The sequence below is a fragment of the Lemur catta genome, chromosome 6, assembly GCF_020740605.2.
Source record: "Lemur catta isolate mLemCat1 chromosome 6, mLemCat1.pri, whole genome shotgun sequence".
Classification (NCBI taxonomy): Eukaryota; Metazoa; Chordata; class Mammalia; order Primates; family Lemuridae; genus Lemur; species Lemur catta.
In genome coordinates, this window is record NC_059133.1 from 85086572 (window position 1) to 85143074 (window position 56503).

Sequence of the window (56503 nt, forward strand, 5' to 3'; positions counted from 1 at the left end):
GGGGAGCCGATGAGGAGTGGCTGTAAATACAGATAAAGCTTCCCTCGCAGCTCACCTCCTGCTGTGCACCCTGGTTCCTAACAGGCCACAGACTGGTACTGGTTCACAGCCCGGGTTAGGGACTGCAAGGTGTTAACAACTATGAATAAAATAAGGCAAAATAATCAGTGACAAGACATAGGACACAGAAGGGCTTGAGGACTGGATCACAAGTAAGGGTTAGCTATGCAAACATTTAGCTAAAAGTTAACCAGGTAGCAGAAATAGCAAAAGGCCTTGAGACAGAAATGAGGCTACTGTGGCTAGAGCAGTACAAGCAAACGAAGTACGAAAATGTCACAGAAGACAGGAGCCAAATCATAGTAAGAACTTGACATAATGGGAAGTCATTACAGTTATTAACAAGGAAATCACCTGGTCTCTTCAAATCCTAAAGTAATCTTTTCCCGCTATGTAGTAGATCGATAGGACAAGGGCCAGGTGAGGAAGTTAGGGGCAAGGAGCAGTTCTGAAGGCACTGCAATAGTCTAGGTGAGAGATAAAGGTAGCCTGGCCTAGGGTGGTAACAATGGAAATAAGGCAAAGTACAGATTCAGAAGAGCCCACAGGACTTGAGATGAGAGAACAGACTCAAGGACTTCCACATCTTTTAGTTTGAACAAGTAAGTATAAGGTAGTTCCAGTTACTGAAAAGGAGAACAAGTTGAGGGAAAAACAGATTTGATAGAAAAAATCAAGATTTGTGTTAGATAGGTTAAGTTTGAGAGGCTCATTAAAGGTTAAGGTAAAGCACTCACTAAGTGCTCAGACAGGCAGGCTGGATAGGCAATTTAGAAAGTATCAGAAAATACTGAATGTCATAATAGTGGGTGACTTTTTTTTCCATTGGAGAGAGCAGAACTAGAAAGGATAGCCCAGATCTAAGGTAAAGAAGAAAAGGAAGAACTGGCAAATAGAGGAACAGTCCAGTAAGGTACAAAGAAAACCAGCAATGTGGTTTTATAGAAGCAAAAATAAAATATATCAAATCCCGGGAAGCTGACAATTACTGAATGCTGCTGAACATTTAGTAAGATGAGGACAGAAAAGTGACCACTGGATTAGAAAAATGCAGGACATTAAAGACTGGCAGGCACAATTTCAGTAGATACTTGAAATTTTTGTTAAATTCTACTCTAGGAGTCTACCATTGCAAAGTGTGGTAGGCAGACTAAAGGTCTACCCAAGATGTCGTCTATATCCTAACGCCCACAACCCCATGAAAGAAAGTTAGCCTATGTGGCAAAAGGGACTTTGAAGATGTGATTAAATTAAGGATCTTGAACTAGGAAGATTACCCTTGATTACCCAGGTGGGCCCAATGTAATCACAAACCTCCTCGTAAGTATAGAAGAGCAGCAGATCAAGTCAGTAACTAGAAGATAGACACTGGTGGATGTGAAGACAGAGGAGCACCCGTGAGCCAGGGAATGCAGCTGGCTTCTAAAAGCTAGGAAAGGTAACGAAACAGATTGTCCTCTGAAGACTCCAGAAGGAATTCAGCTCTGCTGATACTTTGATCTTAGCCCAGCAAGACTTATTTCAGACTTCTGAACTCCCAAACTGTAAGATAATAAGTATGTTTTGTTTTAAGCCACAAATTTATGATAATTTGTTACAGCAGCAATAGGAAACTAATATACAAAGGATTATACCTGTATAGGGTCTTTAGATTTTTATGAAACCTTAAGAAGAAATTTCCTTGGTTCATAAATAGCAAGCAACTTCATGATTCCAATCTGGTCCATATAAAACTCAACTTTATTTAGGGTAAGTCAGACTCTGAATAGAGTCTGAGCCACTCTTGGTACACTGACAATACAGCTACGAAGCAGAGGATGAGGCAAATAACAAGCCGATATAAAAATACTACCATCCTATAAGAGCCTACGTGGATCACCAGATGGCTCCCCCCATAACATAACTTCTCCTGGCCCTCAAAGATTGTCATGGCCTACAGTGCCTTCTTTTAGTTATCACAAATCCTAAAATATTAATCTTACTCCTTGGTTGGTTCTTATTTCTTTTAAGGAAAGTTGTGAAGGGTCATTAACAAGATCAATCAGGAGAGAAAAAGCTAGCTGGCAGAGATGTTATTCATTGGTCTGAAGTATTTCCCAATTACTGTAATAGTTTAATATACCCTCCATATTTTAAAAAATAAATTACAAGTCTAAACTCAGGTGATCCAATTTATTAGGATGGTAAAAGGGCTTTTTGAATGTCACCCACAGTTAAAGGATGAGGTAAAAGAAAATTCCATACTTTTTAAAACATTGCAGGTCCACACTTACCCCATTTCCATAAAATCATTTACATCTATCTGTATACACACACAGTGCCCAAATGTGCTTTAATGGAAACTCAATTTTAATAGTTTTTTGGGGGGTGGTAGGATTTTAAGTGATTTTTCTGTTATCTTTCTGCTAAATCTAATTGCTTTATTTTTTCCTTATATAACCAGCATGCATCATTTAAATAAATCATTTTTAAAAGTCAAGCAACTCTATTCAATCTGCAAGGAGGGGAAGTAAATACAATACTAGTAAAGGACACGAAAATTTCAAAAATTCAGGATAAGTAATTGAATTTCAAAATTAGGAAATAATGTTTACTATAAATTCTTCAATCAAGCTGTCTTTTGCTATGGTTATGAGGTTAAAAAAAAACTGTATGGCTATTTTCATTTATAAAACTCAAATCAATCAGTTTTTCCCAAAAAAACAAACATTGTTTTGTTTTAGAGGCATTTTATTTAGACAACTAAAAACAGTTAGATGTTCAGAAGCAGTGTACAATGAAAGAGAAATCAAACCAGTTACTTAATCATGAATTCCCTCTTACGACTAAAGCAAAAAAAAAAAAAAAAAAAAAAAAAAAGGCATTCAGCTATAAAGGAAAAGTCAAAAAAATAAGCCAATATATTTTTCTTCTCCCTAATAACATAAACAGCTACAAGAAATCTAATTGTAATAAGAGAAATTGGATGTTGGCTTGCACATATTCATTTTTGAAAAAACAACAGCCCATCATACTACAAGAGCATAATTCCACCTGCCTTCATCTGATACTCTTGCGTTTTGACTTACAGGTAACACCAAGTTAGTTGTTCCAGCACTGGAGCTAATTCATATTTCCCATTATTTACTGCTGTGTTTGCCTTAAGCAGAGAATAACTCTGGAAGGCTAACGCTTTTCTCTGTTTGCTTGTTTTAGTCCATAACTTGTATACTATTTGTGGCATATGTCTGATGATCAGGCCTTAACTTCAGGAGTTGAAGAATAGATGGAATCTGAATTCTCTGAAGCAATTTCTTCTGTAAGTAAAAACAGAAAGTCACGTCAATCAATTTAATAAAGGAAAGAAGCAAATCTACATTTCTGTGTAATGAAGGAATAAAAAAAAATTGAAAGCAGACTGGGGTGAGGGGTGAGAAGAAAGCAACTGCACATGCCATTGACAACTAGACTTGTGCCACCGAGAAAGCAAGAAAGAGTTCATGTGTTATAGCCACTAAATTCTTTTACACCATGACACACCATGACTTAACCTCTAATGATCCTCTCTTCTGGGCTGAATATTCAATGACTCCAGCTTTCCAATAAGCACCTCTTGTGATCCAAATCCTACTATTTTTTAGTGCTATTCATACCAAAACATTAAACATCAAATATTAAGTTTTAGCAAAAGGTGCTTAATAATAAAAAATTTAAGGAAAACTCTAATTGGGTAAATGGTAAACCCCTTCCCAACCTCCTAAAAAATCATCATACCCAATTTCTCACACTAGCAATCTATAATTTTGCTTATTATACTCCCATTCAGCAATCTAATAAAATGACCGAGTCTTACCAAATCTACCAATAAAGACTCTCAACCCCATCTACCCTTTTCTGCTCTCATTGCCATTCCTTTATTCAAAACCACATGATCACTTATCTAGACTACCATGCCCCCTAACTGGTCTATATTCACTCTTGTCTCCGGTCCAATTCTTTCTACACACTACAGCCAAGGCAATGTGTAAAAACTTAAATTTATTATTATTCCTCTGCTTAAAATTCAAAAGTTTCTCATTGCTATTAATATAAAACTCTCCAAGTCCTAATATTGCTAATGAGGCCCTCAAATGATCTAGCTTCTCCAGCCTCACTCCACCCTTGCCCTTTAACCTGGAGGCATGGTGAAGTTCTTTTAGTTCCTCATATGCTGTGCTCTTTTTTGCTTCTGAGCCTTAGTATATTTTTTTTTCCCCTGCTGTGAACTCATCCATCCTGTGCCTACCAACACAAACCCCCCCTTAACCTCACCTAAGTACTCCTGCTCATCCTCAGGTCCCAGTTTAAATGTCATTCCCCCAGGAAGCTTTCCCAATTACCCTTAAAATTGTAACAACTTATTTGTTTCAGTATGTCTCCTAAGTTAGACTCTAAACTCTGTAAGAGTAACTACATCAGTCATGTCCACACTGTATCTCAGTGCCTATTACTATGTGGGAGGTATTTAAATATTTAGTTTATAAATATGTGTGTGTATATATATATAAATGTTAATATTTAAACTTCTCATTAAGTAAATATGTCCATGTTTAATAAATTTATTTTGGCAATGAGTAAAACTCATGTACACTTCAATTTTAAATCCCACAGGACTCTTACGAAAGTTAATTCATTAGTATTTACCCAGCTCCTCTTCTGCTGTCTCTGGAAAACCAATCTTTGGCTTTGCCAGCTCACCACTATCTTCTTCTACAAAAAGAAAAGCAAGGATGACTGACTATGTGAATTACAGTATTACAAGTAATTTCTAGTATTCAATAAGCAAGAAGAGTAAGATAAGACTATTCTAAGCAATGAGCTACAAAACATAACAGGAACAACTCCTTTAATAATTATGATTCTAAAATAGTATGTCTTTCTTCAACAATTACTTTTAGATTCCTACTATAAGTACTTTGGGATTGATGATTACTATTTTTTATTAAAAACATGTCTACCTTATTGGTAAGATTCAGTGAGTAATACTATTCAGAAATTAGATACATTTACTTGTAAATTCTTTAACTGCCCTCTAGCAAATTTTGAATTAGGCCCATTCCATTCACCAAATGAGCTAGTGTAAAAATTTAGGAACAGAATAGATTGCACAACAAAAAAATTAAATGAACAAAAGAACGCAGTGGCCAATTTATAATCGTGGGCTTCTCTTTGCTTAACCCCTAATACATAATTTAAAATCTGTAAGAGACAGAAACCCTGAAATAAAATTAATGATGAAAAATGACCAAAAAAACCATGCATTTTTGAATTCGGTAATTCTGAATAAAAATTCTTACCAGGTAGCACACATTTCCAAAGGCCGTATGTTTTTCCTACCACTGTTTGCCATAGTCTCAAAGTTCCATCTTCAGAACCACTGGCATAGAGTTCTCCATCAGGACTAAACCTCACACAGTGAATAGGACCAAAGTGTCCTTTGTAAGATTCTGAAAAAAAAAGAGAAGGCTATTAGAAACTTTAATATTTAACTATCAGGTTAAGTACTGATATGCTAAAGAAAATACTGTCTGTATTATTGGGAAGATGCAAAATTCCTAAAGGCAAATATAAAACACTGTACCTAATTAAAAATAAAGTAACTCTCCTCAAAAAGTGGTACATCATGGCTACCATTCCTCTGTAAGATTATCCCTTTCCAAATCCAGCACACATTCTAGTTTCAGATTGTCTTTCTATAAAAGAAAATTGGACTTCATGTTCCATTAAGGAAGACTAAAGAGGGATAAATGAAAACCCCTTAAATTCTACAGAATGTAGACCTACAGTGTATCAGTTCAATCCCAATTTCCATATCCTAAACTCATTACCTATTTACCAAGGAACCAATTCTTATTATGACTATAGAGAGCCACCAGATGGAGCTCTTTTACACACTTTGCCTCTTAATTTCCTACCAGGTTATCTAGAGTCCACAATCATTCTGTCACACAGAAAGTTGAGATACAGGATCAATACTGATCCTTAAATATTTTGGAGCATAATGAGAAAAATATGGAACATATTGAGAAAATGTACAGATTAGGAGTGTTGCTCTGTTTAAGTCTTACCCTTATTTATGTACCTTTCTCATTTACTTTCCAATGGCTCATTGCCTTCTTAGTTCTCAAAGCTCTTTACTAGACCAACATTCCTGTTCTATCCCCCATCTCTGTCCAATCAGAGAATAAAAAAGTTTTAGGAGTAGAAAGAACATGAGATTTTTGGAACGAGAATGGCTGGGCATGTCTGATATTCACTGTGACCTCAGATCTCAGGCAAATAAATCAGTTCTCTCATCTTGAAAAAGAATAAGACATGATCAAAGTAGTCTAAAACTTTGAAAACAGGAATTAAATAAAAACAATGGAAATGAATCTCTTATTTAAAGGTCACTTATATTCAAGAAATAAAGGCTGAACTATAACCAATTAAAATAGATTCTACATGGTCCATTCACCAAGGTTCCATTTGTGCAACCCAAATCTATCAGTTTTCCCCAAGAAACAAAACATAAAATTGCCTTTTGTTCTTTGTGTATAATTCTAGCAAGCTTAGTTCTTTGGGTGGTAAAGCAGAACAGCTAGAAACACACAAGAACAACTGACAGCTTACAGACAAAAAAAATTTACAAAAATTAAATACACTTTTGAACCAAAAGCAGAAATTGCTTGGGAAGGCTAAAAGTAGATATTGAGAGCCACTTGTAACTATGTGAAATACCTGGTCCATCATATAGAGTTAGGATGTACACTACCTTCAATGTAATACTACATGCCTTTTCCTTTCCTTTACTAAGGACAACTATCATGAAAATGAAGCAAAACTCAAACTCTAAAAAAGAATAATATAAATTAAAACAGACAAAAATAACTCTCCAATTCTGATTCCTAAAGGCATCCCTGTAATATGCTATAGCCCCCCTTCTCCCTACCCTGTACTATTTTCTATGGAGTCTTAGGGATTCCTAAATTGGCAAAAAGGAAGGGAAGCCAGGTAGACAGGGTTACACACCTACACCATATTTAAGAACAAATCTTCTTACATCTGTTTAATACATGACTTTGACATAAAACTGGCCCCCCCATCAATGAAGCCTAAAAATCACTGCACCATAGTATAGAACATCAGCATAATGATGAACTTCAGTCAAAAGGAAAAGGAAAAACTGAGGTCAGCACAGTTTGTATACAGGTCTATAAATATGTCTATCCAAAATGAATAAAACTCGTTTACTTTTTCACTTGTAAACACCAAGCTTTAGTCAGCAGAAAAATCTGCTTTCAATGTTATATACATAATTGAGGTATTATTTACTGGAACATTTGATAAAGATAACTACATCACTATAAGGGAGGAAAAAGAGGACATCTCACCTAATTCTTCTCCACTATTATAATCATACTTATAAAGTTTAAAATCTTCACCACCTGCAACAAGAAATTCTTTCTCAGGATGAAGAGATGCAGAATTGATGGTTGCAGGAGCTTCAAAGGATTTAATTGGGTCCAAACTAGAAAAGAATTTAAATGGTAAATATTTACAAATTTTGAATACTTATAAACAATACAAGGAAATAATGAGTTACATTTAAACTGTTCCTAAATTCTGAAACCCAAGAAACAATGAAATATTCATTTCGTCAAGCAATGATATAAAAGAACTGACTAATGTTAGAAAAAAAGTTCAGACGGATACTACACCCAAGAGTTGTTCATCTCAGGAATACAAAGTCATTTGGATACAAGGGCTATTCACATTTCATGCACTGGATGCCCTCCTGTAAATGAGTATGGTGGCTATTTAAAACAGGCATTTCTGCTTTTAAATAAATTTCATCAGTATGGTTTGATTTTTCTATAAGCATACATATATTATCTTTGTAAACAGAAAAAGGTTTTATAGTAGGTAATTACTTACTTTAATATAAAGGATTATATGTGTGTTATTCTCAAATGCTGAGGGTTTAAGCTTCTGCAATAAGAAACTTTCAATGTCATAAAATATGAAACTGCTAAAAACAACTCAGTTTTTACTATCAGGCAGTAAAAGAATAACTAAATTTGAAACTATAGCTATATAATAAAAATCAGTTAGCATTTGGACACCAGCTCTTTTTCAGTTTAACCCTAAAAATCATGAAAAGGTCTCCAATACAAAAACATTATAGTATTCTAGCTCCTAAATGCTACCCTCCTATTCCCATGATCACAAAATTTAAAGTATGAAAATTAAAGTTAGTCATGACTTATGCAAGATCACAAACGTTAAAATATTCCATAGGTAGGCCAGCAAACCTCTGCCACCAAAATGTGATTGGAGGCAATGGCCTAAAGCAAGGCTGCATGTTGCCTAACTCCAAGAGTGAGCATTAATACAGATGTACAACACGATGGCTCTGGGCAATAGTATTCTATTATTATCAATTCACTGTGTGTATAACTCCTTTACATTCTGAATCGCTCTTCTCCAATTTTACTGCCTTTTCTTACCTTCTTCCCTTCAGTGAAGCTTAGCTCTGCAAGTAGCCCCTTAGACAAAAGGTTAGGACTACTGGGCCGGGTGTAATGTGGTATAATCTTTACAGAAATCAATTAAGTGCCATGGATAACTAAGAACTTCAAACTCATTCCTACTTACAGGATTCTATTGTAAGGAAACAGAGATATACCATAACACTCGTGGAAGTGCTAAAACAGGGAAACTGGCACATAATTTAATACAACCTATAATGTAAGATGGTACAGAGTAAAAATCTTTTCAAAGAGGATTTAATGGCTAAGAATTTTTTTTTCTTTTTTTTGAGACAAGAGTCAATCATCATAGCTCACTGTAACCTCAAATTCCTGAGCTCGAGGGATCCTCCTGCCTCAGCCTCTCGAGTAGCTGGGACTACAGCTGTGTGCCACCTTGACTGGCTAATTTTTTCTATTTTTGGTAAAGACAGAATCTTGCTCTTGCTCAGGCTGGTCTCGAACTCCAGAGCTCAAGCAATCCTCCCACCTGATCATCCAAAAGTACTAGGATTACAGGCGTAAACCAACCCAGCTGGCCAAGAATATTTTTAAATAAATCAAAATCATATTCATTAGGGTCCCAGAATTAAAGAAAAAACACAAATATTGTACAACCATATATATAACATAGCAAAAAAGACTAGCAGAAAATATAGCTGCCATTGACGTTCTGTCATCTATGGTTGTACTATTATGGGTTATATTTTTTCAATTATGTTATATTTTCCAATTTTTCTCTAAGAGCATTTACTATATTTATAATCACAAAACTTGAGTATGTTTAAAAAAATCATGAGGTCTGCACATACTTGGGAACAGAAATAATCATTACTTCTCTAAAATTTTAAAGTGAAAATAAATAGGAGAAATGAAGATCACAGTGGTTTTATGCATAGTAAAGAACATTAATTACAGCACCAATCCCGTCGTTCTTTTACCTTTAAAAAAATTAAATAGCTTTCAACATAAACGGTCCAATTTTAAGTACCCTAATTGTCCTTTGCTACCCAAAAAAGAAAATGAAAGTGTCTCTTGGACATACCTTACTGCACTATGAAAAGCAATAGATCGTCCATAAGTTATAACCAAAATCTCTCCCTCAGGAATATATTCCATACTACTAACAGACATATTAAAATTTAGAGATTTCACTTCTGTCATAGTAGCATGATCCCAAAGGCTGCAAAAAGAAAAGAAAATATGGTGATATTTACTCATTTACAAAAATTACATCTGCAGATTAACCACTGAATGAATAATCACAATTGTAGAAAAACAACATTCATTCCAAGTCACAAATTACAGGTGATAAAGAGAAATTCTGGGTTTCTATATACAATGTCAAATTATGTGGTAGCTTGTGGGTGAAATAAACTTTAATACCTAATACACTTCCCATTCAACTTGGCAAAACTATATGATTAAAACACTTAAATTCTAATCTAGTCAATTTCAGCACTGCTCTCAATAGTGGTTCTTACACTCTGTTCTTGTGAATCTGGTGAGAGCTATATATCTTTCCACAGAAAAATACATTAGGTATCAGCACATAAAATTTTGTATAGAACTTCAGGGGCTTTATAGTTCCCCTTTTAGCCAGCTTGTTCACAGACCTTAGGTTAAGAACACCTACTTATAAAGATGTCAGTAGTTTTTTCTTCTAATTTCTACTATCTGTACATACATGTTGAGTATCCCTTATCCAAAATATAATACTTGGGACCAGAAGTGTTTTGGATTTTGAACTTTTTCAGATTTTGGAATATTTACATTATATACTTACTAGTTAAGCATCCCTAATCTGAAAACCTGAAATCTGAAATGCTCCAATGAAAATTTCCTTTGAGCGTCATGTAGGCATTCAAAAAGTTTCAGATCTTGGAGCATTTCAGATTAGGGATACTCAACCTGTAATAGTATATAGATAGATCCACACAAATGTGACCAGCGTGCTACTTAAATTTTAACGTTCAGGCAATTTTTCCCACATAATAGTTACAAAAAATATTTAAAACATAAGCTGTAAGGTAAAATACCTTTCAAACTTTAAATTACTAAAGAAAAATTACTTACCGAACAGTTTTATCATCAGCTGAAAGAATCTGTTTATCCTCACTGCACCATAGAGCCTTTTTAATACCAGAGGTGTGACCACTAATTTCTTTAGGTTCTTCAGATGAAATAATTTAAAATATATGTGTTAATATTTCATTTTTTAAACTTATCAGTATTGGGACAATTTAAATATATAAAAAGAAAAAAGCCACATTTTCATTTAGACTGCAACTTTTCAAAGCCCAGCACAATTCAAATTTGGTGGTTACACAGAATATACTTAGTTTTTCTATACTGGAACAAAAATTTATCTGCATGATATGGAACCCAAGAACTATGATGCTTGCTACCTGTAGCTGAGTGAATGAACCACGCGCTCTCTCCAGGCTAACTTTCTGCACAACTACTAATATTCAAAAGCATCATTGTACCACAGTGCAATAAAAGATTAACTAATGTGGTATAATTTACTAAGAACAGGACCCAGGAAATAAGACAGCCTAAACTATTTCTAGTACTACTTTGCTAACTCTGGGAGCTTCATTCAAGCTACTATTGGTAATAACTAATGGGAAAATAGGGGGAAATAAGGGATGGAAGGAAAAATGGGAAATAGAAAGCAGTGCAGCAATTCCCAGGAAAGTTTCTACACTAAGAGGAAAGCATCCAAAAAACAAACTCAAAAAACAAAACAAAAAAAACAAACCCAGGAACCTATCTCTGAAGGAGATTATCCTTTCAAAAGACTTAAAAATCCTCATTATTAACTCTGGGCAAAAGCAGATGGTGGAATCAATGCCATGCAACACTACTTTGACCTTTCGGCATGTCGCTTAACTTTTTGAAAAGTAACATTTTTCATCTGCAAAATCAGATAACAATGGTTACAAATGAGAATATATATCTATGGTGCTTAACATGGTGTCTGACACATAGTAAACCCTCAGTAAATTGGTTACTCATTTCTACTGCCAGCACACTGGAAGAGCAACTTTCAAAAATGTCCACCCAAGCCCTGAACTGTCTTGCTTTGTTGGGTAGGTTCACTGATTAAGTGAGGTCACAGTACTTTGCTATATTTTGGCAAAAAATAATCAAAAAAGAATGCAGAAAAAACTTCTAGGTGAGAATAAAAAAATTTTAAGTGCACTTTGTTTCCTTACCTTAGAAACACTTTCAGAAATGGAAGGCACCTCAAGAGAATAACTGCTCAATTTCCAATGTAGTTTCAATTTTCTTACTACTCTTTTAAATTTTATAGATTTATGAGTAGATAATGCCCATGATACAAAATTTAAAAGATATCAACAAATATATAACAAATAAAATGCTGTTTATCATGTTTTGGTAGCTTTTTGAGTGTACATATGTATATTAATATATATACACACATACATGGCTAGGGAAATCATTAAAATGCTACAAAATAAAGGTGAATATATGGACTAGGGAAGAGAAGAGACCCATAACTTCTGTATGATGAGACAGAATTCACAAAAGAAATGATAGACTTCACTACCAAAATGTTTTAAATGTATATACCATAAAGCCATAGTAATAAAATTTAAAAGCAAATGACAAATTAGAATGCAATAAAGAAACGTTAAAAATGAGTAAGAAAAGATGAACAACACAATAGATGATGAATGGGCAATGGGCATGAACAAGCAATTATTTCATAAAAGAGAAAATACATTAAAATGGTACTCAATAGCATTTTAGCCTTATAAACAACTTTTGAAAGTTCACGTTAATACAACTGAATCATTTTCTTCTATGAAAATGGCAAAGATAAAATTAGTTATCAGTGTTCACTAGAACAGGTTGGCCACAGTTACATACTTATACTTTGCTGGAAGATACTTTGGTAATATCTATCAATGGCTTCCAACAATTCTATTCTTCTTTGTCCCAATAATTCTACTTTTGCAAAATAATCCTAAAGAAAACCATTGTGAAAATATCTGCAACTATAAGAATGTTTAGCATAATATTGTTTTTAAAATTCAAAATTTGTAAATAGCCCAAACAGGCCATTATAAGAAACTGGTTAATTCATTTATGATATATCTATAGGATGGAGAACAATAAAGTCATTACAAACAGTTCACAGAATATTTAGTGACATAAAAAAATTGTCAGTGCAAATTTAAAAAAAAAATTGTTTTGAATAGCTAATACCTTCACATGGCTCAAAAATCTAAATAATATATGTACATACTGAGAATTCTCACCATTATCACCTTCTACAGATAATCACTCTTTCTTACCAAAAGGTAGTAACACTGTTCTGTACTCTTTTTAAATTAAGATCATGATAAAAATTTACTATGACAAAATTTTCAGATTGTAAGAGGTTATACAAAAACAATGAGGTAAATAAACTCGTATTAAAAAGAATATCTGCATAGAAAATAAAAAGGCTGGAAGGATATGAAGCAAAAACCAATGGATTATGTTTTAATTTTCTTCTTTGTGACTATGTTTATTTTCCAAATTTAAGTACTGAATATGAAATCTTTTAATGAGTTAAATTTATTTAAATTAAAAGAAAAGTAAAACCACAAACGGATGCATAAATTACACTTACCTGCTTCAGGTTTGTTCAAGTCATATATGCGTAATAGTTTATCCTGTCCCCCAGTTAACAAGTAATTACTATCCTGAAAACACAAGTAAAATGTTAATAGATTAACCATTTTAATAGTTATCTCTCTTTGAAACTTCAAAACCAAATAAAATCTAAAGACACCTCAGACATCACAAAGAGATGCAGTACATAACCAATGACTTCTGGAGAAGATACTGTGGAACAGCTGCCCTTCTTATAATTGTCAAGCCCTTTAAGCTTCCTAGTATAAAAATGTTACCCTAACTATACCACCTACAAATGAATTCTCCCATTCTGCCCTGATCCTGTTCCCCTACCTCCTGTCCTTTTTTGATGATCTCAAATTTATCTTCTCCCTTCTGAAACAAGGGGGGAAAGGTTATTTGGGCTTTTTAGATGTTTGCTGCTATTACTGGAATATTGGTAGAAGAGTACCAGGATATCTTAAAAGCTTCATAGGATTAACCACAAAAAACAAATTTGTAGTAATATATAATCAAATAAAACATAAACCAATATACACCAAATATTGCATGAAAAAATATATAAACCAAATATACAAACTAATCAAATAAAAAACTATTAACACACTGTATAACAACAGCAATTTAACTCCCTAAAATAAATTTCGTTTTCTGATACCTGTGTGAAATCCACAGTCTTGACAATGTGTTTATGAGCCAGGGTCATCAATTCATCTCCTGAGACAGCATCCCACACTTTGCTAAAAGTAAAAAAATAAAATTAGGAGGATAAACATTACTAAATATTAATATATTAAAATTATAAATGGTAAATTTGATTACCAAATAAGTTAGGTATGTGAAATGTTACATAAGTGCATTGTAAATCTCCTTTATCTCTAACATTCCTGACAGACTTCAGTTGATAAAATATTTAAATAAGTCTAGGGGAAAAGAAATTTTTCTGTAAAAACCTTATAACCAACCTAATTTTCTTTGATAGCAGAAAAGATCTGAACAATTTAAGAAAATAGGATTCATGAACCAACCCATCCTTCTTACTTTTCTTTTAGTTTATTATAGCCATAATAATCTTTTAGCAAGCCTGTAAAACATTTTACAACTTTTAGTTTAACTATGCCAATTTTCTACTTACATTCACATGCAAAACAAAAAGTGAAAAACAAGAAATCCTTAAAAAATTTACAGGAGAATGAAAAGCCTTGATACAGGTTACATAAAATTTTCAATCAAGACAATGGAGAAAATTTTCTCCTCATCTCTTCCTCAAAGGTGACTCAAATTTTCAAACCCCAGTCCAATTAACTTCCCCCAAAATACCAGGCTATGATTATATAATGCTAACACTGAAGATTTTAATCTCCAAATTACATTTGTTTTCCCCCATCCACCTCACTCCAAAATATATGTTGGTGGTTTTATGTATATATACATACATGTGTGTGTATTTCAGGGGTGTACTGCTTAAACAGTACTTCACAAAGTACTTCAAGGGGTTCCCCAAATAAAGAAGCTTAAAGAAGCAGCAAAATTAGTTTTATATCAGAAGAGGTCAATGAAAAATAAACAAGAAAACTTTGCATATAGGGAAAAGAACTAAGGGTGAAGAAGCTATGCTCCATAGAGATTTCCATTTTAATGCAATTGACATTTATTCTTAGGAACACAGAGGGCAATAGAACGGTAGAGGGAAAAAAAGCAGGGAAAAGCAAAGGGTATCTTTTGTTTACTCAATAAACACATGACAAATGTATCAAAGATACATTATATCATTCTAGACTTAAGGCTACAGCACAAATGGGAGAGAAAATATCCTACAGGTCTCTGCCTTAGTAGAGCTTTAACAAGAGAAAACCGTGCATTAAATAGTACATTTAAAAATACAATCAAAAGACAAGTTCATAGAGTTATAAAAACTCAGAAAAACACTACTAATTATGCCAGACAACCAGAAAATCTAAGCAATGGAGCTAGCGGTCTTAAAGAGCAAGCAGAAATACATCAGGAGTAAAAGAAGGGAAGGCTACTCTAGACAAGTGTTAATAGCATGTACAATGGTTAATAAATATGAAAGAGCATCTAACAGGAATACATACTGATGATATAATATCACCTTGCATATTATATATATGGATCATGAGTGGCTCAATAAATATGTTCTGAGAGGAATAATGTCAGCTATGAGTAGAACTGCCACTAAATTCCCAAGTATTCATTTCTCATTGCACAGGAGTCTCTCTCACTGTAGTTCAACTCTCTGGCCCCAACCTACTTTCCCAACCTCATTTTGTATTATTTACCTGAATCTAGCCACACCAAATTATAAACCATTCCTCAAATAACCCATGTTTTTTTGGAACAAAATATGTCCTTGTTCATACTGTTCTCTTAGGTCTGTATTTTATATTCTCAGCTATCAAAGTTCTACTTATCCTCAGGGCTCATTTCAAATGCTACCTTTCATTAAATCTTCTATCTATCCTCACTTCTAATAATTAACCATTTCTTTCTGTTCTCCACAGAACTCTGCTTATGTTGATTACTGTGCTTAATTTTGTTTTGTTTTTAATTTTGTTTACATATATTTACTCTTAATCACAGAGAAATTCATTACATGGCTGTGGTAAGAGTTCACAAAGATTAGGATAGCAAGGAGCATCAAAAGTAAACAAAATGTCACCTGAAACTACTATCCTAGTTATTCATGAGTTTCAACAGAACCCTGGGCAATGTCCTTTGAGATGCTCGTTTCAAGTATATTAAATAATCTTCCAAAAGCTGCTTAAAATCTTAAGATTCTGCTTAAATTGCACCCATTCACTGGTGAGAACAGAGAATCAGAGTGACCAAAGTAATAGTAACCAGAGAGCTAACACCACTAAAATACAGGCATGACATTTTCTGACAAACCATGTACTAACTCTGGCATATTTCCATTATTCATAGTAAGAGTCCTAAAAAGAGTTCTAAAAAGAATCTGAAATAATCTAAATGTTTTCTAATGTATTATTCAATCTTCAGGCAAGAAACTCACAAAAATTAGCTGGCTGCAGGGCTCAAACCAAGACAGTGAAGTATCATTAACAATAGTCTTTCAGCAGCTAACCCTGCAACACTTATTTTCTGCACAACTCATTAAGTACTTGTCATCTCCTGGAACTACTGATACGTTTTATATCTCCAGTTTCTTGTACATAATAATCAATGCTGTCTGATACTTTTCATACTCTGAGAATGGACTTAGCATAAGTCTCAAAAGAGGAGCTGCTTCACTTATTTAAAGCTTTAAACAAAACAAGCTGTTTTAGAATTTAAAAAAAAAAATGCCTAGCTACCTTAACATGTTGACCAAGTCATCCAGAAGAAGGAAATATCATCTTTGATTTATCAAGACCTTTATTTAGAGAAAAGTTGGATCTTTCTATTGGTTTTTGTAAGAACGAAAAGGTGATCATACACTTTGATCACCTATAGATTCCCGGGCCCAACCCCAGATATACGTAAGCACACTCTGGAGCAAAGCATAGCAATCGTCTCACTTTGGCACTTTTACCAAATGATTTTGATGGGAGGAAAGTGGAGGTACAGAGAAGAGGATCATGTGAAGTAATGCTAATAATAGCATCATGAATGAAAGGATACAAAGAGGGTGGTACTTCAACAACAGTGCCACTATCACTGAACTTAACACTCAAATTACTTGAAGATAACAGAAGTACATCTTGAAGTAAACTGGTCCAAACTCCTGTTCTCTGATTATAACTTCTCCACAAAAAACAAGAACTCTACCTCTAGATGACCACACCATAAATGAGTTTTCTAAGAAATGTAAGAATGGGGGGAAAAAATGTTTCTAAAAATGATTTATACCAACTATGGCTAATCAGGTTAAGTTGGGGGGAGCCACTCCTTAGTTGGATCAAGTTTCATCATAGGAATCCCCATACAAGTCATTACAAGGGGAGAATACTCACAGATGAACATATACACTCACACCCCACAGACAGACATAGTAGAAATGAGGGGATAAATCTCAGTTACCATCTGAGTTCCTACTATGTAACAAACATGCTAGACTCCAGGAATACAGTGGAGAAAGATCTCAGTGTTCCAACAATGTCATGGGTCTTAGTCCTTTACAGATATGAGAAATGAGGTTTAAGAAATAAGCTATGATCAAACTAGAAATACACAGCATAGTTAGCACATGAACTCAAGCCTGCCTAATGCCATGCTTGGTACATCTTTTCCACTCTATCACAATACCTAAAACCTCAACTGAGGAAAAGATAACAAAAATTGTCCTTCTTGAGATGTAAATCTACTCAACATTCCTTGCATGAAACCAAATGGTTTCACGACTTTAACCATGGAAGTTTCAAAATAACACATATGATTTTGGTCTAGTGGGGGTGGTAATAGTGTTGGTGGTAGCTATCATTGTTACCTTACATATGTAACGCTTACATACCTCTTAACAGACTTCAAGCAATGTTCTAAGTATTTGAAACATATTAACTTATTTAATATTTGCAACCAATGTATGAGGTTAAGTACCATGAGAGAAAAAGGTTAAAGTGTCTGAGGCCATAGAGACATTAAATGACAGAGCCAAGATTCAAATACAGGCCAACTAGCTCCAGTGTTCATGCTCTTAATACTGCTGATAAACACACTGAGACCTAAAACATTAAAAAAGTACAAAAACAACACTGAATACCTATCCACATGCATGCCCTCAAATGTGTGTTTTGTTTAGTTAGTAATGCCCTATAAGTGACCTAAACAAAGACAACTGTTTCTCTGACAGAAGATAAAATCTGGACTGTTATTTTCAAGACTCTGTTATGTATTGAAAGAGCCATATTTTCTCACACCTTTTTCTCTCCTCATTTCAAAGTAATTATCACATGCACAGTAGTCATTTCTGTCTACTGTCCTTTATTTATTTTCCTGAGGGGTGGCAATACAATTCGCCCGATGTACAAGAGTCCTTAGAGACTTTATGAGACAGGCACCCTTCCTGAGAAGCTTTTGCACCAGTTTCTTAAGAACCAGAATAAGACCACCAAGCAGGAGGTGACAAAGCATGTTGCTTATATAATTAACAGTGTTAGGGCCAGATAAGAATAGAATTGAGGTTAACAAGACATGTATCTCTCCAGAACTACAATTCAAAAGCTTATCTCTTTCAATGCTAATGTCTGCAATGTCTAAAATCTTGATACATTTATAACTTAAGTATATTTAATTTAAAATATCACTTTACTAGCTATAAACTTATCACCACTAAACTGGGACCTAACTACCAAAATGAAATTTTTTGAATCTATTTACCAACATCTGAAATCTAAAGTTGTGTATAATGTTAATCCCAAGGTTCTACATTCATTATAAAATCAGTAACATTCATTCCTAATGACAATGTTCCTATTGAACTCATCAAAAAGCAGACTTTGGAGGAGCAGTAGAAAAAAACCTAAACACCTGGCAATCACAGATACAAACTGTTCCAGAAGCAAAATCAAGATCTATAATTCACCCATTCTTTATCCTTCTACTTTTAGAACATTTCCTCAAGTTATTTATTTGATAAAGTACTAAATAATCAGGGACACAAATATAAGACATGACCTTAAGCATTAAAAAAAGTACTATAACAGCACCAAAAGTTTTAACACAGAGTATGTTATGACAACAAAAGAGAAAATGGACATCTTTATTTTAACTTTCTAGCACTCCATAGTAAGTCTTCCATGTCTGAGAATCACTTTTCCTATTTTCACTTCCCATAATTATTATAGCATGTTTGTCACATTATAAGTTAGCATGCACGCTGACATCTAAAGCAACTTTTGGCCTGAAAATTATTTATCTGGAAGGACTTTCAAAGTAGTTTAATATTACCAGCATTTCCTACCATCACAACAGGGCAGGGCAAGAAGCCTTACAATGGTTATGCATAATGACACAATAGCAATCTATTCACTGGACACACAGGAAAAAAGTTCAGACTGGCATTTATAACTTTTCTTAACTGATCTTCTCTAATCATTTCAAATTTAATCCTAGGTAAGCATTACTACCACCTTCCCTATTTAGTATTTTTAAATTTACATACAGTAAAATTCCCTATGATTTATACAGTTGTTTCAATAAGAAAAAAGAGCATACACACAGTCATGTATCCATCACCACAATCAATCTGCCTTCATTTTTTCATACTAAAATTGGTATGTTTAATTTGCCCAAAACAAAGGCGGCAACATATTTACAATTGTTGCTTAGTGTGAAATTCTGTTTAAAAAAAAAAATCAACAAGACCACATTTATTCTCTAGCCTCTTAAGTCTAGTAAAGTCTATGCATGTACAATAGCTTTTGACATTGCCTTCATTAGTTTAAACACTGAAGTGTCTACTAAGTCACAAATACAGACAGGTAGATTTATAAAATATGATACATGCCTAAAAAAGAAAAGAGGGTCACTGCAAGTCAGTTTAATAAAATATTCAAAAGCCAAAAGTCAGAACAGGTCATGTGCACTCTGGCAACAATAAGTTTAGTATAAGTAGACTGCAGGGTTATGGTGCGCAGTGCCCAGAAGATCATGCTGATGAACTAGGATGAGGGCAAATTGTAAAGTGCAAACAACTGAAATTTATCTTTTAGGTCAGTGATTTTAAGGCTGTACATCAGAATAACCTACAGGAATATCAGAGAAGGCGGGGGGAGAAGATGATGGGTACCCTGGACCAATTAAATCAGAATTTCTCGGAAATATGCATTTGAATATTTTAAAAGCTCTCCAGGTCATTATAATGCACACCAACGGTTGTGAACCATTAAAATGGCAAAGGGAAGATAAGAAGATCATTAAGTAGAGAAGTGACATGATGAAATGTTTTTAGAAAAACAACTGGCAGCAATATGGAATATGAATAGAAGGGAAAGAGCCTAATGATAGGGAGGTAAAAATGACCCTGAGCTAGAGCAGTGGTGAAATAGACTATAATGGAGAAACATTATAGTCTGCTGTCAGAATCAAAAAAGATGATGGTAATCTAGAGTAACAGAAAATCAAGAATAACTTAGATTTCAAGTTTTTGAAGCTCAGGCAATAAACAGTTGAGTTTAGGACACAATCAGTTTTAAATATGTCTAAAGACAGTTAAGGAAAACTGAGAGTGAAATAAAAATCTGGAACCATGAATGTATGATATCACTAAGGAGTACACGCAGAGGAGTATTTGTAAAAGAAATCACCAATATTCGTTATCTGGAGTGCTTGTTAATAATGCAGATTCACAGGTCAAAGTCAAGACATAAAGAACAAGTCATTTAAGCCTCTGAAAATTTTGAGAACCACTGGAGACAAGAGAACAACACAGGACCAGGATGGAACCTGGGTGAGATCAAACACCATGTAGCCATTGAGTCAGAATTTCACGAATATCTGAGGTTGAAGTTTTTGATTTGTTTCTAGACACAATCCACAGTAAACACCGAAGTTAGCCATTTTGGCTACACTTACGCTGTGAAATCTGCAGCTGCTGTAGCTGCTTTGGTGGCATCCTTATTCAGTGTTGCACCCCAAACAGCACCTTTATGACCCAAAAATGTTCCAATCCAGTCTCCTGTATCTCCCTGGCGTAGCATAGGTTTACCATCTAGAAAACGTTTTTAAAAACATGTTATTTAGATGTTCCGATTATTTAAAATCTAAGATTCAAACATAAAACGATTATACTGAATGACAAAGTGAATAACTGTTTGTGTCATCTAACTACTCCCGCTCACTAGGGTCACTAAGAAATATCCAGAAATAAATTAACTAAAAAGCTGAACTAGTCATTCTCTCTAAAACATACCTGTGTTTCAGTAGGAATACTCATCTGCGTCAAAATAATCTAGCTTTGAGTCTCATTATGGACAAACTTTTTAACCTAAATCTCAGTTTCCCATTTGAAAAATGGGGCTAGCACCACAAAGGAATATCCACTGACATTAAGAGATAACGTCTTCGTAAAGGTATTGTTCGGCCTGGCATGATTTCTCCTTTCCCCAAAGATATTTTACAGTGTTCGCTGTCTGGAACTTATAAGCAAGTACAGTCCAGCTTCCCCAGAAATAGCAATAAAAATAAAATGAGAAGCGGCCTCAGTCAGGAGTGCTACTTAGCCTCCTCACGGGAGTCAGGCGGCCTCTCCGCTCCAGCTGCGGATTCCCTAACACCACTCCTTTCCCCCCCAGACCGATGTCGGCCTTCACCTCAAAGGTTAAGAGCCCCCACCCCACCCCTTCGGCACTGGGGAGCACGGGTCTCAGTCCCTTTCGGCCCAGTCCTAGCGGTCGAGGACCCGGCCCAGCGGCCTTGCTCACCTTTGCAAGCGCTGATTAAAAAATACCCATAAGGCGTGATGCCACTGAAGGCCAAATCAACCACCGGCCTCGTGTGGCCCGAGCAAGTGAGCGGCGTCTGCCTCATTGCCATGGCCGCGAACCCAGCGATCGGGCCGGTGAGCTGAGGGTCGTCGTCGTCTTTTCTCTCCTCAGCTGCAGCGCCTCAGGCTCCTCAAGGCCCCCGCCCTGACACTGGGGCTGGGCTGGGAAAACAGGGAAAGGAGGCCAATCCCGTGGCTCCGAGGTCAGGAGGGGGTTAGGGAGGGGTCAGGGAGTCTGCGACAGGCGAGCGACAGTTGCCGAGGGAGGGTAAGGGAGGGAGGGAGGAAAGTAGGGGAGGGGGAGAACCGGAGAACCGGTCCAACCACGATCCACACCGTCCACACCGGTTTCGGCAGGAAGTGACGATACAAACGACGCGAGCGTCCGCCGGAAGTGACGATTGGCGGGAGGGCGGGTTCACCCAGTAGAAGAGACTTAATGGAGAAAGACGGGAACACGCATGCGCGAACTCGGCGCTCGTCAGTCACGTGATGTGGCCCACGGTGGCTGCGTATGGTGCCTGGAGCTGCTCTGGGCTCTGGAGGAGCTTCCCTCGCGCTGAGCTCTAACCGGTCAGGAACGCCCTTGCTCTTCGGCAGAGTTCGCGGAGATCAAAAGGTCTGCCCACTCTTTTAAGCCCCTGGAGCGCTATAGCGGCCGGTGTGCGTCACGAGCTGAGCAGTCCAACCGTTGCCACTGGCAGTCCAAACCGGCAAACATTGCCTCAGACAACCTTTTTGTATTTTTTTTTTTCATTAAAAACTATATAGGCAGCTTCTCTGGGGTTGTGTACAAGTAAGACACCTAAGGAAAGTAATTTCCCCAGCAATCCTTTCTGCTGTGTAACTTTCCTGTATGTTGCTGGTGTTTTAGGCATGAACGCTGTGTGGCTTTAAATGGAATTAACTTCAAGTTACTTTCTCCTTGGAGCACTTCGGAGGACTCTAGAATAGTACACTCCCCCCCCCTTTTTTTTTAAATGAAATATTCGACTCAATGAAGTTTGAGCCCACACTCCCAATATGTGGATAATAATTTGCAAATTACATACATGTACATTATAATACATAGACAAAGAAATATCAAAAGAATCTAAAAACTAAATATAAGTAGAGGCTGTGGTACATCTTCCTACAGACAGCCCACTGCAGCAGATGCTGCTTTGTGAAACAACCAGAACCATTCATTTGATTGTTCATACAGAAGTTTTCCTAAGGAGGAAAGCCTGTTTCTCTGGGCAAGTTGTTTCTTTTAATGTTAGAGTGTGAGTCCAAAACAGCAGAGATTTTTGTGTTTTGGTCACTATCCCCAGGAGCAGAATGTCTTAGTATATGCTAATAAGTATTTAATCAACACAAATGTCTATGGATGTTTCTTTAAGCTTTTTGCAGCAAACTTCAATCATTCTTTTAAGATTCAAGTTGAATAACTTAAATGGGAATTTGAAATGTGTCTCCATTCTTTTTCCTTAGCACTTGTTAATTCAATTATAGTATAGCACTTACTGTGTGTATATGGTTTTCATTTTCTTGTGTTCTACTCCTACTTTGAGCCAACCTCACCCCATCATCTCTTTTTCACAGACACACACACACACACACACACCCCACTCACACTTAAGTTATGAGCTCCTTAATGGCAATGGTTATGGCTTTGTCATTTGTACTCACTCTAGTGCCAGAAAAGTGAATGGTATTTAGTGAATTTTCAGCAAATAACTATTTACTGATTAAATAGATTGCTGCATTACTGATGGAGTTAAATAACTAAGAGACATAGTCCAGTTAAAATAATGGGTCAATTAAATATTAATATATGTTCATTTATTGCTCATTGTACATAGCAATGAGCAATAACTATGTTACCTACTTTGGTTCTAAAGAATGTATTGATTTCTGCTCATTTGGAATCTGAATTCTAAGAATATTATGTATTAATATGACCAATTGTGCAGGCTTCAAAGTCAGTTTAATATTAGAAGACAGATGAATGCAATTATAATTAATATTAAAAGACTAAAGGAGAAACTCATATTAAAAGATGTGTAAAAACTTTTTGGTAGAATTCAGCATTCATTTATAAGAACTGTTAGACACTAGGTGTAGAAGGGAATTTTTTTAACCTGATAGACTATCTGAAAGAAGCACCACACGTAGTAGACAAACACCAAAAGCATTCCCTATTAGGCTGGCTATAAGACAAGCATAATTGCTACTACCACTTTAATAAAGCATTGTACTAGATAATCAGGTAACCCAAAAAGGCATAAATGTTGGAAAGAAAGTTATAAATCTGTGATTATTCCTAGGGATTATATATAAAGAAAACAAAAAGGAATCTAAATTATTGCAATTAATAAGAGAGTTTAGCAAGGTTACCAGATTTTTTTTTTTTTTTTTAAAAGAGACCGGCTCTTGCTATGTTGCCCAGGCTGGAGTACAGTGGCTAAGTTACTGGATTTTTTAGAAGTACAATGAAAGCAATCACATTTCTATACATTAGCAAAAACAGAATGTAATTTTAAAATATGCCATATAAAACAGCATCAAGAGTTACAAATCACATAGGAATAAATCTAACAATGTATGTTTCCCAGCAGGAAAAAACTGGCACACCACACATAATGTAGAAATTAAGGACAGTTTAATGAAGGGGTCATTTACTAAAATGTGGTCAGGATCAAAAGCAGAACAAGGAATAGTGAAGAACCCCAAGGAAAGATTGGGTAATAACCATAGATCCAAATGGGCAACTGAAAGGGAGCAGTATCTGACCCTGAATTCACAGAGGGCAGGAGGATGGCACTGAATAAGAGCTGCAGTTGTCAGTAGAGGAACACAACTGCTGCCAACAGTCATCAGCCCAGCAGTGAGGAGGTAGAGGAATGAAGATCTACTTAGATCTCCTGCCCATGCTTCCCGTTGCTCACACCTAGCCAGAGAGCAGAAGGCAAAAGAGCCCTTTGATGGAGTCCATCAATGTTAACCTTCTAGGACATGAACCATAGTCCAGAATGGAGGAAGTGGGATATGATTAAATAAATGAAGGAATATTTAGCATAATCTTCAACACCTCTGGGGAGAATGATAAATTTTATTAAAAGACATTAAACGATATAAAAATCAATGGAAAAATGGATATAATTGTGTTCATGAGTTTGGAGATTCAATATTGGAAAAATATCAGTACTCTCTTGTTATGGGCTGAATTCTGTCCCCCACCTCCACATTTATATATTGAAGTCATAACCCCAGTACCTCAGAATGTGACTGTATTTGGAGATAGAGCCTTTAAAGAGATAAGTAAGGTAAAATGAAGTCATAAGAGTGGGCCCTAATCCAATCTGAGAGTTGTCTTTATGAGAAGAGATTAGGACGTGGACAACACAAACCAAGGAATGACTGGATAAGGACACAGTTAAAAGGTGGCTATGTCTAAGCCAAGGATAGAGGCCTCAGAAGAAACCAAACCTGTTGATACTTTGATACTTAGAACTGTGAGAAGATAAATTTCTGTTATTTAAGCCACCAAGTCCATGGTATTTTGTTATGACAGACCTAGAAAATGTTTACATCTGTAAATTGATTTATAGATTCAATACAATTAGAAATGAAAGTTCCAATTGTTTTTGTTTTGGGTTTTTTTTAATCAATTGTTTTTATTTTTTATTTCTTTTTGTTGTTGTTGTTGTTGTTGGAGACAGAGTCTCGCTCTGTTGCCCTGGGTAGAGTGCAGTGGCGTGGCGCCGTGGTTGCTTACTGCAACCTCCAACTTCTGGGCTGACGCGATTCTCCTGCCTCAACCTCCTGGGTAGCTGGGACTACAGATGTCCTCTACCATACCTGGCTAATTTTTTTCTATTTTTGGTAGAGGTAGGGTCTTGCTCTTGCTCAGGCTTGTCTGGAACTCCTGAGCTCAAGCAATCCTCCCAACTTGGCCTCCCAGAGTGCTAGGATTACAGGTGTGAGCCACCACACCTGGCCCTATCAATTGTTTTTAAAAAGAACTTTTCATGCTGATGTTAATAGTTAAGAAAATCAAAAGGCCAAGAATAGCTAAGGTACTCCAGAAGAAGAAAAATGAGGAGAGGACTTCTCTAACTAGATATCAAGCATATTTTAGACATTTTAGACATATTTTAGACATTTTATAATGTTATAATAGACATTTTGGTAATGGCACAGGGATAAGCAAATAGAAAAAAGATACAGAGTAAATAGTCCATACATAGAGAAATCCAATTAATGATAAAGCTGCACTGTGGATCAATGGGGAAAGAATTTCAATCTATAGTGCTGGGCAAAAATGGTTATCCATTTGAAAATAGGTGAAATTGGATGCCTACGTTAAACCATACCCACTAGATGAAATATGAAATATTTCATAATTTGAAAGTCAAAAGTATAAAGTATGTAGAAGATGACAAAGGAGAATGTCTTTATGACCCTCAAATAAAGAAATAATTTATTAACTAAGGCTTAAAGTGTGCAAACCATAGATTGATAAGTTTAACTGCAGCAAAGTTAAAAAATCCTATTGCAAAATAGCATAAAGAGTTGAAATGGCAAGTCAGAGCAGGACAAAATATTTGAAACCCATATAACTGACAATAAACTAGTGTAAGAGTATACGAAGAACTTCTACAGATCATTGAGAAGACAGACAACTCAACAGAAAAATGGTGGAGATGCTCAAACTCAACAGTAATCAGACAATGCAAATTTAAACATCCATGAAATATCATTTCACGTTTACCATCAGCAGAAATTTAAAAGTCTCACAATTCTTAGTGTTCGCAAGAATGTGAAGTAAGGGTATAGTAAGACTAAATTGTTAATAACAACTGTTTCAGAAAATAGTTTGGCAATGTCAGTAATGTTGAAGATGTACATATCCCAAGACACATCAATTTCACTTTTGGATATATAACCTATAGAAATCTTTCCACATGATTTAAGGAGACATGTAAAAGAATATTCATGGCAGGGTTGTTTGGAATAGCCAAAAATTAGAAAAACAGAAATATCCATCCATAATAGAATAGAAGATAAACTATGGTATATACGTACAGTGGACTATTACACAGAAGTAGAAATGTAACAACATGGTTGAATCCCAGAACCATGATCTGGACAATACATACAGATAATTTAATTTCTATAAGGTTAAAAAACCTTGCAAAACAAACCATATATTGTGAATAGATAAAAACAAATGTGCCAAAACTATAAAGAAAAGCAAAGACTAATAAAAAGGATTGAAGATTGAGGGGCAGGGAATGGAATAGGCACATGGAGCTTCATATTAACTTTTTTTCTAAAAATGGATGGTGGGTACTCAGGTGTTTGTTACAATGTTTTTATTATCTCCTACATGTATATTTTTATAAATATCCTATAATATCCTATAATATTTACTTAATATTTACTGTAGGCAGAATTCTAAGATAGCCCTCAAGATTTCAGCTCCCTGGTGTAGCTACCTGGTACAGTCTAGAACCTTGTGAATATGATTGGATACTTTATTTGCTTCTTTGATTAGGTTACATTATATGGCAAAGGCGATGGGAAAGTCACTCCTGTGAGCCTTATCTAATCAAAAAGAGATTTTTTCCTCTGGCCACAAAGAAGCAACCTACCATATCGTGGAAAGAGCTCCACATGGCAATGACCTACGAGCTGCTGCAAGGAGCTTAGAGGACCTCAGTATACAGCCTTAAGGAAATGATTTCTGCCAACAACCTGAGGAAGATTAGGAGTGAATATTTCCCTAGTTGACCTTCCAGATGATGAAATAGCTGGCCAGTACCTTGATTTCAGCCTTGTAAGACACTGAGCAGAAATCCCAACTAACACACACTAGATTCTTGACACATGGAAACCATGGGATAACAGTTTCTGGAGTTTTAAGTGGTTAATTTTGTGATAATTTGTTATGCCACTATAGAAAACTAACACAATATTTAATGAAGAAACAAAAAAGGAATCAAATTGTCCTCAAATATTTGTGGAAATCCAAATATTTAATGTATTGGTCATTTTAGTAGACTAGCCATTCTTTAGCCATCACAGTAAAACCATGGCAGGACTAAAGGAGCTTTAAAGTGAATGAAAGTAAACTTTTTATTTTATGTCAAACTAAAATGTCAGCAACAACGACTGAGATGGATAAATACTAGAATAAAGCAAAGTGGGCATTCCATGAGATAAATAGTTAATCACAGGAAGGTAATAGGTTAGTGTTGGCAGATTGGTGATGTATGGTGTGTTGTTGTTAATGGTGACCTGCCCAGATCCCCGTTACCGGCTGGTGGTGCCCATCTCCCAGCTGTGATGTGTGAGTGTGGCTGCAGCTGTTCGCAGCTGCCCCCTCTCACTGGACATGGGAGTTGCCAGCCTGGGAGGCGACGCTTTCTCCTCCCCACCTCATGACCCACAGCCATGGCTGACTAACAGAGGGGCAAGAGGCTAGCTCCCTCCCTCCAAGGCAAAGACCTGTCTATGTGACTGATGCTCCCCAGTCCACCGAGCGCTCCCCAGTCCACCAAGCCCCTCCTCCACCACGTGGATCAAGGCAGAACTAAAGTTTACCTGAGACCATATCCTGCTTTCCCCTGCTTTCCTGACTCTCTTAGAGAGTCCCTCCGTGTCTTTGTTGTGTTGTTTTTTTTGTTTGTTTGCTTTTTTTTTTTTTTTTGAGACAAGGTCTCACTCTGTTGCCCAAGCTAGAGTGCAGTGGCATCATCATAGCCCATTGCAGCTTCAAACTCCTAGGCTTAAGAAATCCTCCTGCCTCAGCCTCCCAAGTAGCTGGGGCTACGTGTGCATGCCACCATGCCTGGCTAGTTTTTCTATTTTTTGTAGAGATAGGGTCTCACTACATTGCTCAGGCTGGTCTTGAACTCCTGTGCTCAAGCCATCCTCTGTCCTCAGCCTCCAAAAGTGCTAGAATTACAGGTGTGAGCCACCACGTCCAGCCTTTTTCCTCTTTCTTAAGAGTACTCCTCAGTGAAGCATGTGTACCAAAGCTTTGCTTCTAGGGAACCTAAACACGTTAATTTATTAGGCCCATGATAGACTTTCAAAATCGTAGTATCAGATTTGCTCACCTTCTTGTGTGAACATCGTTAGCTTAAAAGTAAAGGTACCAGCTGGGTGCGGTGGCTCACGTCTGTAATCCTAGCACTCTGGGAGGCTAAGGCGGGAGGATCATTTGAGCTCAGGAGTTCGAGGCCAGCCTGAGCAAGAGTGAGACCCCATCTCTACTAAAAATAGAAAGAAATTAGTTGGACAACTAAAAATATAGCCGGGCATGGTGGCACATGCCTGTAGTCCCAGCTACTCGGGAGGCTGAGGCAGGAGGATCGCTTAAGCCCAGGAGTTTGAGGTTGCTGTGAGCTAGGCTGACGCCACGGCACTCTAGCCTGGGCAACAGAATGAGACTCTGTCTCAAAAAAAAAAAAAAAAAAATGAGTACAGGAGTGTTCTCTATTTTATTCTTGCAACTTTCCTATAATTTCAAAATTATATCAAAATAAAAAGTTTTTAAAAATCACATAGAATCCACAGGATGGTATAAAACAGTCCTTTACTTCTCCCTCCTGTTGCTTACCAATTCATTCAAGTGGGCATCAAGAACTCTGTCCTCTGTGGGTTCCCATTTTATCCTTCCCTCCGCATACAACTAACTCACTGTCTTTTAACCACATTGGCCATTTCATAGAGTCCACCTTCTTCCTCTTTTAAATCTTTGGCACAGTAACTAATGCTTCCATTTTCAATGAGTTTCTCCTCCTCAGAGCTGCACCAAATCCCTAGTCTTTGCAAACTATGTCGTTATTGACTCAGAGCAAATGAACATTTAATATTTTAAAAAATTTAGTAGATATTGTCAAATTTCTACCTGTAATTTATGTCTATATACACCTTTTCCAATATTGGGTGTAACCTTTGCCAATCTGCTAGTGGGAGATATTTCATTATTTTAATTTATATTTCCTTAGTTACTAATGACATTTTAATGTTTATTAGCTATTGGTATTTTGTCATTTGTGAAATACCTACTTGTTTAGTCTTTTGAGCCATTTTTATATTGATTTAAGATATTTTTAAAAGGATAAATCTAACCTAGTCTGCGAAGGACTGGCATTTAATGGAGAAAAATCCTGAGATATGATTTGTCAGCTTCCAAGTACAGGAAAGAGCATTCCAGACAGAGACCACCCTGTGTTGGGAAGGTATCTGACGAGTCTGAGGGACAGAAAGATGGGAAAAGTAAGCAAGGGAGAGTGAAAGAAGACAATGATAAATATTACCCAGGACCTCACAGGCCAAGTTCAGAATACTGGACCTTTTTGTGCAACTGAAAGCAGGAGACAACACAACTAGAATTATTTTGTAAAAATAGAACTTTGGCTGCTGCATAAAGAAAGGGAATGAAAGTAGATGCCAGGACACTAGCTAGAAGCTTATTGTGTGATTTATGACAGAGATTATGGAGGCAACAGTGAAGACTGGCACGTTGGATTGTTGAAATGTGGGTAACTGGAAGAATTTATACCATTGTTAATGAAGGTGGAGAGATGAAGGAAAAGGAAATTGTCAACGGATGCCTGGATCTCTGGTCTAAACAACTTGATGATAGTGTTGCTATTTAATAAGATATGGAATACTGAAAGGAGCAGTTTGGAGGAAGAATATTTTACATTCAATTTGGGACATGTTGAGTTTGTGATGGCTGTAAGGCATGTAAGTACAGGTCTGAACTTGGAAGAGAAGTCTGCACATGCAGAGAACTCTCTCTTCATTAGGTCATGTGCACTGCAGGTATTTCCCTAGTTTCTCTTTTGGCTTGCTTCATTATATTTCTAGTCATATAGAAGTTTTACTTGATATGTGGTACAATTTGTTGATCTTTTTCTTTATGGCTTCTAGGTTTTATGTCATGCTTAAGTGTTTCGTACTTTTAGATTATAAAACTATTTATGTGTTTTTCTTGAAACTTTGTGGTTTATTTTAGCGTTTAAATCTTTGCTGTATCTGCATTTATATAACGGATCAACCTAACACACCAACCTCCTGTAGATACCAACTACAGACTCAGGACAAAAATAAAAATCCATCCCTGAAGGCACTGGAGAACAACCAAAACCAGGCCAAGTCTAAAGGAGAATGTGTTCATGGAAGTAGAAAAGGGCATTGGGTGATTTTCCCACTTTTTTTGCTATTGGCCTAAGGGCAGGCATCAGCTACATTGCCAAACAGTATGGTTAAAATTCAGATAGAAGATCTTAAAGAACCAGAGGACAGAATTCAGGGGGACAACATCAGCTAGAAAGTGAAGAGGCATATCTTGGAATAGAGATTTTCAGAGAGAAAAAGCTCTAAATACTGTGTATAAACTCTGCCTACCCATCTGGATGACGTCTGACCTACACGTGCATGGTGCAGACTAAACAATCCAGCTATGGCTAAAGGACTTTATAAGAGGTTTATGCTGCTGCCCACTGCTGAAATGACAAAGTTTAGAGTTCTCTGCATTAACAAACAACAACAAAATTAAAAGTTTTAATAAGAGCATAACAGATTCCAGAATCTCTAAATATTTAACATATGGTTCACAAGTTCCAGGATAAACTCCAAAATTACTAGTTCTGTGAAGCAATAGAAAGGGGATCAATACAGAGCTACACCCAGAGATAACCCAGATAATGGAATTAGCAGACAAGACTAGTTAAAATAGCTATTATATCTATGCTTAAAAACATAAAATATGTCCATAGTGAATGAACAAAAAGGAAATCTCAGCAATAGAAATTATTAAAAGGAACCAAATGGAAATTATAAAACTGAAAAAATACAATAACAATAAAAAACTCATCAAATATGCCTGTTTGAGTCCTCTGAGAAGCAGACACCAAGAAGGAATTAGAAATGCAAAAGATGGATATTCTGGAGAAAAGGCTTGTGAATGATGAAAGGAAAGAGGGGCAGGAGTAAGCAGGGAGAGCTTCAGGCCACAGTGCTGGTCTGACACTTGTGAAAGGAGAAGGGAAGATGGAGGATTGTGTAGGAAGAGACCCAGAGTCGATGCAAACCTTGATAAGTCTTGTCCAGGCATGTGCCTTGCACACCTCACGTCCACTCACACTTCATTAGTGAGAACGTAGATACATGGCCACATACATAGCCTCAGATGGGCTGGAAAATACCATTTAGCTGGGCATCTACGTGCTCAAGAAGAATAAATTTGAGAGGATCAGGTACAGTTACCTATTTTCATTTGCTTTTTTTCTTTTTGAGTTTTATCTTTTCCACTGTACTTCATGTGCTTTTTCCATTTTGTCGACTCCATTTTGAGTCAATTCTCTCATACTGCTTCAAATGTAGTTTTCATATATCATTGATAATTTGTTTAGCTCTGCTTTCTTTTCTTAATCAGCTGCCATTGCATCTCCATTTTTTTCACACAATTTCTTTTTTCAAATTTAATTTAAAAAATTCTTTTATATATATTTTTTGGTCTTTTGTTGTAGAGAGTTCATGTTCTGCTTACTTTTTTAGAGAGTGTAGGGAACTTGTTGCCTAAACATGTCATCTGTTTTTTTCAGTAGTTCTTTATCTGTCTTTTGAAGTTTTGTTTCTGTTCTTTTGTTTGACAACAATACATTTTCAATGCAAAGATCCATATTACTCACCTTTAAATGTGGCAGTTTTATTAATTTAGTCTGTTATTTGTGCAAGAAGAGTATTAAATGTATTCTTTTTGATTCTCCTCCATCTTTTATTGGGCATTGTTTTGGTTATGTCCTTAGAACTTTAAATAGAAGAATGAATATTAATTATTTTGGTGTGAAGTCAACTGCACACAGAGTGAGAGATTCCAAGTTACATGTAAAGTGAAGAGAATAGAGATACCTAATATGCATACTTTAGGTACTGCTTCTGCCTGAGCGTTGTAGACAAAAAGATCAGCTATCATGGTTTTATGGATGGATATAGAGATAGACGGGGAGAGAGTTTGATGGGATAAAATGAGATCTCTTTGTACCACCATCATCCACACTTTTCTGAAAGTAAATATTACATTATCAGAAAGAATCCATTTGGGGCTGGCAACATTTTCCTGAATGATTCATACAGAGTGATTTCAGACTAAAGTGATGGTTCTAGCAATGTTAGCATGCTCAGGAAAAAAGCCAGAAGATCCTTATTCAGGAATGCCAGGATTATTATATCCGAATGAATGGGGTCAAAGTCACATTAATATGAAAATTATTCCTCCTTTATATGATGCTACATCATGTTGTCTTTGGAAGAAAATTAATACTATAGTGGTGAGTTGCCCTCATCCTTAGATAAATCAGGTGGAAAATGGCAGCAGCTTTCAATGATGAAGAGAACAATCTAGAATTAGAGTCCTCACCATCTTTTCCCCACCTACAGAACCAGAACCAACAGTGTTCCTATGGCAAACTCCTGTGTCCCTCTGGCAATACCCAGGCCAAGGAAATCTCATCGCCATCTAGACAAAGCTTATGAAGTTAAACACACACAATGATGTAGCTTTTTTGTCACATAGAAAGAATTTGAAGCTGGGCATGGTGGCTCATGCCTATAATCCTAGCACTCTGGGAGGCCCAGGTGGGAAGATTGCTTGAGGGGAGGAGTTTGAGACCAGCCTGAACAAGAGTGAGACCTGTCTCTACTAAAAACAGAAATTTTAGCCAGGCATGATGGCGTGCACCTGTAGTCCCAGCTATTCAGGATACTGAGGCAAGAGGATCAACACTACACTCTACCCAGGGCAACAAAGCAAGACTCTGTCTCAAAAAAAAAAAAAGAAAAAAGAAAGAGAGGAAAGAAGAAAGAAAAAGGAAGAAAGAGAGAGGAAGGAAGGAAGGAAGGAAGGAAGGAAGGAAGGAAGGAAGGAAGGAAGGAAGGAAGGAAGGAAGGAAGGAAAAGTTAGTTGAGATTCTGTAAGAAAATAAATGTGGACCCCTAGATGGTAGATGCTTGAGCAGGTCTGCAGTAGCAGTAAGAAGGTAAGGGTTTGACGAGGTAGAGTTCAGAAACTTTATGAAGGCCTAAAGACGGAAGGATTTCCCTGCTTTCTCTCTCCTTTGGGTGGTACAAGAGAGAGAATCAGATAAAGTCACAACTCCTAGGTTCTTCTACTTTGCAGTGACTGGAAATGCTTATTTAACTTTTCTATAAAAATAGCTGCTTAAATTGCCATTGTAGCTCAATGTTTATTTAGTCTGGAAACACAGAGTGGTGGTCCTTAGAAACACAGCCACGCCAAATCAGTGCTGAGAGGCACTTTTTCCTCCCTGTGGCTCTCTAAGGTCTGATCAGGGGACAGAAAACAAAACAGTTATTTGAACAAAGTGGACTTCGTATAAAGAATAGTTATATAGATATAAAGGTGTTAACTACTGTCTTAGTCCATTTTGTGTTGCTATAAAGGAACGCCTGAGGCCAGGTAGTTTATAAACAAAACAGGTCTATTTGGTTCATGGGTCCACAGGCTGTGTAAGAAGCATGGTGCCAGCATCTGCTTCTGGTGAGGGACTCACGCTGCTTCTACTCACGGTGGAAGGGGAAGGGGAACTGGCCTATGCAGAGATCACATGGCAAGAGAGGAAGCAAGAGACAGGGGAAGGTGCCAAGATCTTTTTAACAGCCAGCTCTCTCTGGAACTAACAAAGGGAGAACTCACTCACTGTCTGGGAGGACATTAATCTATTTATGAGGAATCTGCTCCCATGACCCAAACACCTCCCATTAGGCCCCACCTCCCCAAAGTGACATACTGGGGATTAAATTTCCACATGGAATTTGGTGGGGACAAACAAACCACAGCCAAACTGCAACTACTAAATGGGTAAAGAGGAATCATGGAAATAGCAGCTTCAGAGAGGAGGTACCACCCCCAGGCTTGAGGGAAAAGGGAAAAACTTAGAAAATTAAAGAAGGGCGTCTGTGGTGCCAAAACCCAGGCCCCTGAGGAGCAGGCACCAGCTTGCTGATGCTGCTGTTTGCCGGGTGTGGCGATGAGGCTGGTCCTGCAAGGGTTGAAAAACTGCAAACTGCATTCAGCTGCCACTACAGAAACATGACGGCTACAGGGGCGAAAAAAGTGCGGCTGGAGTGGTTTTCAGTAGAACCACTCAGGAAGCTGTCAAAAAGCAAACCAGAGGGAGCAAGTCCCTTCTTCCTCTCCAGCACTGCTTCCTCATGCCCCTACTGGAAGACCCTACAAGGAACTTCCTGGTGAAGCAAAAATGTGGTTTGCAGGGCCCTGGCCACACTATCACAAAGAGAGAATAGAAGAGTGGGGTGGAGCTGACAGATAATAGCTGGCACAAGGATTTACAATAGGGCAACAGAAAATCTATCTAAATGTGTTTGTGCCGTCAGTGATGGATCTAAAGGAAATAAAATGGTGGCTTCTTAATTAACACACATTCCCTGCCCCCCACGCACATATCCAATCAGCTGCTGTTCCTGCTGACACCACCACTTACCAAGGCACCATTAGAGAATAATACCTTGATTCTTTTCCTTTTTAATACTTTGTGTTCAATTAATAACCTCTGGCAATTCTACCACTTAAATAATTTCTTCATGTACAACATCACTAAACTAGTTTAGGCACACATCATTTTTCATAAGATCTAATGCAACGCCCTTCTAAATGGTATACTGCCACTAGTTTCGTCTCCCTTTGGTTTAGTGATTGTTGCCCAAGTAGCCCAATAGTATTTGAGAAACTTTTTTAAAAAATGTCTCATTTCCAAAAATGCTGATTTAATTGGTTTGGATTGGAATCTGGAAATCGGCATTTTTAAGGCTCCCTAGGTAGTCCTAAAGTGCAGCCAGCTTTGACAGCCATTGTTTTAGTCTGTCTTCCATATTAGTATCAAATTAGTTTATTGTTATTTTGTGGTGTGCAAATCCGATAATGTCAGCCCATTACCCCAAATTCCTCAATGGTTATACATATCCATGTTGCTAACTGACATGCCCATGGTTGTTGATTTGGTTTCCACATACCCTTCCAACTCCTGTTGCTTCTTTTCCCAACCACTCTCACTAAACTGTAAAATTCTAACTTCATTGTTTTTCAACAGCATTGAGCTAGTTGTAATTTCCTGAACAAATGATACCATTACCTATCCATGCATAGGCATATTTTATTCCCTTCCAGGAAAAGAATCTCCCCCAAACTATGGCAAACTCTAATCACATAGTTAAAAACACATAATGTAATGTTTAACGTTTTTAAAGCACTCTTCAAAACTGAATACTTTATGTGATGTCAATTATATGAAAAAGATGTGATTGCGTAGGAAAAGGGTTGAAGGAAATTCACTAAAATGTTAATCATGGTTGTTTCTAGGTCATGGGGTTATAAATTTTATTTTCTTCTCTATACTTTTCCGTAGTTTAAAAACTTTCTACAGTGGCATATGTTATACATCTGATCAGAAAAAAATAACATTGAAAAAATCATTTACATATTGTTAAAACTACTAGATATACCTCTATATCTGAATTCGATTCCTGAATTAAGGTAGAAGTGTTTGATTAATAAAACAAGATACTTCATATTCAAATGGGATCGACAGTAAAAAAAATAAATACATAAACCAATTTAAAAAGTAGGATATTGAAGAATATGGATATTGAAGAATATGAATATTTGCTTAAATATTTAAACTGTCCTACACAAAAACGTATTTTCACTTCAGCCACTAGATGGCAATCTCTTCCCATGTATGGCCCTGTTTATAACCTGCTGAAGCAGCTTTGCAGGGATTGTGCATAATTTACACAAATATTTTATTTTTCAACTAACAAATTATAGCGTATTGTTTATATTAGAAGATATTTCAATACACATGAAGAAAATAGTAGGTTTTAATTGTCTAAAATTTAAATCAATTTTCTTGTAAACACTTCACATTTATTATCATCTCAACCAGCTCTACTATAATTAGCTCCAACCCACCACTGAAAAGGTGGCAGAAATTCCCTTCACCTTGAATTTCCTTTTGCTTTTATTGTTAATTTAGACCTTTAAGCTTGCTCTTGATGCCCACAGGAATTGCTTAGTAGCTGTTGTTATTCAAGGATAAGGACACTGCCACCCTCATTCTATGTATACCAACTCCACAGTGGCAGAGACTTAAAAACTGGCATTCATGGGGGGGAGGGGGTCAAACTAAACCAAACTTTCCAAGGTCAGAAGGGGGAGGAGAAGGGATATTCCTGTAGGGAGTGTCATGTTGGTGTCAGGTTGGTGTCAGGGTGCTTCTAAATCTTGTCTGAAATAATATACTCAGAGATATCAATGAATATTTCTAAATTTTAAGAGGACAATAGATCCTTCAACAAGATTTTAAAAAAGTAATTATTGCCATTTTCCAACAGTGTTTGCATATAGGATATTACAGGCATCAAAGAAATCTCAAATCTTCTCCAGAGTTGTTTTCTCTTTATTCCTTTCTTTCGAAAGTCGGATTGCTTGTCAAAAATGATTTGTCTTTATATTTTACTTTAGTTGGATGATGACACATCCACCTGGTATTACATTTCCAATGTACAATAAACAGTATTCAGGGAATGAGTCAAATTGGGTAGACTCAGAGCTGTTTTTCTGCCAGATCAACTGAGCCTTTTGCTTTTGAACACATGAGGTGCATTTCTAATGTCTAAATTTTAGGGCTGAACATTACATTCAAGGGTAATTACTACACATTTAGAGAAGAATGTATAACTACATAGTAATTTTTTATAATTTTTTCTGATTAAAAAATACACATTCTTGATCAAATTTATAGAGTACTCCAAAAGCTCAATGAAGAAGAAAAGTTGAAATCATTCATAATTTCCCCACCCAGGGAAAGAGTCCTGTAAGTGGTTATAAAGGTTTGTGTCTAAAAAAAGTAAGTCTTACATCTCTGTATTCTTATAATTTTCCCTAGTGAAATTTTATTATTTGGAGTTCTATTGCCATCGTGAGTGATTTTAAAGATAGTAACAAAAAATACAGTGTTTGGTGTTAAACTAGATATCAACCTACATTTAAAAACAAACCACCTTTCTAAATTATTAACATTTTATTTTCTTTGTGTTATGTTTAGGATTAAAATTTTTCTTAATTTATGTTAACACTTAAGGCGACACATGAACTCTGAAGCATGAGCATGTAGCTATTTGACTGAACTGGTCTTTCTTAGGATCCCAGCAACTCTGGATGCTGTTCTTGCTATTCCACACATTTCTGTGGGGCCTCAGCAAGTTAATTATCTTCTTTGTGTGCTTAATCCTCTTAGAAAACAGCCCTCATCACTTCTGTATGCTCTGCCATTCTATGAGGATGAATGTTTCTCTGTATCCTCTGTATATAGAAATGAAAAAAATAGAATTAAATAAAAGAACAAGAAGCCTAAGTTTTGCATCAGGCTAAGAAATATGGGTTCAATATCTAGAGCATTGTGTCTGCTTCAGTCTTTTAGTACATTTTAGAGCATAATTTTAATTTTAAAACAGGATGGTTAGAAGTCAATATTCAAATTGTTTGCTTTTTTAATTATTTTCTTCATCTATTCAAACAAACCAACAAACTTAAAAATAACACCATCTGTGCCATTAATTGCTACTTGATGTGAACATAACGTGAATTTCAAAATAACAAATGGGACTGTAGATTTCTTTTCAAAACATTTCATATTAATTCATTCAAAGAACATTTGTGGAGCACTGAGAGAAATGAATAAGACACTGCCTTTACTGAGAGGCTAGTGAAGGAGTCAGAGAAATATATTAATACAATTAGAATGTACTAAAAATTATTTGTTGAGTGCCGCTGTATTCCAGGCAGTGTTTTAGAGACTGAGGATAGAGCTGTGAACAAAACATATAAAAACTTCCACTTTCATGGAGCTTACATCTTAGTGGCGGCAGACAGACAATAAATAAATAATCAAATAATATATATGTTGTGGCACATAGTGATGAGAGCTACAGGGGGAAGTATCAGGGTATAGAGAGTATCATTCATGAAGTTACATTTTAGCAAAGTCCTAAAGAAAATAGGAGTGTATATCATGCAGATATTTGCATAAAGAACATTTCAGGGGAAGGCAAGAGCAAGGAGGCCACTGGGGCTTGAGTGGAGTGACCAAGGTGGAGATTGGTAGGAAGCAAAGTGAGATTGTAATGGGGCCCAGGGCATGTAGGTCATTGTGAGGATTATAAGGACTTTGGCTTTTACTTACAGTGAGATGAGAAACCTACCAAAGACTTTTGAACAAAAGAGTTAGATGGGCCAGGCATGGTGGCTCACGCCTATAATCCTAGCACACTGGGAGGCTGAGGTGGGAGGATTGTTTGAGCTCAGGAGTTCGAGACCAGCCTGAGCAAGAGCAGAAGGATTGCTTGAGCCCAGGAGTTTGAGGTAGCTGTGAGCAAGGCTGATGCACTCACTCTAGCCGGGGCAACAGAGTGAAACTCTGTCTCCAAAAAAAAAAAAAAAAAAGCGTGAGATGATCAGAGTTTAACACAGGGACCCCCAAGTCAGGAGGGTATTAAAAACCCACAGGAGAGACAATGGAAATCTGGACCCGAATGGTAGCAGTGGAGATGTTGAGAAGTGGTCAGATTCCAAATATATTTTGAGGGGAAAGCTGGCAAAATACGCTGATAGATTGGATGTAGGTTGTGAGAGTCAAGGTTTGGTCAAAATAACAATACTTGTAACAAGAAACTGAGTTGGTACACTTATACTACAGCATAGCCCGTGTAACTTCTTTGATACCAAGGTCATAGGTTTCCGACACAAAGGATTTATTTCCTGTCTAAGCCCTAATCTATGTTATATTCCATATCATTGGTTTGGATCCCTGTAATCTTCAATCAGAAAAAGAACAAGAAAGCCTTGTTCCGTAATGATTATCAGGATTCTATACTATCTCTACCAAAGACCCTACCAGACCTTTTGGATCAGTTTAAAGCCACCCGGTTACTCATCAGACTCTGATACATATTTGTGAATGAATTAGGTAGAAAGTCATGTCCATCTATTACATTTCATAGAGGTAATTTAAATGTTTGTTTGCAATGTCCTTGTTGTTTTCTAGTGAGCCAGTGTGAGTGTTTCACCATGTGCAGTAAGAGGCAATGCTTGGGTGGGGAAGACTATGACAGACCCATCCTTGTAAGCAATCCTTGTCTAACCCATCCAGGTGTCACTGAGGCTTCATTAATTCTGTTTCAATCATGGCTCCAGCAGCTGTTTAAGGCTTTCCTTCTTCATGCCACGATTGGTTGGGGAATTCATCTGGGCTTACGTTACGGAGGGCTCTGTGTGGGCCTGGGTAACTGGAGACGGCAAAGGCAAAGGAAGCGAGGCAGAGACTGACACCTCATTCCCAGTTGTTCCTGAGTATCACCTGATATCACCTTTCTAAAGGTTAAAAAGTCATCACCAACTTGACTAGTTCTTTAAACAATGGGCCCAGGGACACATCTCTTCTACCATGATTCATTTAAGAAATATTCTAAGTATTTAAATTGATACTTACTGTCCTGGGGCCACTGTTTCAGTGAACAAGGGCACCTCTAGCAAGGAGCTCACATTCTGTTAGGAGAGACAAACACTAAACAGGACATATGTTAATTAAATAAGTTCCCAAAGTGATCAGGGCTGTGAAAGAAAGAAAACAAGACTATGTGATAGAGTTACTTTGGTGGGAGGGGTGGGGAGAGGGTAGAGAGGGTTCCTTAGATGGACAGAAGAAATGAGAAGGAACCTGACATCTTAATGAGTATTCCTATAAAGTCCAGGGTGTATAAACCTGGTCTTACGTATTAGGAAGGGTGTACTGAGAGGAAAATATAAGATGAAGAAGACATGGTCCCTGTCTTTTGGAACCTAATCTCCAATGAGGATGATAGACATATATATTAACAACCAAAATTCACAGAAATGTTATAAGAGAGGGGTAAGCAAGGTGTTGAATTTGTACAGAAAGAGAAGAATAGTTCTCATTAAAGTATCTGGAAAGATCTGGGAGTTGTGTTTGGCAATAACAATAATAATGGCTCAGAGTCCTCAAGTCCTGTCTATGTGTCAGCCATTGTGCTAAAAAAAATTAAAGGAGTTCTCTCACTTAATCCTGCCAACCCTAAAAGGTAGATACTATTAATCATCCCCATTTCACAATAAATAGATGAGCTTGGATTTGAGCTTATGTAAATATGGGGCCATGTACCTAAATAAGATAATCGGTTTGTTAGCTGTGTTTTTCTCTTTTCAACTCCTATGTCAACTAAACAGCTCTCGCCATGTAATTTTTATTCGTGATATCATTCTCAAAACATAGGCATGTAATAAAAACATTTAAAACTATGAGAGAAATCTCATGGCTCACCAAACTTAAGAATGTACAGGTTTTTAAAATAAAGTTTATCACATATATTTTGGTATACTGTAATTTTATTTTATTTTTCCATCTGAAATTCATATCATAAAGTAAATGCATATGTATAGACAAAAAGGGAAATCAAATCCCTTTTTAAATTCTTCCTAGACCATCAAGCTAAGAACAGCAAGTCTATTAAACTTATAGAACCAACAAAGTATCCATAATCCAGGCAGGGTGTTAGCACATAGCCTTGTGATTCTTACTGGAAATCTAATGTGTGAGTTTCAGATTTGCAAAAATTCTTTCTCTGGAAAACAAGATGGTAGTTTGTATAATTTGTATTTGGAAGGAAATAAAATAACTTTCTTTCTCTTTCTTTAGTCTTTTATGAAAGAGCAATATTTTTGTGACCCTGGAAATATAAGAATGTCACATGTTGATTTAGTTGCTATTTTCTGCCAGTGATGGATGATAAATGATCCTAAAAGTTACATTCTACTCTATTTTAGGTAGTGATGCTGAGTTAAAGATAAGACTATATCAAATTTTGAAAATGAGATATTGAGTATTAACTTTAAGGGTCACTGGTTTAAGTTTCCTTAGGTGCTGACTCTAATTCTTTCTAATCTTTTAAAATTTATGTTTTAACAGAAACAAATTGAGGAGCACAGTTCATGTTCTAGGAAATTGATGCCCACTTCTAAAAATTGGCGATCTCAGCAAAAAGGATGTAAACTGAGTAAGATTATTTATTTGACTATCTCTATGTAAGATTTATTCTTTGAAGCTATGTTGGGGAGTTTTTGTTTGTTTGCCTTACTTTCTTCCTTCTTCAAAAGCTAGGGGAATAAAAGATGACACACTGACTGACTAACAGCAGTATAGATTTGACTTTCAATCAGCAGTTACCCTAGATACTGCATTGGGAATATATATACACATCAGATTTGATACTACAATGTAGGAAATGAAAGCAATATCCTACTATCTTTAAACATCTAGGCAGACAGAGACAAAATGTTGCACTGATTAGAATTGGAGAGACATATGGGCTGTCATTTGGGTTATGTGGATGATCCAGAATTAAGCAGATAGTGACTTGATGCTTCAGTCACTGTAGCAGATTGTGACTGTTTTTTTAAAGACAATTGCAATGGTATCTCCTATTCATATGTTCTTCTGTAACATTGCCACTACCCAAGAGGTGGAGTCTGTGTCCTTTTCCCTTGAAACTGGGCAGGCCATTGTGATTGCTTCAAATAAGGTAAGATCATAAAAATGTCATGCATATTCATTTGTTTTGTTGGGATGTTCACTGTTGGAACAGTGACCAAGATGTGAAGAAGTCCATGAAAGGACCCAGGTGAAGAGGAACTGAGTCCCCTGCACCTATCATGGTTGGAGCTCCTAGCTGACAGCCAGCCCCAATTTACCAGGCACAAGAGTGAGCCAAATTGAAAGCAGATACTCCAGTCTCCAGCAGAGCCACCCCAGTTGAGACTGCGTGAAGATGAGCTACCCAGCTGAGCCCTGCCCAGACTGTAGACTTGTGAGCAAAGTAGATTATTGTTGTCGTTTTAAGTCCCTATGTTATGGCATGGTTTATTGTGAGGCAAAAGATAACTGGTACAGTGACCTGAAATTTATATCAGGACATGACTTTGGAAAAGAACTTTCCTTTTGGTCCCTGAAAATGGCAACCACTTTAAATGGCAATTAATGGTAATCAAGAAATTAAGTATTCCTATGCAGATAATACTGTTGGAATCCCAATATTTTGATGATGTTAAAGTGTTAGAGTGTTTAGTCATATTTTAAAACCTCCACATTCATGTAAAGGATAATGGAAGCTACAGGAGAAAGCACCTAAAGTGAGAAGGATATATGAAAAAAGACCTAGAAAAAAGCCCTCAAGTAACCCTCGTATGTGAAGGTTGTGTAGAGAAGTCAGCAAAGTTGGCATTAAAAAAAAAACTGTGAAGGAGCAAAATGATCAGAATTTGTGGTACTTAAGAATCCAAGGGAAGAGAGTATTTTAAGGATGAGGCATATGTCTGAGTTGATTGTATTTTATTTTTGTTAGAAGTGAGAATTTAAAATTGAGGTGTTGTATAGATAATATTATAAATTGCTAGAATAAAGATAAAATCAAGTTAATTTTACATATGGGGGATATTAAAAAGTAGCATATATACCTACCTTTTAAAAGTTTGCAAATATAATTGAGAACAAAATTATATATAACAGCACAGCAGTAATACAGATGAGAATATAATATAATATATGAGAGTTCAAAGACAATTAAGAATTATCTAAGTAAGGCAGTTGGAGGTGGGACATGAGATGGAGAAGTTAGCGTGGCAGAGAACAGGGTAGGGACAGAAGGACGGACATGTGCGTGACATCCAGTGTATAGATAACAATTGAAGCCATAGGTGCTATTATCGTCACCAAGAATTAATATAATGGCACAAGGAAGAAAGATTTGCAGGGAATTAAAGAGCCTGCTGGAGTTCACCTGATGTAAGGTCTTTGAAGACTTGGTAGATTTTTGCTTGAGTAGCTAAAGAAGTAAGAAACACCTGGAAAGAATTGAAACCTGAAATATTACAAAGAGGTAATCCACAATATTCAAAGGTACTCTGAATTAGTGAGAAATGCATTATTTCTAGAAACAGTTAGTTTAAGCATTTCAATATCAAATATGCTCATTAATAATTCTATAGCTAGTGAACCATCAAGTTTGAGCAGTACCAGACCAAATGTTTGGTCTTTAGTCATAGGAAAGTTTCATATGATCCAAACTTTCCACATAATAATTCAATCCTTTATTTTAATTGTGTATATATAAGTTTTTACAACTTTTCTAGCTAGCCCTAATCGTAACTTTCCATTCACTGTAACTGTGAAAAGAATCAGAGAATATTAATTTTTCTAAGTCTAGCATTTTCTCACATGTTCAATTCTTTATTCTAGATGTCAGAACTGATCTTATTGTCCTTAAGTTTAGCTTGGGACTGGGCTCTAATCCCATGATTTGTCTGGCTAAGGAAACTCCAAACCATTGGCTACCTTTCAAAAGATCAACAGATGTTCCTGTTAACATCGTTTGTTAGTTTCCTAAGTCAAAAGGCACCCAATGGAGGCAGAATGAACAACATACTAGATTTCTAAACCACAGCTTAATGCAAAAGAGAAAGTAAACAGCTCCTAAGAATATGAAGAAACAGAAGTCCTTAGAGTTAAGGCTTATCCATACAATATTTTCTTTATAGTTAAGGTCTAACATCTATGGAGATGCCCTACCATATCTCTAGCAACCAAAGCATCAATTCCCATCTTTCATGGGTCTTTAGAAGACTCACATCAATAAGTCTGAAACTCATAATTCCCTGAATGATTCAGATGATAGTCTAATTATTATGTTGATTAAGCCATTTTATTTTGTTTGATTCTAAGCCATACCTTTTTAGAGAGCATGAATTTTTTTTTGAAACAATGGTGTAAGAGAAAATATATTATTTGCTTCCTACAATCCAAAAGCCCTTCAGTGTTTTCTGAATTATTGTAATCTGCTATAGTATGCGGTCAGATAGTGAGTTTTGTTGTTGTTGTTTTAAATTTTAACCTATCTTATTTATGAAATACATATATTATAAGAAATGTATTTTTTAATATTAGAAACAGTAATGTTGCTCAAAAATTTTAAGAACTAGCTGAAGGGTACTGAAGAACAATATAAACAGGCCCACATCTTTCTGAGTAGCTGTAAAATGAAAGGTATTATTGATATTTGTGAAGTAGGGTATTGCATCACCTCAAAGATCACTTTTTATCTGTGTCTCCAACTCAGTGTTTCATAACTCTGGGATATTTCTTGAAGGTTAAATATACCCACCCACTAGAATTTCTTATAATTATTTCATGTTTTTCATTTACAATAATCTTTTTTAATATAAATGTAGAACATCCTCAGTTAAAGATATAACCTAGTAAACATAATTTTATAATTTATGATTAAATTCAACATTTTAAAATTGTTCTAATGATTCAAGCTTTATATGGAGCATTCTGATTGCACAAAATGGCATATGGAATATAGATCACCTCTTTTAAAGTAACTATTATGTTTATCTGGGTGTTCTGAAAAGCTGATGTCAAGGCAGCATTAAATGGCCAAGGATCTGGCAGGGGTGGGGAACATGTGGCCTCAGGGCCACCTGTGGCCCTCCAGATCCCCAAGTGCGGCCCCTTGACTGAATCCAAACTGGATTTGTTCTGTGAAATTTGGATTTGGTCAAAGGGCTGCACTTAAAGATCCAGAAGGCCCACCTGTGGCCCTAAGGCTGCAGGTTCTCCACCATTGCATGGGGAAGGAGCTAGAGAAGGCTGGGAGACAGGTCAGACCATGATGCAAGTCTGACCCCAGGTGAAGGAGAGAGGAAGAGAAGGTTGGATAGAAGGAAGGTTAGAAGCCTTCTACGCTGCAATACAGTCAATAGGAGGTTCTGCAAAGCTATGGGTAAGTTCTGGAGGCAAAGCTGGCTGACAAAGGAATTCTTTGTCTTCTTGGGAACTGATCCGCCTTAGTATTTCCACTGCAATTAGACACTAGCAAGAAGCTGCCTGTGGGATGCACATCCAATGTTAAGGTCAAATGCTAAGGTGAGTTTGAAGTTCAATCCCTGGGATTCTCTGCAGTAGGAATTTGTTGGGCATATTCTCATGGGTGCCACAACCACCAAATCAGCATCCCCAAACTAGGCGTCCTTTCTGATTTCTCCTCCTGAGCTGCCACTTGCCTTGCAGAGAGCTCTGTCTAAATGATGTGCTGCCACCTCACATTCGGTAATTCAGTGCATTCCCAAACGAACATGTTAGTTCTGTCCTGACTCATACCACCATTCTCTTAAATACCAAGGGCAATTTTTACCTTTTCTCTCTTTTGCCTTCCAGATCCAAAGAACTAATGAGTTTTGTTGATTCCATCTCTGTCCCATCTTTTCCTTCTGCCCCTTCTTATGGGCTCCCAAACTTCCTGCTCTCGTTCAGACTCTCATTCCATTTATGGAACATTATTTGCACTTTCATCCTCTCTACAGGTGTCCCTACTTCCCAGCTCTCTCCTCACTGATTTGCTTAAAATGCTGTTGACTGGTTCATCTTTTTTGAAGGGCAGCCTTGATTATATTATTTCTGTTTTTTTTAAAAGACTTCAATGTCTCTCAATGTCTTACAAAATACACTTCTGTATCCATATCCTGTCATTCCAGGGCCTCCATGACCTGGCTCCAATATAGCCTTTTAATTTTACCTCTTAAAATTCCTTTTACACACACTGATTTTAGTCTTCCCGAGTTGCAGCAGGAACACAATTATGCTCTGAACTTTCCTGCGTTCATGAAATTTCCTCAGAGACTTGCTTATATTTTCTCAGTCAGTCCTGTCTGTGCTGCTTCCAAACCATCCGCCACAGCCCACTCAAACGTTGTTACTGTGGGATCTTTCGCCAAATCCCCTACCTGGAAATACTCTATTAGCTGACATTTGCTGCTACATAACCTATACCTCCAGTTTATAATGAAATTTGTGTTACGGGAGTGGGATGAGCACACATTATCAAACATGTATTGAAATAGGTTTTGAGAGGAAAAATGTATTATTTGGTTCGTGGAAATACTGAATGCTGTAATCCAGCAGGAAGGCGTACGTTCTGAATATGCACAACTTTTAACCTTTGGCCCTGGAAGATAGAAAATGCACATTTCAAAAACAATGTTTTGTTGTTACTGAACAGTGATATACAGCAGGCAGCTACTCACTGGTAATTGGAGATCACATAATATAGTAAATGCCACTGCAGTATTTCAGAGAGTACTTCAACTCCCATGCCAAGCCACAACATAAAGTAAGTGTGGCTGAATTATTGTACAGATAGCCTAAGTACACACAGAAAAAAATATTTCATTAAGAACCAGAACAAAATATAAAGCATAATAACAAAGGTGAACAAATTTCAATATCATGTTTATGCATGAAGCAAGTATTTGTTGAATATTAGTACTCAGGAAAAAACAGCGAAGGACTAAATACATTAGCTTGTACATGATGTTACAGCAATGCCTTTGTTGCATTTAGCTATGTTTGTTAGTAATAAACTGAAATATGAAATGTTCGAAGAATAATAAACACTCAGCTTTCTGGTCTGTGGATTTTTTTTTATTTTTGCTAACAAAGATGCCAATGGGATGCAAATGCCAGAAGTATAATTTTGTTTCCCTCCTTTGAATGGCACAGTCCCGTACATCTCTTGCTTGCTGCATGTATCCAATTCAATCTGATATTGTATCTCTACTGAACACCACTGGACTGCAGGATTCTTGAGGGTAGGCTGGCTATTGATGCAGCTTTATATCTTTGCATTATTTTGCATATGAATGAATAAAATAAATGGGATCAACCGGCTATGCAATTGGGACAAATAGAAGGAAAAGTAGAGATTGATTGGACAGACAGGGGTGAGAGACAAGCATGTGAGAAAGAAATCAAAGTGTGAGAAATACACCGCATATGGAAGAACTGTGAGAAAAGAAGCTAGCAGAAGCCACATCACAAAGATTTTACATGTCATGCTAAAGACTTTGAACTTCATTTTGGAGCAATGAAAAATCACTCAAGGAAATGAAAGGATAAGACTTGTAGTTAATATTTTAGATCATCTGGCAGAGTGGAGGTTGGCTAGGAGTGTGGGAGGGATAGACATTTTGATGATGGGAGCAGGGAGACCAATTAGGAAGAGGCTGTTCAGTGTGTCAGACAACACACCATTAGGGTTTGTTCTAAAGCCAAAGCAATGGGAGTGATGCAAAGGGGAGGGACCCGATAAACATCTGGAAGCTTCATGCAACAGGACTTGTTGATTTACTCCCCACAGGCAACGAAAGAGAGGAAGTGTAGGATAACTCATAAATATTTGACTGGTGGGGCCATGACAATGGTACTTTAGGAAAGATGATGAATTCTGTTTGGGGACCTGAGAGGTAGGAAAATAATGAGCCTCACAAAGCAAATAGAAGAAATTTGATTCAAGAGATGGCTGGAGAACCAAGAGAGAGTTATTTATAATAGTGTGTTTTATCTGTGCTTTATCTTTCCATAGCTTGAGCCATTATTCTTCCCCTTCTAATCATTTTTCTCAAGCTTTCAGAATCTCTTACTAGTCATACTATATGTGGAGGAGCCTTTCCAGAATCTTCTATTTTTTTTTCCCATTTATAAAGTCCCCTTGATCTGGTGAATGTTCCACGTGTTTTCCTGATTCTACAGAGCCCATCCCCAGCCTCTCCACCTCAGAAATAAAATTTAGAGAAAGCCTAGTCAGGGTTTTCCTACTTGGAAATGATTTTTCAACACTTAATGATAGCATCTGGAACATTCCAGAACCCTCAAAGGGCAACATTTTTCCTCTATTCTTTGTATCAAATTATGAACTAGACTTTTCAGCAAGCATTAGTATAAAACTTTATAAAATTCAATTTGTAAATTCGTAAGTACCAATCTGAATCTCTAAAGATAATATTTTCATAAGCAAAAGGTACCATGACCCTTCAAAAACAATGAATCTCTACCTTTTTAAAGCAGTATATTATCTTTCAGAACAGAGAGTTATTTCTAAGGGCAGACCAAAGAGGTTTGAATAGCAAATGTAATTGATGTTTAAATTTTAAAAAATAAAGTAAAAAACATTCTCGTTTAACTAAAGATTAAGCTATTTCTCTATTCAAAAGCAAATGTGCCTGCTTCAAAAAATCAAATCTTAATTATGATAAGCTCACAACCAACATAAAACAGGTCACTGCCTCAAAAAATTTACTTTATCTTATAAAGGATAAATTTATCTCTATGGGGACCATAAAGTTTTGACATGAGTAAAAATTCTGCTGGGTCAGGTTTGTAATCCTAGTACTTTGGGAGGCTGAGATAGGAGGATCACTTGGGCCAAGAGTTTGAGACCAGCCAGAGGAATATGGCAAGACCCCATCTCTACAAAAAATAGAAAAATTAGCTGGGCGTGACAGTACATGCCTTTAGTCTCAGCTCCTTGGAGACTGAGGTAGGCGGATAGCTTGAGCCCAGGAGTTTGAGGTTGTAGTGAGCTATGATGACACCACTGCACTTTAGCCTGAGCGACTAAGTGAGACCCAGTCTCAAAAAAAAAAAAAAAAATTCTGAGACATCCTACCCTGCCCTGCCTCTCACCAGCACAAACTTGAGAAAAAACTCTTTGTTCATTACTCAAACATGTTCCTAATGAAAAACAACTCTTTCTTTAATAAGACACCTTTCTGCAATGCTCAAAAGTCAGTTATAACCCTGCTGAAATCAGTCTGTACCATACTGAATCTTTCTTCACTGTCAAAGAAGAAATTTAAATGCACCTGTTTCAATCATAATACTTGGGATCCTGAAATGGTCAAGATCACTATAAATTTTAAAAACCAAGGGGCTAAAATGGCCAAGAAACATGTATGTGAAAATAATTTCTTTTTTTTTTTTTTTTTTGAGACAGAGTCTCACTCTGTTGCCCTGGCTAGAGTGCAGTGGCATCTTCATAGCTCACTGCAACCTCAAACTCCTCGGCTCAAGCAATCCTCCTGCCTCAGCCTCCCAAGTAGCTGGGACTGACAGCATGTGCTACCATGCCCAGCTAATTTTTTCTATTTTAGGTAGAGACAGGATCTTGTCTTGCTCAAGACTGGTCTTGAACTCTTGAGCTCAAGCCATCCTCCCACCTCAGCCTTTCAGAGTGCTAGGATTATAGGCATGAGCCACCACACCGGCCAGAGAATCATTTATTTTTACAAATGTTATGAAACCATCCCTGTGGTCATACAAACAGATCTCAAATAGTACTAATTTGATGCATAACTTCTCCTAAAGCAGAAAATAAGACTCTTAAACTATAGCAGAATTTCTAAATTTCAGATAACACATGCTTACATTGGAATGTATCCCAAAACCTCAGAACTGATGCTCAAATTATCTATAATACATAAGCCAGAATTTAGGCATTTGAATTCTCAACACAGAGATCATCTTATATACATGACAAACAAATTCACAGCTGCCAAGTTTTATGAGTCATTCATGAGACAATTTGTTGAAACTATTCCCAGGATTTCAGTATCCCTGGACGTTAGTAAGTGAAAGGCTGAGAAGTTGGAAAAATGTTAATAGCAACACTGTAAAATGATTTAAAATGTGACATATTACATTTCTACCATTTAAGAAACAGGATAGTGACTTGAATTCTTTTTACTCCAATTCTAAGACATGCAGGTAAAGTTTACTGACTTTTATTCTCTTTGTTTGTATTCTTGGATTATCGCAGATGTCCAAAGTTTAATTTGTTAGTGCTGTATTTCAGTAGATTGCTCCACAGTATTTTCCACTTGTTCTCTGTGGTGAACACTTTTTTTTTTTTTGTAAATGTTACCTGATCAATTTGACAATGATGGAAGAAATTCTATATTCCAGAGGCTCCACAGAAAAAAAAAATCCCACAAATATTTAGCATCTTCTATATTCTAGGCATTGTACTTGATATTTTCACTACTAATTGAAATGACTCAACTTACATCAATTAAAAATAAGAAATGTATTAGTTTTCTACTACTGTGTAACAAATTAAGCAAATTACACAAATTTAGCAACTTAGAGCACCACTCATTTATTAGCTCACTGTTTTGTAGGTCAAAACTCTGGGCATGGTGTGACTGGATTCTCTGCTCAGGGTCTCACATAGCTAAAATGAAGATGTCTCATCTGGACCTCAGGGTCCTTTTCCAAGCAGAAGCCAGTTCCTCTGGTTATAGAGATGAGGCCTGCATTTCCTTGTCAGCTGTTAGCAAGGAGCTGCTTTCAACTCACAGAGACTTCCTGCATTTTTGCCATAATCACCCCCAACCCCTATCTTCAAAGCCAGCAATGGATAATCTCTCTTGTGTTGAGTACTCCTCCTACTTCAAATCTCTCAAGGAAGGTCCCAGTCCCTTGTAAGGCTCAGCTGAGTAGGTTAGGCCAGCCCACGATAATCTCCCTATCTTAAGGTCAACTCATTTGAGAACTTAATTGCTTGTGCAAAAATCCTTTCACATTAACACCCAGATGAGTGTTTGATGGAATAACTGGGAGTAGATGTGCGTACACCAGGGGGTGGGGAATCTCAGGGGCCCTCTGAATTCTGCCTACCACAGCCTCGCAAGGCTGCAATCAAAGTGTTGGTGAGGCTGTGTTCTCATACAGAGGCTTGACTAGGGATGAGTCTGCTTCCAAGCACATTAACAGAATTCATTTCCTTGTAGCCATGTGACTGAGGGCCTTGGCTTTCTGTTGGCTTTTGGCTTGAAGCCACTCACCAGTCCTAGAGGTCATCGCTGCTCTCTGCCATGTGTATATGTATGCCCCATTCACGACATAGTTATTTCCTTCTTGAAGGCCAGCAAGGGAGTCTCTTCCTCCAGTCTGCTAAGTCTGGATTTTATATGATGTAACCAAATCACAAGAGTGACATCCTCTCAGCTTTGCAGTATTCTATAGGTCTAGAGAAACTTACAGTTCCCATCCCACGTTTAAGGGGAAGAGATTATGCCAGACACCAAGGCATGACTCACTGAGGGTCACCTTATGGTGTGTCTGCCACAAAAAGGCTATGCTCAGAACAACTGTGGAAGAAATTCATGTCAAAGTCGTTTTAAGGGTTTTTTTTTTTTTAGAGTTCAGTGAAGAGGGCATTTGCCTGGGGTCCATGTTAGGTATGCTGAGTGTGCAATAGTTGCCACCAAGATGTCAACCCAAATGGTTAGTAAAAGCGTATCCTGTCTTCAAACTCCACCTCTGATATCGTATTGCCTGAGGTTGAATCCCAGCTCTGTCATGGATTAACTGTGCAACCTTACTTTTCTGTGCCTCAGTTTCCTCCTCTGTAAAATGAAGATGATAGTATCCCACTCAAGGGTCAATATAAGGATTAAGGAGACATCATTTAAAGTGGAGCCTGACACATGATAAATGCTCAGTAAGCATTAGGCATTATGTTTACTATTCCTTATTTCCCTTTTGATGATCTATATTGCATCTGTCATTGATGAATTTACCTAAATGTATTCTTAAACCTAGTATATTTGTTTTTCATTTTTATATTATATATTTTAACAGTTTTAATAAGGAATAATTGATATTTAGAAAACCTTGCACACGTTTAATGTATATAATTTGATGAAATTGGACATATGTATACCCTTGATACCATCACCAAGATAAAGGAAAAACATCTCCATCTCTTCCAGAAGTTTCTGTGTGTGTGTGTGTGTGTGTGTGTGTGTGTGTTAAAAACACTTAGCGCGACTTCTACTCTCTTAACAAATTTTTAAGTGCACAATACCATATTGTTAAATGTAGACACTATGTTATACAAAGATCTCTAAAATGTATTCCTCTTGCATAACTGAAACTTTATGCTCATTAAGCAACAACTCCCATATCCTCCTTCCCCCAGTCCCTGGCAACCATCATTCTTTTCTTTGTTTCTATGAGTTTGACTACTTTAGATACCTCACCTAGGTGGAATCGTGCAATATTTGTCCTTCTGTGACTGGTTTATTTCACCCAGCACAATGCCTTCCAGGTTTATTCCTCTTAGTATTTTTCCTGATTTGAGGATTTTAGGGTATCCTGTCCAGTCTTTTCAACTTTAAGAACTTCTCCTTACTTTTTTTCATGGATTTGGTGAGGTAATCCACATTTATTCTATGTTCATAGATCATCATGCCAATTAGACTTTCTCACTTTTAATTTCTAGAGTATTAATAAGTCTCTCCAAGAAGTGAAACTTAATATAAATTCCTTTTAATGTATTTTAATTATACATATCTTGTTTTTTCACTGAGTTAAAGGGTAATAAAACCTGGTGAGTATTAGAGAGCCACATAATATGTGTGTATATGTACATATGTATAATGTATGTATATAGATTGTAGTGGTAGTAGAGGAGCAACATCCAGAAATTTACCCAATCTACACATTGGAGGGAAACTGACTCAAATTTACTGAATTAGGTTCAGTAGCACCGACTCTGTGTTATATCAAGCTCCATACAGAAATAAAAATGAGAGAAGCCTCATTGCCTATTCTGGGGCTTATGGTGTTGCTAGGGGAACAGGGCTCATACATATTAGACAGACATAACATAAGATGCCATGGGATTGCATCAAAATTAGTTGAATTACTATATGGATATAAGTGATAAATGAAGTGAAAAGAGGGAGGACAAGTTGGGAAGGACTTGCTAGAGAGGCTTGAGATAGGTTTGGGTTATAGGTAGGATTTGGAGAGGTAGAGTGTAATGAAAGAGACATTCAAGGATGGGAAATATTTGGAGCACAAGTTTGCTTATAGGGCTGATGGTAACCTGTTCACAAGACAGTGAGGAGGGCAAAATGATTTGTGTTAGGGAGAGAGTTATAAAGCATTTGCTGGATCTAATCCTTATGAGGCTATGATTGCTCTCATTTTGTCCAGTAGATCTTAGGGTAATGGGGATTAAAATATCCATTTGAAGCATATGAAAAACAAAATGCCAACATATGAAGTGTCGTCAATGTCACAGTACAAGGTACTAACAAAGGATCCAGTTTTCTAGTTCTTTTGTTTGTTTGTTTTAAACAGAAAACCCTATCATGATTTTTTTCAGTATTTTACAACCTTAAAAAAATTGTGGTTGACCTTATCATAATTGCAAATGAGTATCAGAGACAACAAAACAAGATATTAATTTCTCATCTAATTAACAGACATCACAAAGTATAAAATGCTCTCTCTTGTCTCATAGTTATGTATACTGAAAAAGCATTTTTGGGCCCACACTTTTTTTGATTCTCCACAATAAATCTATGAGTAAAAAGCATGGTTTATACATAGTCACATTGTATTTTCATAACCTATATACAAAGTTATATTTCACTATGTAATGGGAGAGTGTATCTTAAGTGCCTACTTATAAATTGCATTAAATCATACAAGGAAATATTATTAGTCAAGAAAGCTAATAATTGAATGTTATAATTCAATCATTTATGACCTTATCATTTTTCAGAGTCTCTCACAAACCAATTTTCTGCAATGAGCTATTGGAGTGAGCTGAAAGATAGAAATTCTCATAAGCTGAAATTTACTTCTCCCAGCTATACATTCTTTGTCTAGTAAATACAAGCTCATCTTGTGTGCCTAAAATAGGGCACTACACTTTTTTCCAGCTATTTTAGTACATCTTGAATGTGTTTTCTTTCTCACTGAAAAAAGAATTGTGCTCGTAAATTCTCTCTGAGCTCCTGAAAGCCAAGGTGAGCGCTGCCTTCAGAGAATCTATTCTGCAGATAGCTCTGGGATCAACATTGATTGCGACATTAAATAAATGGGTTTGATCTTCTCTTTTAAACACTCAAGGCTACAAGAAATGCAATCTCCAGGAAACAGGAAAAATAGACACGGGGTAGGAAATCCAGGCTCATATCTCATTGTACCAAAAAATAGACTAATTGTCATTTGAAACTTCTGTCTATTCTCACGTCAGACAGGTGAGAGGGATAGAGCCTCTCATATTCACTTTAATTATCCCTAGACCTCCTAAACCTGAGGGCTTCCAGATTTTTTGGTGAAAGTTGTACGTTACCCAAGGGCACCTGACTAAGGGCAAGTATGTTTAAATTCAGCCTACACTTGGCTTGCAAATCTATATGCCTGCCTGAGCTTGTATCTGTTTGAATAAAGATGTCTCTTTTCCTCATTCACATAAAGGCTCCCTATGGGCTGGCTCTGTCCCCGCTTAAGACCGCCCTGTTGGCTCCCAAAGCAAATGCATTAACTGTGCCTGGAGAATCTTGAACCACTGTAATGGGTGTCTTCACTCTGCCTACTCCAGTTAAATGTGCGCCCTTCTTTCTCTGTGTGAAGAAGAAGAAAATTCTCAATTCATACTGAAGACAGCTTTCAACTTCCTTCTATAAGGAAGAAAAGAGAAAGGAGTCCAGCTTCAAAAAAGGTTATTGTTTGTGTTAATTTTCCATTTCTGCCATAAAACTTTAAAAAATAGCTTCAAGACAAACATAATGTCATCAGTCCCTCCCTTGAGCCCTTAACACCTGCTAAACAGTTCTCCCGCATGACTCCCAAACACACTTTGCCATTCCATAGTTGACATTTTCATTCACACTCGGAAAGATCTCCTTTACCTCCTCCGCCCTTCAAGATCCATCCCTTCACCAACACTACCATTTTTCAAAGCTCAGGAAAAATTCCACCTTAGCCAAGAACCGTTTCTATTTTCCTCCTACAATGCTACATATTGCTCCACCCTGTCTGTTCCTCTCCGTAACACACAGTCAGATTGATACAGCCTGGGCCATACACAGCAAGAGACCACACAGAGCAGAGCATCGTGGCTATGGTGGGGTGGCGGCAGCAGCCTCAGTAGGAAGAGAGATTGGGAGAAGAGGCAAAGTTGGCAACAGCAACAGCATCAGGGCAATGCCAGGGAGATGAGGAGATGAGGAGATGAGGCGATGAGGCCAAATGGGTCTTCCTGTGAGTAGAGTTAGAAGCTGGGAACCAAACCAAGCACATGAAGCTACTCTATCCACTCTTTCTGGAGTATGTCCTTGGAGTTTCTTAGGTGTCTTTGCTCATATTAGCCCCTCTACCTTAATTTTCCCCCTCTCTTGACCTATTAAAATTAAACCCATCCTTTAACAGTAAATCGAATGCCAATCCTTTCTTATTTTTTTTATTATTTATCTATTTATTTGAACCTACTGTTATGAACATACCAACTCTTTCTTAAGGTGTAGTATTTCCTGAAAGATGACTTTTTTCTTCCTCTTGCCATGCATCTTACAGACTCGGAAGCAACCTGAGGCAGGATGGGAGCACAGGAGGTGGCCAGGATGCCCAAGTCCAGGAGCAGCAAGTCAGAGTCTAGAGGTTGGAGCCACAGATGTGGAGCAAGGGGAAAAGCAGGTCAGCATCCAAGAATTGTGGCCACCATTTTGGATATAATCAGGGCATTGAGGCCCATGGTGAAGAACCAGTGGGTGATCCAGGGGTGAGCACAGAGCAAAGCATGTTGGAGAATTTTCTGAAGCTCATGTCTAGCTCTACATGAAACTTTCCTGCTTCCCAAAGAATTAATGCTTGGGAGATAGTTCCAGAATTTGCAGCCCTGAGTTTGTACTTCTTTTACACTACTTGTCATGCTGCCTGTTGTAAGTGTTCATTTCCCTTACTAGCCTCTAAGCTACTTGAGGGCAGAGGCTGTGATGACTTCACTT

The 56503-nt window shown here is 36.9% G+C and overlaps 1 protein-coding gene across 1 annotated transcript; it reads right to left on the minus strand.

Annotated features, from left to right (window-relative positions):
• Positions 1-2772: 2772 nt before the first annotated feature.
• Positions 2773-22080, minus strand: LOC123639960 (serine/threonine kinase receptor associated protein). Its single transcript, XM_045554260.1, has 10 exons — positions 21623-22080; positions 20775-20910; positions 13900-13981; positions 13237-13309; positions 10665-10761; positions 9634-9771; positions 7452-7588; positions 5376-5525; positions 4723-4788; positions 2773-3356 (listed from the first exon to the last, which is right to left on the minus strand). The coding sequence occupies exons 1-10, from the start codon at positions 21732-21734 to the stop codon at positions 3295-3297; spliced, it is 1053 nt and encodes a 350-aa protein (XP_045410216.1). The 5' UTR covers positions 21735-22080; the 3' UTR covers positions 2773-3294.
• Positions 22081-56503: the final 34423 nt, after the last annotated feature.

Bases quoted from the DNA above. Each gene is read 5' to 3' on its own strand.
- LOC123639960 (XM_045554260.1), bottom strand. From the start codon at position 21,734: ATGGCAATGAGGCAGACGCCGCTCACTTGCTCGGGCCACACGAGGCCG. The intron at 13,310-13,899 runs GTATCAGAAAAC...TTGTGTTTTCAG, and splicing joins AGACTGTGGATTTCACACAG to GATAGTAATTACTTGTTAAC. The intron at 4,789-5,375 runs GTAAGAATTTTT...TTCTTTTTGTAG, and splicing joins TTGGAAATGTGTGCTACCTG to AAGAAGATAGTGGTGAGCTG.